Source organism: Meriones unguiculatus, chromosome 16, assembly GCF_030254825.1.
Source record: "Meriones unguiculatus strain TT.TT164.6M chromosome 16, Bangor_MerUng_6.1, whole genome shotgun sequence".
In the NCBI taxonomy this organism is placed as follows: Eukaryota; Metazoa; Chordata; class Mammalia; order Rodentia; family Muridae; genus Meriones; species Meriones unguiculatus.
In genome coordinates this window covers 61,413,186-61,484,689 of record NC_083363.1, presented here as the reverse complement: position 1 = coordinate 61,484,689, position 71,504 = coordinate 61,413,186, and the positions used below count along the sequence as shown (strand labels likewise).

At 48.9% G+C, this 71,504-nt stretch overlaps 2 long non-coding RNA genes across 2 annotated transcripts; both read left to right on the top strand.

Annotated features, from left to right (window-relative positions):
• The first annotated feature begins 3,019 nt into the window (after positions 1–3,019).
• Positions 3,020–9,562, top strand: LOC110559889 (uncharacterized). Its single transcript, XR_002477100.2, has 4 exons — positions 3,020–3,227; positions 5,589–5,732; positions 6,073–7,512; positions 8,341–9,562. It is a non-coding gene; the product is annotated as an uncharacterized LOC110559889 (long non-coding RNA).
• Positions 9,563–63,342: 53,780 nt separating this feature from the next.
• LOC110559890 (uncharacterized) lies at positions 63,343–69,880 on the top strand. Its single transcript, XR_002477104.2, has 3 exons — positions 63,343–63,428; positions 66,948–67,154; positions 69,817–69,880. It is a non-coding gene; the product is annotated as an uncharacterized LOC110559890 (long non-coding RNA).
• The last annotated feature ends 1,624 nt before the right edge of the window (positions 69,881–71,504 follow it).

Here is a 71,504-nt window from a genome sequence, read left to right as displayed (position 1 = left end):
TATAGTAAGGAGAGTGACCAGGCCCACTGCAAATCTTTTTTCTTGCTATATAACCCAAGCTACTCTCAAGCCCATGGCCCTCCTGCCTGAAAGCGTGGGTATACAGAGACAGGCTTCCTACAAGTCACCCAGAAAATCCAGACAGATCAAAAGAGGACTGTTAGTTTTCCCCATGAGCAGAAAACTAATGGAGCAACAAATGAAGATAACGTTGCAGAGGGATCGTTAAAGGAATCAGTAAAGGTTCTGTGGTACAGGATGTACCTAGCGTAGATGCAAACCCGCTCCCCACCCATACCCCCAAATCCGGCAAAATCTGTAATGTTGATTTCTGAATTACTGTGTCTCTCGGGACAGCCTTCCAGCTCCTCCACAGAGCTTTCCTGAGGAATAAACACACCAGTGAGACCAGAGAGGAGAGGACAATAACTCATCTGTCACTCAACCAGCAAATGCCCCTCGGAGATCTAAGACTTGATGAGCCCGTGGTTGGCGTCACAAAAGACAACGGGCCCCGTTGCTGGGGAAGCACCCACCAGGACTCTTCCTCGGAGCGTATGTTGCTTCCTCGGGCCCCTGTGACTCCTTTCTTCCCCAGAGCAGCTCCGAGATTTACTCACGGAACCATCAGGGGCCGAGCAGGCGCTTTGCCTACCTCAGTCCAACATGTACTACACGCAGGAGTGTGAATTAACTGTACAGGCCCTGAGCTGTGCGGAGAGGCAGGCTGAGCGAGCCCTGGGGAGCAGTGCTCCTTGGCCTCGTCACTAGTTCCTGCCCCGACCTCGCCCAGGCGGACCAGAAACCGTGAGCTGGGCTACACCTCTCCGGGTTACTTTGGTCGTGCTGTGTATCACAGCACACACAGAAGGCACACTTCGACAGGGCCCCGGAAGGTGGGCAGGGCCAGAGGGACCCAGCCTCGAGCATTTCCGTCTACCTGACCCGTTTGTGTTCATGTGGTTTTTCTCACTCATCCCATTATTGATCTGAAGCTCACCGTGTTTTCCTTGTGTGTGCCCAGTGTGTGCTCTAGCACTGAGCCCCACCCCCGCCCGGGAAGGGCGTCAGGGTGTGAGACTCACTGGTCACTGTGGCTGGACGTCCAGGATGGCAGGAGGCTCTTGTATCAGCAGAGGTGTGACAAGAGAGCTGGAGCGAGGCAGCAAGGGCAGCGGGTGTGTGAACTGAGCTCTGTAGAACCTGGGCCAAGATCAGGCACCTGGGAAGAGTGGGGGCAGGGAGAACCGGGCGGGGGCACTGGTGGCCAAGGTGACAGGGCCCACCTGAGCCCTCACGCCCTTCTCCTTTCTCACAGGCACGCGTGGGGCGACACAGACGGTGAGTCAGCAGAACTCTACTCAGTTCCCAGCCTCACTTGGGTTTGGTCACCACTCTTAGGTCAAAGCGCGTGACCAAGTCGGTCGGTCCTGGAATTCCCAGCGAAGAGGAAGTGGTGTATGCCCGACCAAGTTCCTGCCGGGCTCAGACTCACACCTCCAGACAGGGTGAAGGGCCCGTGGTGGCACCCCACTCTGCTGCTCTCGGCGGCTGCCAGAGTGCGCTGAGGACAGAGTTCCTGGGATCCCCAGCCCTCCTCTGAGGGCCAGCTGGATGGAGGACACTCACACACGCTCCCATGAAATACGCCCAGCTGTTTCCCCCGCCCCTGTAGCTGCAAAGTGTGGAGACCCAAGTGGATTTTTAAGCCGCTAAGACACTTTCCCGGACATACAGGTCATATTGGGAAAATTTCTTTGAGGGGGAAGTGTCTTCATTTTCCTCCATGGTCATTTTTTCTCAAGTTGCTGTGGACAAGACAGGACGCATCTATTCAAATGTAAACGTGTTAGGACCCGCTTCGGAGCTTTGTATCCCGTCCCCCTGCCCCGCCCTTGGCAATATTTGACGGGCATTTCTCACAGCCCACAGTGATTCACAACTGCACCTTGCTGCTCTTAGGAATCATGGCGTCAGTATCTGTTGTGCGAGCCCTGTGAAAAGGTTGTCTGACCGCCAGAGGGGCGGGACTCACGGTTAAGAGCCATGGCTTTAGAAGACTAGGGAGAGGTAGGGAAGAAGCTTTTGGAGACAGAAGTGATGAGGCTCGGGAGGGGAGCACAGGAAGTGACGTCACAATAGCAAAGGGCATCTCAGAACTGAGGGGTGGTTTCCTGCAGAAATCATGACGCAAAGACCAGTGAGCATGGGCTCCCAGAAAGCTTCTGGATCTTAAATCAGGAAGTTGCCAGTGACCTTTGAGAAGATGATTCCCCTAGTCTTCAGGGGATGTCCAGGTACCCTGGCTTATGGGGGGAACTCTGTAACAGCCACAGAAGTTTCATGGGAAGGCTGGGGACAGATAGGACTGTAGTTACAGAGGCAGAACAGAGAACTTTAAAGAAAGTTCCACATAATAATTATTTTCATTATGTGTTTTGGTCACGTTTATCCCCTCAACAGACATCTTGTCTCTTCCTATCCCCCATTAGTCCTTTCCTTTCTCACCAAGTTCACCTTCTGCCCTCAAGCCCCTCCTTTATTTTATGAACCAGTAAGTTTCATTAGGGTTTCATGGGTTTACAGGAACACAGGCACCTTTCCAGGGGCTTCACATCAATGAAGATCATCTTTTTCTTCTCCATCAACTGTTGGAGAGAGAATGTTTTTTAAAGAGTGGAGGAAAGTCCTGGAGAAGCAGAGACAACGACGAGGAGGAGCAGGAGGAGGAGGAGGAAGAGGAGGAGGAGGATGAACAGGAAGAGGAGGAGGAAGAGGAGGAAGATGAACAGGAGGAGGAGGATGAACAGGAGGAGGAAGAGAAGGAAGAGGAGGAGGAGGTAGAGGAGGAGGTAGAGGAGGAGGAAGAGGAGGATGAACAAGAGGAGGAAGAGGAGGAGGATGAACAGGAAGAGGAGGAGGATGAGCAGGAGGAGGAGGATGAACAGGAGGAGTATGAGCAGGAGGAGGAGGAAGAGGAGGAGCAGGAGGAGGAAGAGGTGGAGGATGAACAGGAAGAGGAGGAGGAAGAGAAGGATGAACAGGAAGAGGAGGAGGAAGAAAAGGAGGAGGAGGATAAACAGGAGGAGTTGGATGAAGAGGAGGAGGAACAGGAGGAGGAAATAGAGGAGAATGAGCAGGAAGAGGAGGAGGATGAACAGGAAGAGGAGGAAGAAAAGGAGCAGGAGGAAGAGGAGGAGGAAGTGAAGAAAGCATGGTATCTGGAGGTAGGAGAAGGAAGAGTGCCCTGTGTCCCTCTGAACAGAACCTCCCCGCCCCGCCTGCCCCCCAGCCTCTGTTCATTTAGCTTCACTTGGCTTGCTTGCTCCTGTCTGTTGTTATTGAATTCAGGGTGTTCCAGGTCTGTGCTTGAGCTTCCAGCGTTCAGGCACCTGTGCACTTTACTCAAGGGCTTCCCCACTGCTGACCAGGTGCCAGAGTGGTCAGCACTGAAGTTAGCCCTGAGGCTAAGCCACGAACCTCTGAGGTCAGGGATCTGGTGTCCAGAGCATGCTCTTGTTCTCCCCGCTCTTCTGCAAAATGCTAACGTGTTTTTTCCTGTTTGGGTCTCCCTGGGCTCAGCCCTCAGGCAGGCGCTGTGTTTTTTTGGGCACTAGTTGCTGAATTACTGGCAGGCTCAGCTCGAGCCCACTTCCTTCTCAGCTAGTGGTTTTGAAACTTTCAAAGAAATGGTTCAACCCATCTATCATAACATTCCAGAAATCCCTACTGTGTCAAATGGCTAACGGTTCATTTTACACACATATTCCCATCACAGCCTGGAACTTCTGCTTACACACCGTAGAGCCCAGTAGTGTGAACTGAGGCAGCTCTCAGATGGAAGATGCAGAAGGGCTATAGGAACCTGGTACACACTGAAGGGAGCCTCAGGGTCCAGATTATTTCTATTATTTTGGTCACACTGTAACGAGAAATTCCTCCTTCACACAGATAAAGGACTATTAACCATAACTTTTAAAAAAGAGCCAGCCTTGCAACCTTGAAATATTCTGTAAGTAATCAGAAAATGACAGGATACAATATCTCTGAAGGTCTTTACAACAAACTTGTAACATGGCTGCTGGTCTTTAATGTGCTATATACATTGTAAAGGACATGTTCAAATCCATCATATTACAGTATGAAAACATAACATCTTTTTTGGTATTATTTATTTACTATTTATAGTTTTCTGCCTGCATGTGTGCCAGAAGAGGGCACCAGTTCCCACTATAGATGGTTGTGAGTCACCATGTGGGTGCTGGGAATTGAACTCGGGACCTCTGGAAGAGGAGCCAGTGCTCTTAACCTCTGAGCCATCTCTCCAGCTGATTAACAATATCTTAAAGCTGGAATCTGTGACAGAGTCCACATGTAGCTGAAGACACGGAGCAAAGTAAAGCACGTGAGAGTTTCCCCTGAAACACGAGCAAGAACCAGAGAGAAATTCCACCCAGGACAACACACGTAACACGCTCCAAGGGTTCTGAAGACAGAAGAACGGAGAACACGTGGGGAGAACACGTGGGAGTACAGGACACCAGCCTGGGAAGGTGGCGAGTGTCAGGCTAGCAGAGAGCAGGCTCGGGTGACGGGTGGAACCGACCTTCCATCTGCTTCTTTGTTTTTGAGAGGGAATCTGGAGACACAGCCCAAACTGGTCTTGAACTCGAGGCCACTCTCCTGCCTCAGCCTTGTGAGCACTTGGGTTATGGGCCCGTGTTACTACACCCAGCTATAATTTGTGGTTTTTAAAATAGAGACCTTTCTGTGGAGATCTCCAGGACTGTGATGGAGCTAAGGGTAGTAGAGGCCGAGGCAGAATGCCTTGAGTGGAGTCCCGTTGAGGGGACCTCGTTACCACAGCGTGGTGAGCGTCTCCAGTGGAGGGGGAGGGAGAAGCAGAGAAGAAGGCAGCACCCTGCTAGGAAGGGAAGCTTCACTCCCGGGCATTGAGTCTGACTCTCAGCTGAAACTCCTCAGCCTGGTCACTGAGCCAAAGAAACGGTCTGAAGCCTGGGCCCCCACAAGGCAGCAAGTGCTTCTTTGTGGAGGTCTGGCTCACCACTGTGGCTGAGATTGAATGTGTGGAATCTGTGTGTGTGTCTGTCTGTCTGTCTCTCTCTCCTGTGTGTGTGTGTCTGTCTCTCTCTCTCTCCTTTGTGTATGTCTGTCTGTCTGTCTCTCTCCTGTGTGTGTGTGTCTGTGGGAGCAGGTGTCCAATCGTACACACCCATGCACAAGCATGGAGGCCAGAGAAGGGCAGATGTTTTGCTGCCCTCTGCACCTTATTCCTGTGAGTCTTTCATTGAACCTGGAGCCAGCAGAAGGCCAGCGAGTCGAGTCCCATGATCCTCCTGTCTCTGCCCACAACAGTGTGGGAGCACAGGCTCTCGGGCAGCCAATCAAGCTTTTCATGCAGAATCCAGAGCCAGTGCCACATGCTTGCTCTAGGGCCCTCACCCCGCCTAGCCATCTCCCCAGCCTTAAGCTGCTTTCTAACTACAAAATCCACATGCTGTCATGCTAATGAAAAGGCAAATAGTTTTCTCTCCATTCTTGTCATTCGGCAAAACCATGTTTTTCAGGTAGGTATTCATTGTAACAGACCCAATCAAGAAGAATCTGAGTCCAGCACTTTCCAGAAAAGACGAACAGCCCCGATGCCTCTGTCTGCCTCAGTGTCACTGAGTTCCTGGTTCCTCCAGAGTGCTTCTTCAAGCATCAGTCAGGTTGGTGAGGGGCTCAAAGGGGGGTGGGAAGGGAATTCATGTGGTTTCTGACAGAGGAAGCTCTACCTTAACGTGCGTCATTTCTGAAGTGGAGAGAGTTCTCGTACGCTTTCAGAGAAGCCAGCACAATAACAAGCTGATATTTTTGACACATTTAATAGGTCAAAATAGCAAAAACACAGCTTATCTCAAAATCCTGTAGTGTTATTTGCATGTGAAATGACTAAAACACACTTCACAGTTGGCCATACTGAGATTTTATTAGCCAAAGAAATCCAGTTCGGTTTTATGAAAGACACAATTGGCTTCTTCTTTTATTTATTTATTTTTTTAAATGCAGGTTTCAACAAAGATCACTTGGACTTGAAGATGAAAGCCAACAGGGACACATGCTGATTAGCCAACTCTGTGGGAAATCATGGTTTGACAATGCTAAAGGCAGCTCCTCCTGAAACTCATAGTCACAAAGGGATGGGTAGAGCCCACCTGTCAGCAAGGGTGTTGGTTTCCTGGGCTCAGAGCCACACGGGCTTAGGTTAGACTTCAGTCAAGAAGCCTGTGTGTGGAGGGATGTCCTGTGCAGATCTGGCCATGTGGCCGTCCTTCTCCAAGTAGCTCCAGCAGGCTCTGGCTCCAGAGTTCCTGTCTCCACTGGGAGCAGGGCCTACTGTGGATGGTCCAGTATTCCTTGTCAGGCATCCTTGCCCCAGAAACCAAACACAAGGCTCCTGGAGCCTGGACACTCCCTTGGCCTGTGATAAAGTGATTCTTGTGGAAAATGGAGGAAGCCAAAATGAAGCAAAGCTGCACTATGGCCTTAAGCAAATAGATGAGGAGTTTGACTCAGTCTGTGTGTTTCTATTCTGAGCCACCCTTCTGGTTCCTGAAGCTTGGAAGCTTCAGATGGTTTGCCATCAAGGAAGAGCCAGGGATGGCTCAGTGGGAGGAGCAGTGGCTACCAATCCTGATGACCCGAGTTTTTCCTTCATGACCCAAATGGAGGAAAGAGAGGCCTGACCCCCAGGTGTCCTCTGACCTCCACACACTTGTCACGACACACATTCTCTACTCTCCTCCAATAACTGAATAAATCTAAAAAGCATATTTTAAAGAAGCAGAGAAAGGGCTGGGTGCTAAGGCAGTGTGGTGGTGAAAAGTGTGGACCCATGCCCACACTGCCTGGGTGCAAATCCCCACTCTTCCGCTGGCCCTTCCTCTTGGGAAGGTCATTTATTCTCTTCCTGCTTTGTGTTCTCTCCCCGAAAAATCGGGGTGGGGTCACGAATAAGCGTTCTTATGGGGCTCGGTTGAGTTCATAGTTGGAAAGTTCAAGGAAGAGGTCGCTTGGGGAAGCAAAGGATTTCTGTAATTTGCCCAACCCACATCTGTGGGTCAGGCATTGGAGCGCTTTTCTGGGAAGAACTCTTGGTGTGTTTGTTTGTTTGCTTGTTTTTTGTTTTTTGAGACAGGATTTCTCTGTGCAACAGCCCTCTTTGTCCTGAAACTTGACTTGTAGACCAGGCTGGCTAACTCACAGAGCTCCACCTGCCTCTGCCTCCCAGGTGCTGAGATTAGAGGTGTGCACCACCTCACCAGCTGCCACTGGTGGGAACTTTTTCTTTCTTTCTTTTTTATTATCACCATTTACTACAATTTATTCGCTTTGTATCCCAGCTGTGGCCCCCTCCTGAGGCTTTTCTCTCACAGGGATGTTGCCTTCAGCCGTATCTACCTTGATGGTACACACAATGCATGGTCGGGGAGAACATTAAAGCCACGGGTAAGTGCTACAAAGAGAACCACACACGTGTTCTGTAAGAGTGAGCACGGGCTGGCAGAGGGGCTCTGTAAGCTTTAGAGAGGACGAGTCCAGGCCTTCCCTCGGTGTACACGTCCCAAAACCGGAACAAGCAAGGCCCGGGGACAGCCGCAGGCTGGAGGCACAGAGGAGGGCCCAGAGCCTGGCTTCTGTGGGGGCTTTGGAGGCCTTGGGGAAGAGTTCAGGTTTTATTCCAAATGCAGTGGGGAGGTTATGGTCTGGGTATCAGGTGGTTCCAAAGACTCGTGTGTTGAAGGTTTTGGTCTCCAGCTGTTAGATGCAGTTGTTGGAAGATGATCGGATCATGAAGGTTTTGGCCTAATCAATGAACGGGTCTACTGTGATGTCAGGATAGAAGGGCAGGGCTAGGAGGTGAGGGACAGTAAGAGATGGGCCCAATGGAAATAGGTAGCTCCCTGGGGTGTCCCACACCTCTGCCTGTGGCCCTGTGAGTAGCTGTGCTCCAGCTCTGCCTTCTTCATCACACAGGGGACGGCCAAGCGGGTAGGAGAGAAAGCATCTGTCTCTCAGGGAAGAGCAACAGGCCTTTCTTTGTGAGGGGAAAGGGGACCATGAGGACCCTGGCTTTGCCCTCACTTTCACCTCAGAGATGTGCAAGTTCAGTGCCACCCGCCTCCCTGCTCCCATCCCTGGCCTCCTGGCCTCCCTGGCCTTCCTGCTCCTGTCCCCGGCCTCCTAGGCCCTGAGGCCTGTTTCCTGTCCAGTGACTGCCAGGCTTCAGTAAGATAACTTACACACTTACCACACAGCACTTTCTTCTATTTTCAGCTTCTGGTCTTCAAATCAAACAACAGAAAACCCCACAACGCTCTCTCCTTCGTGGAGACGACAGAAAACCCCACAACGCTCTCTCCTTCGTGGAGACGACAGACAACCCCACAACCCCTCGTGGAGACGAGGGTTGGTGCCTGCAGCTGTGGCCTCTTGTGTGTCCTGCCTCTGTGAGCAGGTGGGCAGGAGGGTAAGGCCATCAGGATCCCGAAGAGCCTGTGTGGCTTCCAGCAGCTCCACGGCTGTTCACGTGAGTTAGGAATCCAGGCCCCGGCACACCTTACCCAAGGTGAAAAGTGCACGCAGCTGACTCTTCCCAACAGCTCTCGTGGGAAGCTGCCCATGAGGCACAATGCAACGCCGGCTGGAACAGATAAAGGCCTGTGTGTAACTGCGTGTCACAACATGGACGCTCTCACAGACACGAAAGCGTTGTACCGAGCCATTCTGCTCCGTTGACAGAGAAGAGCAGGCAGCACAGATCTGTGACGTAAGAGTCAGATGATGGTGGCCGCAGGAATGAGGGGACAGGGCAGGCAGAGGCTGTGGCCAACCGCAGGAGCATTCACTCTGTGGAGATTCTCCCAACTCACACCTGTGACGCCTACACATGTTCTCGCCAGCGAAAACTGAAACCCAAACTGGCTGTTCATGTCAATATGGTGTCTACATTTTTTTAAAAGCCCTAATCACCTGTGAACATGACTTTGTTATTTCTTCTGTGGTGAAGTGATCCAGAAGGCAGCGAGTCAAGACTTCTCTTACATTGTTTAAAATCGAAACTCTAAAGCATCAGACACTCCTTGATCGCCCTTATGTGCTGTGGACGTGACTTGACATTTCATTCTGTGGTCCAGCCAGGCATGAGGACAATGAGTGTTTCATCTACTCGTCTTTTTTTGCTGGCACAGCATCCCTCTCAAGTTCTTAGGACCAGATCTTCAGTTATAGTAATTCCCCCGCACCCCGAAAACAAAACAAAATAAAATGAAGATGAGCAGGAGCTTTTCTAAAACCCCATCAAAATCGTTTACTGACCTTAAAACACTTCTCCAGTGTGTGTGTGGGGGGGGGCGGGGGGCGCCTTTAATCCCAGCACTTGGGAGGCAGAGGCAGGTGGATCTCGGCAAGTTTGAGGCCAGCCTGGTCTATAGCCAGATCTAGGCCAGTCAGGGCTGAAGAACCATCTTGTCAAATATGATCAATAGTTAACAGGAGAACATGACAGAGCCCAGGGAGATGCGTTGGAATTCCTTCCTTCTTTCCTTCCTTCCTTCCTTCCTTCCTTCCTTCCTTCCTTCCTTCCTTCCTTCCTTCCTTCTCTCCCTCTTACCCTCCCTCCTTTTTTCCTTCCTTTCCTTTCCTTTTTCCTTTCCTTTTTTCCTTTTTCCTTTCTTTTTTCCTTTTCCTTTTTCCTTTTCCTTCCTTTTTCCTTTCCTTTTTCCTCTTTCCTCTTTCCTTTCCTTTATCCTTTTCCTTTCCTTTTCCTCTTTCCTTTCCTTTTCTTCTTTTTCCTTTTCTTTTTTCTTTTTCCTTCCATTTCCCCTTTCCCTTTCCCCCTTTCTTTTTCCTCCTTTCTTCTCCCCTTTCCCCCTTTTTTTTCCTCCTTCTTCCCCCTTCTTCCCCCTTCTTCCCCTTCCTCCCCTTCCTCCCCCTTCCCCCTTTCCCCTTTCCCCTTTCCTTTCTGGCAGGGTCTTGCTAAATAGCCTATGTAGCCTAGAATTTGTTGTGTAGACTAGACTGGTCTTGAACCTTCCCCAGTGCTGGGATTAAAGGCTTATGCCACCACACCCATTTCTTTTGCATTTATTTTTACTTTGTGTGTATGATCTGTATGTGAGTGTCTGTGCAAGCGCACATGCGCCACAGCGCACTGTGGAACTCGGAGGACATCTTCCGCCTTGGTTGAGACGTGTTGTTGGCCACGGGGTATGCCAGGCTAGCCGGCTGGCCCCGGAGTTCTGGGGAGCGTCCTGCCCCTGCCTCCCACCTCGCCTCAGGAAGGCCAGGATCACAGCCGTGTTAGCGGGCCAGGCTTCTCTCTGGCTCTGGACCCTCACCACCGAGCCACGTCCCACGGCAGCGTCCTGGTTTTTTGAGGCAGGGTTTCACCCTGACGTCCACAATGACATTGAGTTTGGATTTCTTTGCCTCCAAGTGTTGGAATGAGAAGCTCCCACACCAAGTAAGATGGGTGGGTTTTTTGTTTGTTTCTGTTTTTGTTTGTTTTTCTTTTTAACAGACAAGGTCGGATCAGTTACTTCTAGAAGTCATTTATTGGTGGTGGTGTGGAACAAAATGCAGATCAGGGAGAGTCAGACCTACTCTCTCTGCATAAAAGCTCCAATGATACCTAACAACATGTCTCAGAAATGCAATTCCATCACTCCTGGATCCACAGGAACTATATTGCAATTATGTAATTTGGCAGTATTATAGAAGTAAATTATAATATAATGAATTATATATAATAAACATATAATACTATATAATATACTATATTACATTGTGCGTATGGTATATAATATACATTATATAGTCAATATAAATATTTCAATTATATAATACAATATTCAATATATATAATTCAAAAAATATTGCAATATTATTATATTATCATTATATATATTATAATATATATTATACTTTTTGAGTTACTCAACACAAAATCAATCTCTTTGTTTTGTGTTTTTAAAACATATGGTTTCCTGGAGAGGCTTGAGAGGGAAGGTAGAGAGGGGATAGTTAATGGGTACAGGAGAACACATGGGGAAGGAACTTGTAATCTTTTACAGCACAGCAGTGTCACAAAGGCTGAAATGTCCAATAGAGAAGATTGTCAATGTTCCCAAAACAAGAAATGCTAACGTCTAAAGGACAAATATGCTGGTCATGCTGACCTGACTGGTCACTGCACATCACATGCCAGTGTTAAGGCGTCACCCTGTGACCCATAAATATGGACAGTGACCTGTCAATTAAAAGTAAGCATACTGTGGCTGGAGAAACGGCCCAGCTGTTAGTAGCTTTGGTGACCTAACCTATGAGATTTGGCGCCCTCTTCTGGCCTCCACGGGCATGTACACCCATGGGCACACACCTCAATACAGACACACATAGAAGTAAAATAATCTCTAAAAAATGTATAAACACTTTTATTCAAATGCGACTTCAATACTTTAATTTCATTTTGTTTTGTTTCATTTGAGACAGGGTTTCTCTGTGTAGCCTTGGCTGTCCTGGACTCACTTTGTAGACCAGGCTAAACTTGAACTCACAGAGATCCACCTGCCTCTGCCTGTAAACACTTTTATTCAAGACACATGAGACAAATAATTGCTGTGAATGATACAGGAAAGAAATTTGCATTTTAATTAGCCCCACTGTGGATCGTACTCATTGTTCTACTGCTATGAAAAGACATCATGACCAAGGCAACTCTTTTTGGTTTTTGTTTTTTTAAAGCATTTAATTGGTGGCCTGCTTATAGTTTCAGAGGCTTAGTTCATTATCATCATGGCAAAGAGCTGTGTGTTGCTGGAGAAGGAGCTGAGAACTATATCCTGATCCAAAATTAGGAGACACTGCATGTGGAATGGGCTTTTAAAACCTCAAAACCCTAGTGACACACTTCCTCTGAGACCACACCTCCTAGTCCTCCTAATCCTTCCAAATGGTCGCTTCCTCATGACCCAGCATTTAAACACATGAGCCTCTGAGGGGCAGTTTTATTCAGGCCAGCACCAATGTTTAATCAATATGCTCTAATCATGTTCTGTGAATTTTTGTCCACTGTGAATTGAAGACATAGTCATTCTCTGTGATTGCCAAAGAGACTTTCACCTCAAAGCCGATTCCTAGCTGCTGCTGCCCAGAAGAGAAGTTTGCAAGGAACAGGCACACTTTGCCTTTCTTTTTTGGCAGTCAAGTCTCCAGGCGAGTGAGCGGGAGACCTGCCTTCACAGCCACTTGCCTTGCCGGCTTCTCACGAGCCTCGTCCGAGCCGTCACTGAAGGCTGGTGCTCTAGCAGAGTCTGAACAGGGTTCGTGTGAACAGCGAGTGACACGTGAAAAGCAGGCCTGTGGATCACACTGGATACATGTGCACTGGAAGTTCTGCTGCGTTTAATCAGGGATGTAAGGTGTGTGTGGGGGGTCCATGTCACACCTCGGGAGTGTAACATTACTCCGTCTTTTTGGATTGGATGGAACAGTGCTGGAAAGTGTTCAGTCGTATATTTTCATTGCTGTTGCTTTATGTTTTGTTGGTCTACAATGCTGTGTGTACCAAAGTTTCACTATGTTGCCCGAGCTGGCTGAAAACTCACTGCTGGCGAAGGTGATATAAGGCCTTGGAGGGGTGTAATACATGGCCACGGTGCCTGCTTCTGACATCTCAAACAGGGGATGAGAATCTGGCTTCTCTCCCAGCCTCTCCTTGCCTGGGCTGAGCGGAACACCCTTCACACCTCATTAGCCCCACCTGCTGCCTCACCATCTGGATCCCGCCTTGCTCTTGAGCAGATGGGAAGGGCCAGGTAAGCATGAGAAGGTGAGTGAGGATGCTTCCTGCAAGGACTTGGGACTGCCCACATCCCAGGGATGAAGAGGGGACGGGAGGCAGGCCTCAGACAGCCGCGCCTGGACAGTTGCTGTGTCATTTTTGGCAAATTACTACATCAGTTTCCATTCTCATTATATGTGCTCATCAAATTTGAAGTCTTGCTGGGAAGATTAAAGAGCACACAGGCCGGGAATGCTCAGAAACTGTCAGTGTAGAGAACCCCACTCCTCAGTGCCGCCTGGAGGGGTTCATAGGTCACCCCTTGCTTGCTTTGGTGGTATTTTCTAGCTTGGGGATCATGAGATGCTGGGGTTGAAGGAGGTCACTGATTTAGAACCCCCTTCTCTTCACAACGCTCAGGCTCATCTCATTGCTAGAACTCAGCTCCAAACACACGAGCTCACAATTCCACGAAGCAATCCTTCCTGTCCCGTTCTGGAAGGGTTTTCAGGTCACCGAACCAAAATACGTCTTTTTCAAATTTCATGTTTCTGTCTGTTCTGCTCTTTCTTTAACGCCACAGCTTTCTGTATCTTCAAAATACCTGTCTTCCTTTTTGGGTCAGTTTGTCAGAAAAGCCACCTAGCACTGAGCACTTTTTAGAAATCTACCCCGCTGGGTTAGAGCGATGATGGCCCAGTGGTTTATTGCTGTCACAATAAGCAGCTTAACGGTTGTTTAAGCTTATCATTACAGCTCCAACTTTAGGGGCTCCAGCGCCCTCTGTTGGTCTCCTCGGGTACTGCATGCACAAGTGCATATACCCTCCCCCCCCCCGTGTGTGTGTGTGTGTGTGTGTGTGTGTGTGTGTGTGCGTGTGCGCGCGCGCACACACACACACGCCTTGAACATCCCACTTACATAGGCTTAGATACTCTCTCCAGCCCAAACACATCCGAGTTAGTTTTTGGTCCCCTTATCCCGACAGGACTCAGGGGCGTGTTCTAAGCCCCCTGCACACCTGGCTACCTTCTTACAGACACACAGGAGGGTTTTTCACTGTCAGCATTCCTTCAGCCTTTGAAATAGGGAAGCCATCGGGACCTTTTCCCAAAACTGCTTGGAAAGAGCAGTTTCGGTCAGAGTGTTTTTCAACCCAAGGTGAATCCCAAAGCAGAGGCAGCATCCAGAAGTTCCTGTTCCCCGAGCAGGCCAAGGCCGGGTGAATGGAAACAGAGAGAGAGAGCTGCTCAGGTAGAGAACGGATCTCAAGGCTTTAGCAGAAAGCAGCAGAAGTACAGAGACTTCTACCCTGTCACCATGGCCAGTTTTCCTGAGTGTTCTGTGTGAGTGTGAGACAACCTGATCCCAGAGGCTCACATGTGTGAACACTTGGCTCCGTCTGATGGTGCTTTAGAGGCTGTGAAGCCTTCTGGTCCTAGGGTGTGGACAGTGGACTCTGGTGTGGGGCCTGGCGGTCAGTGGGCTGGCCTCTCCTTGCTGCGCTGAGGTGTGTCCCCTGGCCTGGTCCACCCTGGGAGGTGTTCCTTCACAGGGTTGGGAGTGCTACACACGTGAGCCGAAGCTCACAGGATGACTACTCAGAGGAAAGAAATGGAGTTTGACTTTCTGTTGTTTTCCAAAGTCAGGAAATGAAACATTCGTAAAAGTTTCTGTGTGAATGTGAAGGCCACACCAAAGTGCCGGAGAGCGCTTTTTGTTTGGCTTCACCAACAAAAATTGATTTCTCAGTCCTGATGGAAGTGTGAGGCCAGGCTGTGAGCGAGCTGATTGGCCCTGAGGGCCGTGCTCTGGCTTGTTCAGTGGCCGCCTCTCGGTCCCTTGTGTGTACTCGTGTTCTAAACTTCTCACATAAGGGCACCGACCCTTTGCACCTAGGATATGCTCTTCTGACTTCGGCTAACCTCAATTAGCCCCTTGAAAACTCTGTTCCCCAAAACAGCCCCCTGCAGAGAGTCTGTGGCATTTCAACATGTAAGTTCAGCCCGTGCTATTTAACAGCGAATGACAAAGTGGGTTTTTAATAAGCAGCCGCCCTTCAATTGTGCAGCATTTAGACAATTTAGAACGCTCACCAACCTTCAGTTACTTAAACATAGGACAAACAAGGTCTTTAAACACACGGGAAACCATTCTTTTATCAGAATAGATAAAAACAAAGCAGGGTAAGGAATGCCTTGCTGCGGGCACCTTGGGAATGTCGGCTAAAAGGAGAACGACGGCCAACCTGTCCTGGCACACAGGCTTGCCTGGGCGATGGGAGCTCTCTCTCTCTCTCTCTCTCTCTCTCTCTCTCTCTCACACACACACACACACACACACACATCCTCACCTGGTCGAGGGGAGCTCACACACACATCCTCACCTGGCCGAGGGGAGCTCTCTCTCTCTCTCTCACACACACACACACACAGCCTCGCTTGGCGGAGGGGAGCTCACACACACACACACACACACACACACATCCTCACCTGGCCGAGGGGAGCTCTCTCTCACACACACACAGCCTCACCTGGGATGAGGGGAGCTCACACAGACATCCTCACCTGGCCGAGGGGAGCTCTCTCTCTCATACACACAGACACACACACACACAGCCTCACCTGGGCCAAGGGGAGCTCACACACACACACAAACACACACACACACAGCCTCACCTGGGCTTGAAGTCTGAGGAGGGCCGGACTCCTTCCCAGCTTTAGGCTGGCACAGCGTTCTCCAGGGTCCGGGGAGGAAGGAGGGCACCTGGCAAGACCAGTTCACCCTTCGTAACAAAAGCCCTTCTCCAAGAAGCTTGTCGAGTGAGCCCCGTTCTAGTGCATGCGCGTGTTAGAAAAGCAGCACGGTGGCGGAGCCAGAATAGGAAGGGCACAGCCTGTCTTTTATCAACCGCTTGCTGTTTGGAGATTTGCCTAAAGACAAAAGAAAATGATAATGCCACGTTTAAAGACAAAGGAAAATGATAATGCCACATTTAAAGACAAAGGAAAATGACAATGCAACCCTGCTGTTCGTTACCTAGTAGCAGTGAGAAAAGACAGCCTAACACGGAAGAGCAGCTGAGGTGGTTTTCTGTGCCACAGGATGCCCTGCAAAGCCAGCCTCCTGCTGTAGTTGTACACCTAACTGCCCGGAGGCCGAGGCTGAGAGCGTGCTTCCTCAGGCCAGCATGGCCAGCCGTGGGCTTCAGGGAAATGACTGGGTCCCGGGACCTGACTACCGGATTAACCCTTAGTGGGTTCATAGCCTGGTGACCTCACGGGAGACGGCAAGAGCAGGACAGTGTCCAGCTGGAGACTGCCCAGACAGAGTCTTTCCTGCCCCTCTTCCTCCCCTCTCTTTCCTCTCTCTCCCCCTCCCTGGCTGCCCGAAGGTGAGCTGTCCCTTCCACACCTTCCTGACACCGTAACAGCCTCTTCTCTGGCCCAAATCGACAGACCTCGCTGACCATGGGCCCAAATGAGCCCTTCAGCCACCTGAGTCATGTTCAGCACTGGCCGTGATGAAGGCCCGCCTCTCGTTCCAGTGAACCCCAGCACGGAGGGGCACAGAGCAGAGGAAAGGGCCTGCGGCCACCTCCGGCTGACCTCGGTTTACCCTTGAGTGCTGGAGTGCAGCTGGGAACCTCGCCCCGCCTAGGGGAGCATGTGTTAACCTCCTCCAGCAGTCAGCAGTCAGGTCCCAGCGTGGACACCAGTGAGGCTGTGGGGACCTCTCCATGCCCGCTGCAGCTCCAGCCTCGGGCCAGCCTCCAGGCCTGCTTCCTAGGGTGGTATCTGCCCGTCCACGCTCCTCAGAGAGTCCTGGGTGCATGGCAGAGCAGGAGCAGCCTGTGGGTGACCTGTGGCCCTCCGGTTGGAGGAACTGCTCTCTCTCTGGGTGAAGTCGCAGCCGTTCTCTGACACACGAGCTCATTCCCTGCTCCTTTGCAGCTGCTACACCTGGAGGCTTTTGCTTTGACATTTGCTGCAGGCTCTGAGCGGTGCTGGACTCGAGGGCTTGGTGACCGCTGGGGGACCAGGTGAACGAGCGGCTGGACAGAGACCATAGGGTGGAGATTCTGGATTAGACAGGTATTCTGGGTTTTGCCAACTTGGCGCAAACCTAGGCATGTCTTGGCAGAGACATTTTCTCCATCCATTATCCTGTGGTCAACTCTGGGAAGGCAGTTTTCTCTATTGGTGATTGATGTGGGAGGGCCCGGCTCTCTGGGGGCTGTGCCACCCTGGAACTGTGGCCCTTCGAGGGAGCCACGGCAGCAGACCAGCAGCAGCACCCCCCCACAGCGTCTGCTTCATCCTCGCCTCCAGGTTCCTCCTTGAGTTCCTTCCCTGGCTCCTTTATCAACTCGGACTTGGAGGATGTAATAGATTCTTTCTCCCTGAGTGCTACTTGCAGTCATGGCATTTATCAGATTAAGGCGTGGTCTGTGCTGAACACCAAGGGTTCTACCTGCCAATCAGTCGTCTTTCCGAGTCAGCTTCTGCCCTCGTGAAATGGGACCAATTCTGACACAGTTTAAGACAACACATGTGAAACGCCTCACGTCAGATAAGAAAATGTCTTATTTGCAGCCAGTGGTCATGGGGTGGGGTCACCTTCAGCCCCTTGGGGGATAAAGGGATCCACGGAGGAACTTGAAGGGGTAGGGAAGAAGGTGACACTGGAAGGGGAGGAGGGTCTTTTGTAGGCAACAGGAAATGGCTAGAGTCTGAGGCTCTCTCTGGGAGTTCCTGGAGCCATGTTACATGGGACTAGGCAGTGTATACAGTAAACGAAGCCTAATGGCTTTCGCCAGAGGTTATTTCTTGCAGCTCTGGGGTCTTGGCGCAGTGAGAACTTTGGTTTCTTTGAAAACATAGAACGCTATGTTTCTGTTTTAATCAGATTGTCGGTAGCAGCTGACTGTGATTTGTCTCGTGCTCTGGCGAGGGTGTGATTTTGCTAGCTGAGGATGGTTTGGAATTCTGGGCGCTCTTCAGAGGCTGTATAATGGCAGAGCCCTGAGGACGGCCACTGCTCCCTCTGCTCCTGCTGTTGTTTGCTGGTTGGAGACATCTTGACAATAAAGATCAAATCTGCCCCAAGGAACTCGACACCCCCATCAGCAGAAAGTGGTCTAGTGATACTGATGCCCATCTCTCTCTCCTACCTAGTGTTGGGAGGGTGTCAGAAGAGAAAGTGGTGGTGTAGGGAGGTAGGAAAAAGAACCCAATAAAGTAGCCAAAAGTCTGGCTGCAGCTAGACTTGAGCTATGCGATCCCAAGGTGAGGGGCAGGCCCCTAAGAGTCCTGAAGGCAAAGACATTTTATGTTGTTCCTCCTGAAGATGTGGCTGCTTGGGGAACATTACCTGCTTGCCCTCTCCTTTCCTGGTGTTTTTTCCCCTCTTACACAAAAAGGGAGCTCTTAGCACAGGGCCGGCTTCATTTAAAAATGTCTTTAAAGCTGTTATTCTCCATGGCAACAAGAAGGGATGAGTGGGGAGCCTTACCCAAACCCAGCTTTCTCCGCATCTTCAAAGCCATCTCAGTTACTCACAGAATGCGGTGTGATGGAAGCGACAGCCTGCTTTTCTTTCTGGATCCCAAGGCCCGGTGCAGGATGTCCCAGAAACTCCTGGAGTAACGCGCCTTAATGTAATCACAAAACTAAGTCTGTCTCTTTCCCCTACCCCAACCCAAAGTGTTTGAAGCGCTAAACAGCGCAGTGTCCCCAGCCAGTGCATTTCAAATGTTTTGGTTTGTTTGTTTGTTTTAACACAAACCCAAACTAAGCACAATTGCTGGGAATACATTTTAAATACAGGGAGATCTGGAAGAAACGGCCCTCCTGCCAAGCACGGTGGAAGGGTTCTTAGCCTCTCCCCCAGGAGGGCTCCTCTCTTGCTTTCCCTGAGCTCCTCCTCCCTTTGGGGCCGGAGTCACGTGGGAGCAGCTTAGCTTTCCTACAAACCCCAGCACCTGAGTCCCTAACAGCTGCCTCAAGGTGAGCGTTAGGGAGAGCACTTTAAAAAATAATTTAAAAGGTTTTGAAGTATGTGTGTATGACACGCATATATATGAGGGCAGGTGTCCTCGGCAGGTGTCCTCAGCAGGTTCCTTGGATGCCAGAAGCAGACCTCAGATCCCTCAGGGCTGGCTACACGCAGTTGTGGACTGCCAGGCCTAGCTACTGGGAACCAAACTCAGCTCCTCTGCACGAGCAGCCTGTGCTCTGCCTTGCCGAGCCATCTCTCCCTCCAGCCCCGGGACAGCACTTCTGATAAGGGATCCCCCGGGGGCTGAGCTGGCTGTATAGATTAATAGCGTAATGGCACGGGCCTGTAACTGCTCTCCAGTGAAGCTTCCCGAGAAGATCCGCAGAGGTGGACGTCGGGTGCCCCTCTGCTCTGGCCGGCCAGGACAGTGACAGCTGCCTCCACCTGTTGGGCATGAGGGCTGGGATCCAGGCTCCTGCTCGCTGTCGGCATTCTGATCTCAAGGCTCGGGGTCCTCAGATCTGGAAGAACACGTGTCAGCCCCTAAACATGAGAATCGGGCTTTGACTGGAGGATAAGTATTTGATTAGGAGTCTACGTGACCCAGTTGTGTCAGCTTCCTGTCTACTGAAGCTTCATCTGGCCACATTAAAACCTAACGCCAATTTGAGCCCTGGGAAAATGTGTGTTATACAAAGTGCTCTCCCCACCTTTGGCCCCACTTTCCTGCCCCACGTCCCTTATGGCCCCTTTTTTGTTGAGCTGCACCAGCTTATTATATAATTATCAATTAAAAGTTCTCAGTGAGCCAGGCATGGTGGCACACGCCTGTGATCCCGGTGCTAGGGAGGCAGAGGCGAGTGGAGCTCTGTGAGTTCGAGGCCAGCCTGGTCTACAAATTGGATCTGGATCAGCCAAGGTGACACAGAGGAAACTCTGTTTTAAAAAACCAAAAATAAATAAATAGATAGACAGACAGACAGGCAGAAAGATAAAAGTTCTCAGTGGAAGGCGCTGGCTCATTCAGTAAACGTATGCCTTGCAAGCATGAAAATATTTCAGGTTCTCACAACCGACATAAAAGTACTCTGTACCAGTGTCTGCGTTGGTACAGAAACGGGCTAGCCCGTGACCCATTCTGCATGGTCACACGTGGCAACACTACTTTGCTCAGCCGGTCTCTTCATATTTTATTTAAAATTTAAAAATCCAGCTTTAGCTGGGCGCCGTGGCACACACCTGTGATCCCAGCACTCGGGAGGCAGAGGCAGGTGGATCTCTGTGAGTGTGAGGCCAGCCTGGTCTACAGAGTAAGTCAGAACAGTCAAGGCTACAAAGAAACCCTGTCTCAAAAACAAAAAACAAACAAACAAAAAACCCCAGTATATATATATATATATATAAAATTAAAATGATTTTAATTTTTAAAATCATATTTTTTTACGTGAGACAGTGCATGTGTGGGAATCAGTCAGTTCCTTCCTGTTCCACTGTGTGTTCCCCTTGAACACATTTTGTAGCTAAAAACATACATACATATATTATGTATAGAATGTCTGATATTAAAAATGAACACACACAGGCGTTCCACCTCAGCAGCTCTGGGGTAAGGCAAGGCAGTCACTGCCACAGCGTGTCTCAGTGGCCTCTCACGGCAGATATGTGAGGAAGTAGGATCAACGACCAAACACATTTGGGAGACACGGATTAAACGAAGCCAGACAAGATTCTGAACAATAACATTTGTTTCTTTGGGTAGGGACTGTGAGTTTTCACAAAGTGGAGATGAATCGTACCCCACCTTTATCTGACGAGGGATGACGGCCTTTCTGTGGGACCCGTGGATGGGATTAAGAGCGATGAACATCGGTTTACAGACATTTCTGTCGGCACATTCCTAAGACATTTAAAAGCTTTGCGAAATGTTAGCCAGCTATAGTTACTGAAAATAAAAATGAAGCGATTATCTAATCTACTAATTAAAAAGTTCTCCGTGGAAGGGGCTGGCTCGCTCAGTAAAGTGCAAGCCGTGCAAGCTTGGTGATATCGCACAGACAGAAAAAGCCAGTGCGCAGTGGTGGAAGCTCGCAGCAGAAGATGGTTGGAGCGAGCTGGTCCAGCAGCCGAGCCACGTGGGGAAGGCCCGGCTCCGTGGGAGACAATGAGGTGGAGAGCGAGTGAGGAAGACCCGATGCCGACCTCCGGCTCCCAGCTCCCATGCTCAGCTGCGGGCATGTGTAAACACACACACACACACACACACACACACACACACACACACTCACACTCTCACATACACAGACACACACGCACACAATTTCTAATAAAATTTCAAAATTTGATACTCGAGAATATCCATTTTAAAAATGAATTAAAGTGCGTTGTTTTTCCTGAACTTGCGTTTCCGTTTCACCCTCTCCACAGCTGTTGCCTTCGGAAACATCTTTCCCCGTGAGAAAGAACCTTACCGTTTATCTCGTCACGCAAAGTAAATGCGCGCAGACTCCCATTACACCACTTCGTGCGGCCACAATAGCGGAAGCAGAAACTTTTCCTATATGTTGAATGTGTAGTGTAATAATTATTGAGAATATTGATGATAGTAATCATATAATTTGCATAATTATCGTGACCTGTTACTTATTAATATGATTAGTCACTACAATTATTTTTAAGTCTGACTGATTACAAGCTAAATGCAGCCCTGCCCCACACAGCCACATGATTAAAAGCAAACAGCAATAAAATCTGACTCTGAAGGCAGCAGTGAGAACCTGGACCGCTGAGGACAGCTGAGCTGTTGTGCCCAGCGACACGTTTGCTGCCTTTCAAGGTGCCCCTGACACACGTATGTGTTTATATTGCCGCTTCTAAAACTGCTGTTCCGCCTTGACTAACTGTATTTGCACACGAGCCGGCTCCCTGCGTGCGCTGACCCCGAGCCAGATGGGGCCAGGTACTGATGTTTGCTGTCTTTCTCAGGGACACGGTGCCTTCCCTGTGCACACGGCTTGTCCTTGGTGCACTTGGGTGAGGGTCTCCTCATCAAGAGCTGCTGGGAACAGCTGTGCCACACACGTCCTCGAGCTGTCTGAACGGGCGTGAACAGAGCTTTGGTGCCTGCGTGGCTAGCGTGCCGTGTCAGCTGCCCTTTACGTGTTCCCGGCCCTCCTTCCCGGCCCTCTGCACGCAGGTCTCCGAGGTTCGGAGCATTTTACTGAGAGAAGAGGACTTTTTTTTTTTTTTTTACACAAATTCCAGCATGCCTGGGTTCTACATCACCCACTCACTCTTTGCTTTTGTGATATTGCTGTTTTTCCTGTTCAGCCCTGCTTGCCCAACTCAGCTGTGGAAAACTGATGGTTTGGGTGCACACACCTGTGATCGCAGTTCCGAGGATGCCGAGACAGGAGGATTGCTAGTGTGAGGCCAGCCTGGAGTGTGCGATAGCTGCTTCCACACCAGCAACGGACAACAAACAGAAGAGGAGAACGGGCTCCGTGTGCGGAATGAGCAAAGCGTGCTCTGCCTCCAAGCCCGGCGGGTCGCTGTGTCCTGCCCCTGTGAGTGCACTTCCCGATGAGCGAGGCCTTGTCGGAGAGAGGAAAACCAAAGCATCAAACCACCCGGGGCCCAATCACAGTGTGTCCTCCCCAAGCAAGCGCCAGCGAGGACTGGGGAAGAGCAGGCCTCAGGCTGGCACAGGGAGTGCGAATCAGCCTGGCATCAGTGTGCACACTTCTCACAGGGCTGAAAACAGAAGCTCCGCTGGATCCCGCTGCCCGCTTTTCGGGATATACCGGAAGGAGTCTAAGCCCACGCGGCAGAGAGGCGTCTGTGCACCACCCTTCCTGGGCCACTGTCCTCAATGGCCAAGCTGGGGAACTGGCCTAGGTGTTCATCGGCAGACGAGGAGTTAAAAATGATATATATGAATGTGTGTTCACACGCATGTGCGCGCGCACACACACACACACACACACACACACACACATTTAGTTGGCCATAAGGAATGAAACTATGCCATTTGCAGGAAAATGATGAAAGTAGACATTATTAGGTAAAAGGAGCTGGATTCAGACAAACAATGTATGTTTTCTCTCATATGCCACAATCCAGATTTTAAAAAGCCAAGGAAGCAGAAGGGACACTTTAGAGTGGGGAGCGGACTCCAGACAGTGATGCAAGGAGAGTGTGATGAAAGCATGTTGTGTACATTGTTGGTACAATGTTCTTTTGGAGTGTTTACAATTTACCCTTGTTCATTCAAATCCTGATTTCTCCACCCCACTATCTGATCTTAATCTGGACACTGCCTTGTGATGTTTATTCTAAGCATCACCTGGCTCAAGTTTGTGTAAACACGCCACCACTTGTTTTCTGTATTGTCAATAAAACAACCAGCCAGTGCTGAGCAATGGAGAGAATAGGGTGGGACATCCTGGTTTGGGGGGGAGAGAAGGAAGCAAGTGGGAGGAGTAGGAGGGCAGAGATCAGCAGAACCACTAGGAAAGATGAATCGGACCTAAGATATGACTAAAAGCAAGTACAACGTGGGAAATCTGAATGGGAGGAAACTATGCGGGTTTAGAGGTTTAGGATGGAATAATCATTGCCAAGCATTGTGCTCTAGGTTAACTAAATACATCCTAGTCTCTGTGTGGTGATTTGGGTATACAGCTGGTTTAGGAATAACCGCTGCTTAACTAAAAGATACAGCAATATTAAATATTATTAATCATTATTATTAAATATTATTAAACAACAAATGACGCCCAACATGGGGCAGAATTTACCATTATCTGGGAATAACTTAACATAGAAAGTAGAACTATAGAGTGGTTTTTTAGTTCTGTTCCTTAAAAACAAAGCAATGGCAATTCCTAAATTAGGAGCTCACACATTCTGACTAGACAGACGCCAGGCACAGCAGTTGCAGAAAAACAAAAATTGATACATACAAATCCCAGAGAGGCAGTTTCTTTACAGGAAAAAGGTGGCTCTTTAACAAGGTAGCTTCTCAAATCCAGACTTTGCTAGCCAAGGCAGAAAGCAAAATCCCCTTGAGAAGGGATTCTTGCCGGTCTGAGGAGCAAACATTTGTGAACCCAATAACTTCCCAGAGTGAGGAAGGGGTCAGGATCCAGTGAGAGAGGCAGAAAAAATACCTCTCCCTGGAAGCAGGAGCCAGAGACAGACTGAGAAGCCTCAAACACCTGAACTGGTAAGGTCTGAAAGGAAAGCTGGGTCTAAGAAAGTAAAGTCCTTAGGGAAAGGTTTTAAGATTAAAAAAGATAATTTTCTATGTTGAAAATGGAGGAAGACACAGTGGTTCTGGATACCATTTGGGTTTGTTTCTCTTAGCATATAAATAATTTTTTTTCACTGATGATTTCAGTTTCCCTCTTTGGGAAAGATGACGATAAGACAGACTTGGAGAAAGAAGAGACTGAGAAAATTAAAGGCCATAGAACAGAGGTTGGGGGAATCTTTGACTCCAAATAGAGAGCCTTCAGAGCAATCCAGTCTGGTACTTACAATTATACCAAAAGAAGTGGTTCCAGATGAGAAAAGTCCAGAGAGGCTTGAAGATATTACAAAATGGCCGCCCATTGAGATGCTGGAGAGAAAGTCTTCAGCTAAGGGCCAGCTTGGTCAGACTGGAGACTGTGTGTGTATTCTTAAGGTTCAATTACTAGATGAAGGTCTATATGCTAAAGTAGAAATGCAGATCCTGTTTAGTGTTGTCTAGGAATAAGATCATACAGTGGCTGGTGTGCTCCATTTTGCAGAGTTTGGAGAACTGAAATACATGAGCCATGCCATAGATTCATATTCAGAATTCCAGTGGGAACTTGCCTTAAATTCTGGAGAGCATGATCCTAAGGTTACACATTTGTTAGAGATGGTGACTGTTTTGCAGTTACCCTTGCAAACTGGAGCTGATGGTGCTTCAGCATGTATATCCATTGAAATTCAACAAAAATTTAGACATTATGACATGAAACCTGTTAGAGATATAACTTATAATCCTAAAGGTCAGAGTTATTAAAATATATAACAGTAATGTTAAAAAGATGGTCATAAAACAGAAGGGAAATATATCTCCCCCCAAACAGATTAAATAATAACTTATCAATCTAAAAATGTTTAAATGAGATAAGTAGCACACCTGCTAAGACACAGTGGAATTTAGAAATGACTGCTGTATTAAAGCAGCATATAAAGGTCCTAATTCCAGAATGGAGAACAGGGAATGTGTTACTCTGGGGAAGAGGTTTTGCATATGTTCATACAGGAGAAGAGAAACTATGGGTTCCATCAAAACTAATAAGAATCAGATGTGACAGAGGAAGACCACCTGAAGACCTTGGCTACACAAAAGAAGAGAGAAATCAAGAAGGCTAAACAGAACAGGTAACATAAGGTGCTGATCCCTTCACATGGGAACCACTCTAAAGCTGACTGAGACATAAAAATGCCTCCAGCCAGAACTTCAATATTACATGGCCAATAAATCCTTGGCTGCAATATCCTCAATATTTATTATGCCATTCTTTTAATTGGTTTATAGTTTAGTTTCATCTGGTACATCTCATACATTTATAGTTTTAGGACTGTATAATGCTAGTGAGAAATTATATGTTTGCAGAACAAAAGGACTGGACATCAGAGATGCTGGATCAAGCTGACAGAATTTATCCTTCCAGCATGCTGAGACATTGACACATCTGTTCCAGCATCCTGCATGTTCCAGCGTTCTGCTTGTTCCTGCCTCAACTGCTTCAATTGCTGTTTCTCAGCAAAACCTGCTCCCTAAAGAGCTTTGAAGAAAGCTAATAATCTCAATTGGTCCAGCATTTTAGACTGTTCCAAACAGGACTTCTATTGAGCCTGAAATTTCTCAATAGTCAAAGACTGGACCACAAATGTTAATGCTTGCTTAATTAACCATTTTTTCTCAATTTCCTTTGGGTCCCCTAACAGGATTTCTTTGTGTCCAAAAAGTCAGCTAGAAAAAATTCATGAGAACAACGTCCAACTTCCTTTAAAGGGGGTTGGGTAGGTTTTTGGTTGTTTTTTGAGGCTATGAATGTTTATTGTCATTGGGAGATGGTTATAAGTGGTTAATGATCTTATTCAGAGAGAAAATAAGGTTAGGATAAAATGTAGTGCAAGTTAATTTTTGTTAATTAACTTATAGTCAAATCAGACACTTGTCTAATTTATCACAGGAGTATACATCCTAGGGTTAACAGATAGATATGATTTTGTATACAGGATGATTATATAAAGATAGGTAGTCTTCAAAAACCTCAGAGAAGTACAGAATATGGCATTTTAAAATGTCTTTATTATTTTAAAGATTCTTTGACAATGAGACAGGTCATCTCCTGGCAGCACCCAGACAACCTCAAAGAAAATGATGAGCATCAAAGAACCTTCATATGGAGATGGCTTAAAATGCAAAAAGAAAATACCTTCATTTCACAACAGACAGAATTCTGCCAAAAATGGGCAAGCTTAAACTCAGGACAAGTTGACTGCCGAACTCTGCCATGACAGGGTAAGCAAGTCCTAAATAGTTCCTGCTTTACATATATGTCTGTCAGATATCCTGAGCCAGAAGGCTGAAGATGATGTTCTGTTACAGAGAGTTATGGGTGACTGTTCAGGCAGAAAACTGTCTAAACTGTCTCTGTCCATTTTTTTCTTTTGGAAGCTGCTAACATGCATGTCCTATTTACTCCAGTAACTAATTTTATTCTTTCTCAAGTCTCTGATAGGGTTGAAGACCAAGTACTTATAGTTCCACAATTAAGCTTAAGTTGTTTAGAATTTAAGAAAATGTTTTCATATATGTAATACCAATAAGGATAAAAGTTAATTTAGGGATAGAACTCTAAACTTGTCAAGATAAGATAATCAGATAGTTTCTCTAAGTTGCCAAATACACCTGGACTGGATATTGCACATGTAAATTTTACCTAATAGTTTTCATAACTTTTACAATTATTGTATTGAAAGAAAAGGAGCATTTTATTGGACTTAAAGGGGAAAATATTGGTGTAATGTTCTTGTGGAACGTATACAATTTACCCTTGTTCATTCAAATCCTGATTTCTCTGCCCCACTATCTGGCTTCAATCTGGACATTGCATTGCAATGCTTAGAATAAGCATCACCAGTCTTAAGTTTGTGTAAACATGCCACCATTTGTTTTCTGTATTGTCAATAAAACAACCAGCCAATACTGAACAATGGAGAGAATAGGGTGGGGCATCTTGGTCTGGAGGGGAAGAGAAGGAAGCAAGTAGGAGGCGTCTGGGAGGAGTGATTGGCAGGAGAGGACTTGGAATCATGAGGAGAGATGAACCAGACCTAAGATATGACTAAAAGCAAGTAAAATGTGAGAAATCTGAATGGAGGAAACTATGAGAGCTTTGAGGTTTAGGATGGAGTAATCATTGTCAAACATTGTGCTCTAGGTTAATTAAATAAATCCTAGTCTCTGTGTGGTGATTTGGGTATACAGCTGGTTTAGGAATAACCGCTGCTTAACTAAAAGATACACCAATATTAAATATTAATCACCACCAACAAAACATGTATAAAAAGGTCACAATAATACCTGTCCTATGACCAAATTGACAGTAATAATAATGAGCTTTCTGTCATCCAGTGACAGCCATGGCAGCCTGTACTCAACACTGGTGTCCACACGATGCTGGAACAGACTAACCATGTGTTAGTCAGAGCGAGCCCCGTCTCTGAAAGACGCCTGCATTATTTAGACCTTACAGTCATCACTGAGAGGCAGGCAGAACACAAGCTCCCCACTCTGTCTCTTGGCCTTCTTTAGCTTTAGAATCACTTTTCGTTTTGCATTTTGGTCTGTGTGTGTGTGTGTGTGTGTGTTGTGTGTTTATCTTTCTGTTACTATAACAATACAACTGAGACAACAGTATATAAAGAGGAAAGGTTTCCTTTGCTCACAGTGCCTGGCTCCTCTTCTGAGGCCGGAGCATTTCATCCCAGTGACAACATATGTGGGGCAAAGCCTTTTGCCTCCCAATTGGCAATTGAAAAAGAAAGGAAGGGGGGAGGACTGGGGATTCCAGGATCTTACTGCCCCAGAGACCTAAAACGTGGACATCCTAGGTAGCCTAGAATGACTGAACTTCTGATCCCCCTGCCTCCACCTCCCCACTACCGAGATAAAGGTGTGCGCTGCCATACACAGTCTTATGCTAAGTTGGGGATTGAACCCAAGTCAGACTCTACCAACTAAGCAACGTCTATATCCATTCTTAAAGGCTCCATCCTCTTCTCGAGTGCCAAGCTCAGGAGAGTGGCCTTCCGGGAGACATTTAGGATTCACATTATAACATCATGCACACACACATTTATACACCATATGCACACGTGTCTACACACGTACATGGCAAGGTCTTGGCTCATCCAGCTATGGAGTCTGGCGAGCTGTGTGGTGTGCGCCACTAACCTGGAGCCCCAGCAGAGCCGAAGGTGGGCTAACTCATGACCGAGAGCTAGAGAAGCAGAGGCTGGGCCTAAAAGCTGAAGCCGAAGGCCAGGAAGCACCATCATTTCTGGTCAAGCCTAAAGGCAAGGGGAGGTCAACCCTCAGGTTTAATCCAGCAGGACAGAATCCTTCTCTCTCACTAGGGCATCACAATCACACTTTGAATGGAAAGCACACGGCTTTTACTCACTTGCCAACATAAGTGCCAACCTTATCCTGAAACACTCTCACAGACTCACCCAACGTTTGACCAAATGTCTGGGCAGCTCTTGGTTGGGTAAAGTCAACAGTGAGGTAAATCACTCGTGTGTGGCCGATGGGGACAGCGGCGGTATACCCTGTGTGTGTGTGGAGTTAGCCCGAGCCATTGAAAGCTGAGAGTCCTGTATTGTGTATTATTATGTATTGTGCTTTTAACTGTAAATCTGTGTCTGTGTGCGTATGTACATACATGTGACCACCCCAGGCTGATATTGGAGTTTTGCTTACCCCTCTCTACCTTATTTAGTGCACCTCATCTCTCAGTATTCACAAGTGGAAGCTCCTGGTGACTTTGGAAACTCAGTTGTGTCACGTGACCACAGTTTTTGTTTGAGTCCTAAGTGTGGGATGAGGGAATGTTTTTCCCCTTAGAAAACAGCCCCCTTGAAAAGGCTTGTGATGTTGGTCAGCTGAAACCTCTCTAGATGGACTTTGGAGAGCGTGACACTCCAGAGCTTCGCCAGCTGCTTCGGTGGAGCTTTGCCACTTCAGTCTGGGTGGAGTCTCCCCGGTTCTACTGAACCCCACGGCTGCTGCTGACTGCTGCTGTTTGACTGGAGGGCTGCTACCTTGAAGACTGTGTCTGGTAACCCCCAAAGGGCCCATCAACCCTGGTCAGCAGGAAGTAGATAAAAGAGGCCTACAGCCCTTTTTCCTACCAATCTACTACCCAAGGTCGGGGGTTGGAAGGGAGGTAAAGGCCTTTAAGAACCTTAACTAAAGTAGGTGTTTGAAAAATACAAGCCTACAGCATTCTTCTGAGGGATGATATGGGGAAGTCCTTTCCTGACTCCTGCATGATGGGAATGAGCCTCTTCCCTCCATGAGACACGTGGGGCTTAGAGAAAAGCGTGGATGAGGCTAATACGACCCTTTCCCTAGACAAGGCAAGGGGATTGGAGCAACAGTGCAGAGGCCTACGAACCACTGACCCTTCGGAACTCTGACCTCATTATGGTAGGCAAAGGCTCACTCCAAAGCCTCCTCTGGTGTTACAGCTGGTTTCCACCAGGATGGCTCCTTGCTGGGGAGACAGTAGAACAAAAGCAGGTTTGCAGACTCACTTGAGGAGCAACCAGAAGGCCTGCCGCATGAAGCAGGTACTAAGTCTGTTCTGAAAGCCTGGGGAGATTTAGTCTTACAGGAGTTCCTTCAGTAACCCCTTAACCAGCCTCAGGCTGGAAGCAGCATGTCGGAGTGTGTGTGTGTGTGTGTGTGTGTGTGTGTGTGTGTGGTCTCTTCAGGGCCAGCTGGCTGGCCAGGCTTGCTGCATGGGCAAGCTCTGCATTCAACTGAGAGATGGGTGGGAAAGAAAAAGGTAAGCAGGGTATGAGGGAGACTCCCAAGAACAGCCCCAGGCAGCCACACATATGTACATATGCACTCTCACACAGGAATACCCATACAAGTGTGCAAAAAAAGATTCACAGTGAAAAGCAGATGTCTATGAGGAAATAAAAGCCACTCTTTCAAAATTGGCCGTGTTTACATTCTATGGGCAATCTCACTTCATCCAGTTTCTCCTTCCTCAGTGTCAGTGAAAACAGTAAACAGAGAATTCTAGGCTTGTCGGGCTGGGGAGATGGCTCAGTGAACAAAGCTGAAAGACCCGAGTTTGGATTCTAGAATCTGCACAAAGCCAGATGTGGCAGCAGAGCTGTCACCCAGCACGCCAACACTGAGATGGGAGAGACAAAGGCCCTAAAGCTCGGGGACCAGCTAGCCTCCAGGAGGCAGGGGAAACAAGACCTCCATCTCAAGCAGGGTGGAAGGAGAAGGCCTGAAGTTCCCGGGGCTTCACAACTGTGCCACGATGTGTGTGTGTGTGTGCACACAGATTAACTAAATTCCAGAAATTCTCAAAATTTAAGTAGCTTTTATCACAGTAGATCACTATTAGTTATTATTGTCAATTTATTATTTAATTTATAAATTAAGCTTTATTGTAGGAATATATGTCTGTCAACCACTAGAGGTTTTAGAACAAATGTTCCCGCCTTCCCCATTGTCCCTTGGAAAATAAGGGGGTTTCTGTATTATTATTATTTGGGACAGTCTAGATTTAGTGAGCCAATCCCAATTCTTATTAAATAATTCACCTTGTTAGGCATTTTCTCTTTACACCACCAGGATGTTTAAAAGCTCCTGAATAAATAAGGGTTCTTAGAGGACTTGTGCCCCTTCATTGGGGTCCCAGCGCCCCCATCTTCCCCACCCACCTTGATCCTCACAGAAGACTGAGTTCAACACGAAGGGCAAAGGTCATGTTCAGCTGAGCAGTGCTCATGGTCCCCAGAAACACTAGCGATTCCAATTCATAAGAGCCACAGTGTCCCCTCCGTGAAGCTGGTAGACACACATGCCTTCGGACATAGGGAGTGGCTGCAGGCAGTGTGCCCCGACAAGGGCAGACCCTTCTGTCTGGGGGATCCCATGCTACCATATCCGCACCAGTCACGGGGGCATGATTAACCAACCACACGATTAGAAAGGTCATTACGTTGAGCGCAGTCATCTCTAGATTCCTCTGAGCATGGAGGGCCTAAGACAGTGGGAAACAAAGTCTCTCCTGAAAACGCAGATCACCCTGTTAGGAAGATGAGCAGGAACATGTGGGTGTGAGAGGACAGCCTGGGAGGCAGGGTGTGGGGCAGGGGCGCAAGGTGTGGGGCAGGGGCGTGGGGCAGGGGCGCAGGGGTGCAGGGGCGCAGGGGTGCAGGGGTGCAGGGGCGCAGGGGTGCAGTGGGGGTAGGGAGAAGCTGGGAACCGTCTGGGAAGGGGGAGGGAAGTTCAGCGGGAGTCTGAGAAGAGTGACAGCCAGACTGCAGAGAGGAGAGGAAGGGCAAATAGGGAGAAAAGCCGGGAAACTTAGGAGGAAATTGAAGTCCCGGGAAGCAGGAGCTTCGAGTCCAACGTGAAAGAACCCAGCAGGGCCTGGGGACCTACCTGAAAAATACTCAGGGTGGGCCATGGGCCGAGACAGAATGCAGCAGCTGCACCACAGTCCATGGCAGGAGCACCAATGCTGAGCAAGAGTAACTATTCCAGACGTGTCAAAGTGAATCCGGGTGTAAGCAGAGAGCGATCCTCTACTGTTGTTTTAATGCTTCTTCCTGGAAGAGCAGCCCCAGGGGCATGCTGGGCTGGAATATGTGCATGTGTGCGGAGAGCGAACAGGTGCTGGGGATTTGTGGCAGTGAGTGAGTCAGGCTGGCAAATGTTTGTGTAAAGAAAACAGCACGGGAGGGACGGGAGTGCTTGTGTCGGAGGTTTGCAGAGTTGGGCTAGATGGTCTTGTGTAGGCTGTGGGTGGAGCTCAGTGGTAGACCAGATGCTCAGAACATGCTCAGACCCTGCACGGGCTCACACACGCTGTTTGAGTCTCCACACTGTCCTGGCCAACCGCAACCCACAGAGACAGTGGTGCCGCAGGACCTGGCAGTGCTGTCGACACCCCAGTACATGCAAGTACCTTACACGCTGTTTACACACCAGGGAATTGACTGATGTGGGTGCTGACCCTGCACTATTTCCATGAAGGGCCAGGGGCCAACCCCCATGGAACCAAGTTACATTCGCCCATCCCCTCATTCGCTCCTGTGCGCATCATCTATTTTCCATAAACACTTCTGTAGGTTAGGTCTCATCCCTCAGCTGGCTCTTACTAATAAGACGGTCAAATCACTGAATTGGACCACTCCATAGGCAGGAAGAAAGGTTCACCGGGGATCAAACTGCCGAGGCTGTGGAAGCTGGGAGCAGAAGGGAGCAAAACAGTGGGAAAGCAAAAGGATTTTATACGGTAGTCAGCCAGGTGGGGGCGGTCTTCGAGATCGTAGAGACTGACCTAGAACTAGAAGCCCTTGCCCGAGGTATTTGACTTTGGGGGCAGATAAGGGAGTAACGGTTTTCCTGGTAAACGAGAGTCTTGGAGAACGCTGACTTTAGGCTCTACCCAACAGCAGTCCTTCTGTTCACCAGCCGGAGACCTTCTGCTTAGGACATTGTCATTAACGCTGTCATTTGGGGGGGCCTGCTTTGGATCTGAGAGTCTGAGCTGTACCAGCCACTGGTGAAGGGATGACGGTAGACTGCAGGCAGATGAGGAAGCGAATGACTCGGGCAAAACTGGAGAGACGTCAGGTGGCCTGGTTTCAGCGACATCCCCTAATTTTATCATCCGGCTCCACACACTGCCTCCGCCTCCGTTCTCTGACTCCTTCCTGCATGCCCGGTGCTCCGGCCAGCTCTAACACTGAGGCCCGCCACATGAGCATGACGTGGTGGAATAGCATGACGGCCACTGCATTGCGCGCCTCCTACCTGCAGGGCCCAGGGTTTAAGGTCACCTTCTAGCTTCACCCTCTCCTGCCACAGAGGCCTTCTCAACACCTCTTTTATGTAAATGGAAGATTGTGGCTTTGACGGGCTAAGCAACCGGTTTAAATGCAGTCAGTGGCAAGAGCTAGCTGAATGCTAGTATCCCACCATAACTAGCCTCGGAACAAGGGAAACAGGGAATGAGCCCCGGGCGTCATTATGTGACTATGAGACAAGCTGCATCCATGAGCTCTAAGTTGATTGAAATTCCCTAAACACACACACACCACTGTAGAGGAAGTTTCGGTGTCTTTAAAAACTCAGTTATGTTCTGTAAACAGCTTTTGCTTTAATGCCAGTGTGGGCTACTGAGCTGTTTTTAGTTCATCCACAGCTGATAGCAGCTTCTTTCAGATCAGAGAGGGGCGCTGTCTTTGCCAGCTGGAGGTAGTTTAACTCTGAGGCCTGGGGCAGAGGCAGAGGAAGGCTGCTGCCTCATCCTTCCACTGTGTTTGCGGCTGCTGGGCTGCTAGCTAGCCTGACGACTGAGATTGCGCTTGCCCCAAAGAACCAGCACCCTATCCAGCTGGAAGTAGCCAAAGGGAACTCCGCCCCCTCCCCACTAAGCTTCTTCTCAACTACCCCGGTGTTGGGGGGTTGGACGGTACTGGATAAGGGTGGAGAAGGGAGGTAGAGGTATGAAAACTCCAAATAAAACAGAGTTTAAAAAATAGCACCAACACCTCACCATACACACACCTACACGCACCACACACACACACACACACACACACACACACACACACACACACACCAGCTGGGCAGGGCTCCCTTCGGGGCCACAAAGGAAGTGCTAGCGGACCCTGTCCTGGCTCCTGACAGTCCTCGGCTTATGAGTTCAGCCTTCATGCCGCCTTTTCCAGGTGTGTGTACACAGATCTCCCCTTTCCGAAAGCACAACAGTCACAGGGAACCAGGATCCCATGCTACTCTGGAAGGACCTAGAACCAGCTGATTCCACCAGCTATTTCTAAATGAAGCCTCATTTCAGAGTGTTCGAGGTAAACATTTTAACGTGTTAATTCAAGGTGAGCGGACATAACTCAGCTCGGAGTCGTAGCACTGAGGACTCTGTGCTTCGAGAAAGCAGTTCTCCACGGCTCCCATGAGCTCACGCTGCAGGACGGAGGAAGAGATGGAGGCCGTGCCTGCTCCTCCGTGCCTGGCTCCCCGAGGTTCTGCGGAAGGGCGCCTGGAATGTCCCCCTGGTCTGGACTCACGGTTCTGTGGGTGTGAGTGTGGGTGCAGACAGCTGCTGAGGGCCTCCCACACAGGTGCAGGATGGAATGGTGCAGAATTGTCATCTGAGTGATGTCCCCCCCTGGCCTTTTCACTCTCCTGAGGCTCATTACAGGCCTTCACTTAATGCAGACGCCTTGCAGTCAGGCCCACGAACCAGGGACTGGAAAATTTCAGTTTCAGGCATCATCCAGGGTGTGCAGACTGGGCAGGAGTATCAACACAAATATCAGAATGTTGGTGCTTCGGGTTGCCCCTGGGGGATCAGGAAGGGCCTGTTAGGAAAGGGCATTCATTAGCTGTGGCTCAAAGGCAGTGCGCACCGCATAGGCATTTCATAGTGCCAAGGCGTGTGCAGCCCAGTTCAGGCAAACAAACTGCCATACATCTTACACTACAACAAAATACCTGAGGCTGAACACTACAAAAAAAAGAGTTTTATTAAACTCACCGTTAGAGAGGCTGAAAGCCCAAGATCCAGTACCTTTGTCATTCAGCTATGGCGAAGGCTTCCTGTCCCCACCATGACAGAGAAGGGGAAGGGATGGCTGTTTGCAGAAGAAGCCCGGCAGCCATGTTGGGTAGAATCACTTTATCACAACCCACACTCGTGCAGACTAACTTGGATCGCACGGAACGTCATTAATCCCTTCCAAAGGCAGAGGCTCCTACGATCCAACCCTCTTCCACAGAGATCCGTCCTCCTGAAAACCCACCAGCTCTCAGCACTGCGCAGGGGACCACGGCCCAGAACACAGACCTCCGGGGACAAAGCCCTCCGCACAGCCAGAAGTCCTGACCGACTTGCGATATTGATAGAAACGTGGGTTTTAGGGCCGCAGCTAACAGAGGAAGTGAAAACTCAGCACCCGAGAAACGGCTGGGAAGGTTTCTGCCTCCTGTCCCCTTCCCCTCGTTCTGATGAAAAGCTGAGCTAACAGCGGGCGGAATGGAGTCTCCGAGAAAACCCTGCCCTGGAGCCTGACAGCAGCTGCGGACAGCAGGGCGTTCGCAGATCTCCGTTCGCAGATCTTACTGCGCCAACAGGACGTACATTGAGGATCGCCACGGATTCTCATGGCTGGATCAGTTGAGTCACAGAACCCTGCACATTCCAGGATTCCTCCCGGCCGCAGAGAGACAGAGAGATGGAGGCGTGCAAAGGGCTTCTTGGCTTTGAACACGCAGGTGGAGATGGTGGTGGGAGGGCTGTGAGTCACTCTAGAAGAGCAAAGAAGTGCGTTGTCTTTTCGAGAGCCCAGAGAGGAACAGGGCTCTGGTCAAAAGTGGTGTGTGTGCGTGTGTGTATTGAATTTGGAGCCAGCTAGCACAGTGGCCCTCCCGTCTCCTCTCCTCACAGCCCTGGGGCCACAGGCTCACGCAGCGCCATGCTTGGCTGTTAATGTGGGTGGTGGGATCTGAACTCGGGACCTCTGCAGCCCATGAGTCAGCTCCCAGGCCCGGAACTCGACCTAAAGCTAACACTGACCGTGCGGCACTCCTGACCTCTGACACGACCAGGTGAATCCATGCTGCTCTGGCTGATACGTGTTACAGCAGCGGAGGAAGTCAGCACACTGGGCTACACCACGTCGGAGAACCGAGAGCAGGCAGCACCGAGGGCACCCTTGGGACCTGACTCACCGCATGGGACTAAGAGCTGCCGTGGCAGCCCTGGTCAGCTCGGCCACACCTGCACTCAACTCAAGTGGCTGGGCACACTGGTGGGGAATTTCTTCTTGAATCATTTGATGTGGGAAGATCCACTTCTAATCCGGATCTGAGGTTGGAAGACACACCTTTAACCCCAGCCACGCCTTCCACTCGCCTCCTCTAGAAAGGACGTGGAGGAAGGAAGCTTTCGCTCTTTGCTTGTTCTCGGCCGCACACCCATCCCTAAGCTGCTTCTTTGGGATGTCAGTGTATACTGAAGACCAGCAGAGACACCCAGCCTCGTGGGCTGGACAGATATTGGATTCATGCCTTCCGTTTGTAGGCAGCCATTGTTTTAGCTGGACACTGTGTGTGTGTGTGTGTGTGTGTGTGTGTGTGTGTGGTTTAGGCACATTTTCCATGTACAACACACTCAGTCTGGGGCTGTTAGGCAGAAACCAACAGTGCCACCCGTTAGGAGATATCAGAGGTGGCAGATTAAAAACACAGCCTTGGGGAGCTTCTCCGTGGATGGCACCTCTGTTCATTGCTTTCCAGGTCCTAAAAATACGACAATACAATAGCTTAAAAGAAAAAGAGAAAGAAAAGAGTGTGCCCCATTCACCTTTCATAAAGATCAAACAAGGGCACCGGGCTGGCAAGGTCCAGGGAGTATTAAATTCCAGCCTGCTGCCTGATACCCTTCAGATCCCGAGTCCAGGTCACCTCTCCTCCTGGCTGCTATATATAGGCCTGCCGGTTAGACTAGGCTTTTCTCCAGGCGCTCTGCAGCAGATTCCCTGCCCCAGGGGATGCTGGGAAGAGGGGCTGCTCTTGCCTGCAATTTTCCTCTTCATATTTGGTGTTAGAGTCAGCTCTAAAATCATGGATTAAAAAAAAAAAGAAGAATGTTATTTAAAGCACATAATAAAAGAGAAGTGTTGCCCTCATGGCCGCATTGATGAGAGAAGGTGCTTCTATTTAAAGACATGACAGAGGCCAAGGCACAAGTGTTTACAAACACGCATTACGTCTGTGCTCTCGGATCTGTGTTAACCCTGGTGCTCAGATGGGCTTTCGACAGCATGGTGCTTGCTGATGGTGGACTGGGACAGAATGCCGTGTCCAGATAGCTGGTGCTGACGCAGAGAGCCAGGACCTCCTGACAGCTGCAGTCTTTCTCTTCTTTACCGGGTCACTTCCATTTCACTGCTCACCCTAGGGTCTGCTCATGATGTCTGATTGCCCAGCTCTGGAGCCCAGCACAGATGAGTTTCCAAGTTAATGTGGAGACTGGTTTCTCTGGCATTTCAAAAAATCAGACAGATTCTCTATTTTTGACTTCCTGCCAATAAATGTGGAAAAGCTAAAGTTTGTCTGTTAATTGGAAGAAAAGCTGTGAAAGTGTTATTTATTCACGATACCAATTAGCATGTTTGGAAGCATGGGACTTTAAAGCAAGGACTGGGGAGGGGTCTTCCAGAATTCAGGGAGGGCTGGAGAGATGGCTCAGCCGTTACGACCAGCCCTTGCTGCTGTTACTGAGGATGAGAGTTCGGTTCCTGGCACCTCTATCAGGTGGCTACTAACTGCTGGCAGCTATGCTCCCGTGGATTTGATCATCTTTTCTGGCCTCAAAGGGCACAGGCACACACACACACACACACACACACACACACACACAGATATTCCAAAACTGCTTTCCCTTTACTCACTCACAGGAGATCACTGGAGATGGAGAAGCCAATCAAATGGCAACAGGAATTTGTCAGCCACAAATTCTAAGGAAATGTGTGACAAACGAAGTCTATTTGCCCTCTGACTTGGATAAACCAGTTGACGGGGTGTGGTAAGGCCCGCAGTTGTGGCTTTGTCTGGCCAGAATACTGCCCTTGGAACCTGACCCCCTTGCTTAGGTCTTGTCTGGGGCTGACCGTAAACAGCAGAACACCAGAGGTGACCTGGCAGGGTGGGGCCCCTATCTCTCCTGGATCCTGCCTTGACACCTGGCCACAGGGCACAGGACCCAGCACACTACACACTAAAACACTCAGTTCTGAGCCACGTGGGAAGTGACTATCTGTGAAGCATTTGCCTGGAGATTTCACTGTTATATGCAAAAGCAGTTAGCTAAGACGGCCAGGAGTTCCTCTGTCCCATCTCGTAACGAGACCACCAGGTACCACCCGGGGAACGGAATGGTGGGAGCCTGATGGAAGGCGGGTGTTACTGAACACCCAGAATCAGAGCAGATTTCCAAGAGCGAGAAATCCCTAATGTAAGACACAGGCAGGAGAAGGAATCAGCCAGATGATGTTTGCGAAGAGAAAGATCTGCGTCCAGAAGGCTGGAGGTCCTAGAGTGAGTGAAAGCTGAATAAATGGACAGAGGGTTAAACCGATAGATAAGTGTGTGATGGGTGATACGTGTTGAATGATCGACACGGCCTCTTTGAGCAACGGTTCAGAGGGAAGGGCAGATATGTTTAAGGATACGATAAAGTGAAACATTTGGCTCCTGTTTGATTTCTCTTTCGGCTGTCTTGTTTTTGAAATCATGAGAAGCTGAGGCCGTAGTTGTGGCAGGCATCGTTACCAAGCACCTGTCCACTGTGAGGAGTAAGTCCCGTAAAGAACCACGGGTTATGTACAATTTTGTTCCTGACCCAGATATGTGGCAGCAGGTTGGTGAGGAAATGAACAAGTCGATATGTTACTCAGCTGGCTTTAGCATCCTTAACAAGGTCAAAGTACCAGGAACATTTTCAGCATGCTTTTGTCATAGTATAGGCTGTGATTTGCTCATGACTCTAGTTTCTGCCCGGACAACACAGGTACCATCTTGTTCAACACCTTCCCGGCGAGTTCCTGGGGATCCTGCTTGGATGCTTGAACATCACACCTCCTGACCGCTTCCCACAGGGAGGTTCCTCCCTCATCTTGCACCCTCTGGCTTGGAGAATGATGAGAGCCAGCAGGGCCTCTGCGCCCACCATCTTGTGTTTGCTCTGGTTTGAAAAACAGCATGACTGACAAGTGTTCAGAACGAGAGACGTGTGAGTGGCAGCTTACACAGAAACACGCAAGCTTTCGACAGCGAGGAACTCTCCTGAAATATGAGAGAAAGCATCCAAACAGGCTCATTCTTCTTTGGGTTAAATGAAAGACCCATGATATATGACATTTGGAACTAAAGTTTCTCTCTGTATGTTCTACTTACAGAGATGAAGCTGGCTTCAAGGAATAATTGGCCAAGAAAGAAACAGTAGACATGCTGATATGACCAGCTAGCTCTCTGCAGACTTCTTTCTTCCTTCCTTCCTTCCTTTCTTTCTTTCTTTCTTTCTTTCTTTCTTTCTTTCTTTCTTTCTTTCTTTCTTCCTTCCTTCCTTCCTTCCTTCCTTCCTTTCTCTCTCTCTCTCCCTCTCTCTCTTCCTCCCTCCCTCCCTCTCTCTCTCTCTCTCTCTCTCTTTCTTTCTTTCTTTCTTTCTTTCTTTTTTTCTTTTTGGCAAAGAACAGAGGTGTGTGTGGGGGTGTGATTTTGTACTGAGAGAGCCAAGTGCATTTGGTGATAACAAATAGGCTCATTATCCTGACTGTGCTGGTGGCCTCGCGGTAGAGACAGATGCAAACACTGTTGAGTGGCACTTGTCCCTCACTTCCCGCCGGTGGCTGATTCCAGCAACCCCTGCCGGTAGCAAAGTCTGCGAATGCTCCAGACGCTCATGCCACAGGTTGCGCCATGCGCACATATTTAGGCGTCGCCTCCCCTGTTCTCATGATCGGAATTACTAAGGCGTTGTAAATGTAATACACAGCACTAGTGAAAATGTGTTGTTTAGGGAATGATAACAAGGGACCTGTTCAGCGTAGGTGTAATTAAAAAAACTCTCCACTTCATGGTGGGTTGAATTTACAAAGCCTACAGACATAGAGGGCTGACTGTAGACTTCAAGTATGTCCAGTTTATTGCCTGCCAAAAACGCCTCATTTTAAAAACATTTTTAAAAGCAAAAGAATAAAGGCTGTAAGACCCAAATCTCTATCGAAGAGAAAAAAGCTGGATACGTATGTGGTTTTCAGCAAAATGTATAATTAATTATATATAATTATGGTCATAGGTAACTGAATATAATTAATTATTATGTGCTAATAAATAAGGAAGGATGCACAAGTGAAAGGTGTTACGAGGTCTATCAGATGCAATGTGTACGTTTACTTGAATCCAGACTCAATCAAGTCAATTGTAAAGAAACATTTATGAAAGCATAAGAAAATGTGTACATAAACTAAAAATTTGATAATATGAAGAGACTGAGTTTCAAGCACTGTAATATCATTGTTTCTTTTTACAGTGAAAAAGTAGTTCTTCTCTAGAGTTGAAGACTAAATTATTCATAGATGAGATGCTTTCATTGCTTCAAAAAGTAGTGCATTAGGTAATTTCTGAGATGCCTGCATTTTTGAGATGCATAATGATATCAGTACAAATGAAATAACATGATGTCTTTTTGCATTTGCTTCAGAATAAAGCATGCATTGGGGGGTTGTGGGTAGTGTAAGGTTATCGATGTTGAGGTGGCTTTCAGACACAGACATTAAAAACATTCCCAGCAAAGCCAACAAATCCAGTCCCAGGGGGCCCTGCAGAGACTGAGGCACCATCCAAGGACCATGCATGGAGAGGACCTAGACCCCCTGCTCAGATGCAGCCGATGGGCAGCTCATTCTCCATGTGGGTTTTCCAGTAAGGTGAGCAGGGGCTGTCTCTGCCATGAACTCTGATGCCTACTCTTTGATCATTCCCTCTGACAGGGCAGTCTTGTCAGGCTACAGAGGAAGAGGATCCAGGCAGTCTGATGAGACTTGCTAGGCTGGGGTCAGATGGTAGGGGAGGAGGGCTCCCCTTTCTGAGGATTGGGGGAGGGAGGATAGGACTGGGAGGAGACATGGGAGGCGGTTATAATCGGGATGTAAAGTGTGTTGTGGATATAAACATGTTTTTGTTTTAATTCCAGGTGTGGGATGTGGGACTGATTCAGATTGTTCATAGCAGGAAACTATTTGCCTCCTGTGGGCTCTGAGAGGGGCTCTTTGCCAGCTGCAGATAGTTTAAATCTTAGGGCTCTGGAGAGAGAGTAAATGCCAGAGCCCAGAGAGTGTTAGGGAGCTCTGAGAAAGAACAAGGCTGCTGTTGCTTCCCATTGATGCAGGGAGACAAGAAGCTGGAGATCTCCTGAAATGAGGATTGGAATGGCTCCAAGGAACCCAACAACCTTAACCAGCAGGAAGCAGGGACTGCGCCCCCTCTCCCACTAACTCTTTTTCTCTCCTACCTGGTGTTGGGGTATCAGAAGGCATTTGGGTGGAGTAGGGAGAAAGAGATATGACAAATGTAAAAAAAAAAAGTTTTTAAAACGAACAAAAGTGATTGTAGGAAAAAAGAAGAAAAAAAGAAAAGCATAAGAAAATGTGTACATAAACTAAAAATTTGATAATATGAAGAGACTGAGTTTCAAGCACTGTAATAACATTGTTTCTTTTTACAGTGAAAAAGTAGTTCTTCTCTAGAGTTGAAGACTAAATTATTCATAGATGAGATGCTTTCATTGCTTCAAAAAGTAGTGCATTAGGTAATTTCTGAGATGCCTGCATTTTTGAGATGCATAATGATATCAGTACAAATGAAATAACATGATGTCTTTTTGCATTTGCTTCAGAATAAAGCATGCATTGGGGGGTTGTGGGTAGTGTAAGGTTATCGATGTTGAGGTGGCTTAAAAAATTCCCAGTTATTTAAGGCCAGCTGCATACATTGCAGTGGTTACTATGGTCAGAAAATGCTCACAACACTGGTTGACAAGCAGGGGCAGTATCGTTTTTTACTTCACAGTCATGTTCCTAATACTCTAAAAATATCTGTTGAATGAAAGAAATTCCGAGTCTTGAAGCAAGGTAAGGCTCGGGTTGCTCCGTGTCTCCCAGGGGTGGGTCAGTCTTCACCCAGGGTTAGACCTGTTGGGGTCAAGGGGTTTTTGTCTTTCAGGGGCTTCAGAGTAGGCTTGAGGAATCGGTTGGGGAACAGATTAACTCCAGGTTAGACCACAGGTACGTGGAGATTTCCACAACTCACAGCCATTGCTGCAGACCCAGGCGGGAGGCTCGAGCTGACTCAGGGCAAAAATCAGCCCTCAGAGGAGCCAACCCTCTTGAGAAAGCACCTTTGGCCCTGAACACAGGCTTCACAGGAGGAAAGGCAAACAGGACTTACACACTTACACAACACTAAACACTGCAAATGCCACTGCTAAAGCAGAAGAACGTTGTTAGAGTTACAGCACACACAAAAGAAAGGACTCAGCCAACGAACAAGCCGCAGTGCCCACGTCCCTCAGCAGGGGCACCACGAGAATCCGAGAGCGCACCAACAACCATAGACAGTAGTTCCCGACGACAGTGATTTGGATGAACTGTCAACAAAGAATCCAAAAGGATGATTATAAAAGTTTTTCAAACAATTCAGAGAAGATGTAAATATACTCCAGGAGAACAAAAACAAAGAGATGGATGAAACAAGCAAGTCAATCCAGGACCTGAAAATAGAGATGGAATGGCTGAAGAGAACAAAACTGAAATGACGCTTGAACTGAAAATCCCAACAGGCTAAATAAAGACTTCACTGGGAAAATTCTACAATGAATGGATCCTGTAGAAATCAGAGAATCAGGAGTGAAAGACAAGGCAAAGGAATTAGATCATGGAATAAAGGTCAGTGATAAATTTAAAATGAAATATGAATAGAAAGTGAGGCCTCAGGGAAACCACGAAAAGATCCAATCTTTGGATTATGGCTATAGAAGAAGGAGAAAATCATACCAAAGTAGCAGAGAACATTTCTAAGAAAATCTTGGAAGAAAAGGTCTAAAACCTAGGAAAAAGATGCCCTCCAGGCAGAAGAGGCCTATGGAACTCCAAATTAACAGAACCAGAAGGTAAAATCCTCATGACACAGTACAGTTAAAGTGTTTAGAGCACAGAGTAAACAATGGGTATTAAAAGCGACAAGAGAGAAAGGCCAAGCCACGTGTAAAGGGCAGGCCCCCAGCAAAAGCCCACTGACTGTCCGAGTAGGCGTGGTGGCTTTCCTCTCCCCATCTGAGGACCTGGGTCAGATAGGTTGGTTCTGCTCTCTGGGCTGAGGTACCTGGCCTGGGCCTAAATCATTTCACTCAAGGTAACTGCTGTAGCTCCCAGGAACCTGGTTTCATCTTTCATCTTGTGATAGTCATGGATGAGCACCTGTGCCTTCAGGCAAAACAGAGGCCGAATCAATGGCAGTGGGCTTTCAGTCCAGACTCAGGGGTGGACCAGGAGGATTGCTTGGTGCTGGTGAGTTCCCCACAGCAAAGAGAAGTGGAAACAGTAACTCACCAGACCTTCCAAGAACACCACAGCTTCTCAGATTATTCTGTACAGCAGAAAGGGGAAAAATCTCGACCTCCTATGTCTCACACAGCCAGCGTTACTGACCAAAACTAGACAAAGGCCATCCACAGCAAGAGGACAAAGCATATGCCATAGATTAACATAGACTCATTATTTTTTTAAATTGAAAGAAAGTTTTTTTTCCATATAGTACATTCTGATCATGTCTTTCTTCCTTCCTCATATCCTCCCAGACCCTCCTCACCCCCCAGCTCCTGCCTTCATTCTCTTTCTATTTAGAAAACAAACAGGCCAATATAAAAACAAACCAGAACAAAACAAAGCAAACAGAAAAAGGAGAAGAGAAAACAAAAAGCATGAGAAAACACACACACACACACACACACACACACACACACACACACACTCTCTCTCTCTCTCTCTATTAATAGAGTTCCGCTGTGTAAGCTATCTGCTCTGGGTGTGGGGCCTCCCGTGTCTTGTATACCTGGTAAGACTCCTCTGGTGAAAACTAATTTTTCCTTTGTGAGTAGCTGTCAGATGGAGACAGCTTGTGGGGTAGGTCTGAGGGCGCATGCCTGCTTCCCCTCTCAGCCCTGGGACCCCGTCTGGCTTCTGCATGCTGCCAGTCTCTGTGGGTTCACAGGTGTCCTAAAGACTTGTGTTTAGAAGGCCTTGTTTCCCTGGCGTTTTCTTCCCTGCTGGCTCTTACAAGAGTCCTACCTTGTTGGCTTCGATTTTTCACCTACTGTACTTAGGGTTCTTAAGCCCCTTCACCCCCCTTCCAACCCCCTGCAGCTTTAAGTGGGAGATTGGTAGGGAAGATAACATTAAATTTCCATCAATATACAATAGTTATACAAAATAACCTTAAATTTCTATCAATATACAATACAAAATAACCTTAAATTTCTATCAATACGCATTAATCCATACCAAGGTAAAATAGCACATCAAACTACCAAAACATCCTTCCCACTGTTTGGGGAGGGGGAAGTCCTGTAGGCAAACATATCTTTGGGGTACCTTATGAAAATGTGGGATATTGGCCAAGTCTCGGGAAAGCTATCTGTATCTTTTTCTGTCCATTATCTGGGTTGTCTGTCTAGCCTCTGTGTTGTCTGTCCTTTGGGCTAGCCCTTTGGAGATGATTTGCATATAAATTTTGGAAAAATCAATCACTGAGGCAGTTTGTGAGCATGAATCCCTTGGGCTATTTGCTTTGTGAAGACATTCTCACAAAGACAATCTTGGGTGATAAGAGGTTTTCCCTGCTCAGAGCTAATCTCTGTGCAGTTTTTTGGTGACCATATTTTGTCATTCCCTGTAGATACGTGAGCATAACCACGTCCCCATCTGGAAACCATGGCAGCTTTCCATTCTGATGTTGCCACAGCCTTACAGAAGGTCAGTGGTCCCAGTTCTTCAGCTCCTTCTATAACCCACTGTCTCTCAGCTGCTGTTGTTCCTTTTTCAACATTAGGAAAATTCAGAGTTAACAAAGCATTATTTAGTCTTTCCCTGTGGTTTTTTTTGTTTGTTTTTGTTTTTGTTTTGTTTCTCTTCCTTTTTGTTTAATAAGTATCTCTTTAAAGGTACGATCGGCTCTTTCTACAACTGCCTGTCCTGTAGGATTGTGTTGAATACCCGAGTTGTGCTTCATATCATAATATGCAAAGAATTGCTTCATCTTCTTGGATACATATTCAGGAGCATGCCTTAATTCGTGTAGGTATTCCCATAATTGCCATTACTTCTAATAAGTGTGTAATTACACAACCAGCCTTTTCAGCACTTAAAAGCAGCTGCCCATTGAAATCCTGCCTATGTGTTAATGGTGTGGTAAATATACCTTCATTTTCCAAATTTTGCAAAATGAAAACCATCCACCTGCCAGATCAGAAGTAGAAACCTACGTCTGATGGCTTGTTTTAATTGTATAATTAATGAGTTTATTTCTGAGTAATCAGGAACAAATTCAGCAGTCTCTGTATGCAAAATAACTCTTTCTGCATATAAAGACTCAGTACTTATATTAAGAGATTCAGGAAAAGTTAATGATACCGTAAGGATTGCACACAGTTCTGACTTTTGAACTGAGGTATATGCACTTGTTTTTTCTGACTTGTAACCTGTCATCCCATTCTTGTTTCCATAGTATAGCATGTTGGTGTCTCTGCAATTGGTGTTCTCTTTACAATACGTGGAGGAATCCAATTAGTTCTTTTTATAAAACGAATGCATCTGCTTTTGGGATATTTATTATTAATTTCTCCCAAGTAGTCACTACACGCTCTTTGCCAATCTTCACTGATCACTCACACTGACATGATCTCAGCTTTAGTGAGAGGTACCACAATTTCCAGCCGGGCCTGTTCCTGACAATTGACGTAGTCTTACTCTACCTTTTATAATTAATTCAGACATATTTTCTACATATGTCTTTAATTTTTTATTTTATGTGCTGATAAGATCCATTCCATAATACTATCTTCCCTTTGCATAATGAGCCCAGCAGGAGCAAAATGACCAAAACACAATCAAGTTCAGGATCAATTCAATCCACATAGGCATCTTTCAGTCTGTGTTCTTCAAGAGTTAACTCTTTTTTCTGTTTCAGCTGTTACATGTCTTGGACTGTTTAAATCTGGATCTCCTTGTAATGTTTGAAACAAATTACCTAACGCACACATACTCAATTCAATAGGCCTCAGCCAGTGAATATGTCCCACTAATTTTTGAAAATCATTAAGAGTTTGCAGTTGGTCCCTATGGATTTTGTGGTTGAATTTTTTGTTGACTGATTTTATAACCTAAATAACTAAGTGAATCTCCTCTTTGTATTTTTCCAGGAGCAATCTGTAACCCCCAACCTGGCACAATTCTTTCTGTTTCCTTCAACATTTTCTCTAAAGTATCTACATCACAGTCAACCAACAAAGTATCATCCATGTAATGACATATGACAGATTGAGGAAGTAGCCTCGGACTGTGAGGCAAAGCGAACTTTCCTTCCCTAAAGTGCGTCTGTATCTTTCACAAGGCGAGCAACTAATACACCAGGCACACAGGCAGGCAAGAAAGTACGAGCCATTGAGAGCAGTGGCTGAGGTACTGGAGCCTTACAGAGAAGCAGCAAGCGCGGCAGAATCATCGCACAAACACATCAGAACATTATACATGTACGCTTTAATAAGACCTAGCGAAATGACTGAAGATGGTAAGTATAGGCAGAAGTGAAACTTCTAGAAGTAGAAATTTCAATACCTGAGAAGAAAAATGCACCGAACCAGGTTAACCAAAATGAACCAATGCTTAGACCCTGAAGAGCATTAGTGAACTTGATGACACGACACTGGAAATTATCCAAGATGAAGAAAGGGGACTCAAGGCTGGAAAAAATTATGAGTTCTAGGAAATTGTAGAACAACGTAATATACCTGTAAGTGGTGGAAGTGTGCTCCTGAGACAGGGAGAGGACCTGAAAGGAGGCTGGGGAGGCCACTGGCTCCCCAGTGTGAGGAGCACTGGCTGCTCTGGCAGGAAACTCAGGTCCGTTCTCAGCACCCACATGGTAGCTCCAGTTCTAGGGTGTCTGTCTAATGCCTTCTACTGGTCTCTGTGGGGACTGTGTGTGTGTGACAGAGCACACACACACAAATAAAAAAGAGAATTTAATGAAATGAATATGCATAATGAAAAATAATGCATAAGTATCTTGCTGTCAGTCATGGACAAATGAATAATGTCAAGTCACATGGCAGGAAGCATACTCTACAAAGAAATCAAGACAGACATGGCGTGTTCTGTCAGAAATGAGGGAGACCAGAAAACAATGGAGAAAACACGAGGAGGAAAAAGCCAGTGTCTTAAAGCCCCAACTCCATTGTGTATCTTGCTGAAATAAAATCTTTTCCAGGCACAGAAGCTGGGGAAAATGGTCACCAGCAAGCCTGCGCTGTACACAACTGGAAATATGTTCTTTAGGAGAAGGGAAAGAATACAGGCTCGGAACCGGGAAGTATTAACTAAGCTGGAGAGGAGGTTGTTACCATTTTAACCTCCCTAGGAGAAGATTGACAGTCCAGACGCAAAGTATTATGCTATGGAATTAATAACGTCTGTGAAAATAAAATGTATGACACCGAAAGCCTGGGAAATGAGGAATAGATGCAGGCCACAGTTCCCACAAGGTACATTAAGTATCACAGCGTCCTTGAAGTTGGAGTGTGATAAGCTAGGTCATAAAGAAGCACCATAAAATAAGCCACGGCTAGCTGGCCAACAATGGCGCTGCAATGCAATTCTAATTAAAAATAAGCTATTATTGTTGTTGCATGTGTATGCATGTGTGTGTGCCCTGGAGAGCGGTGTGTGGCACGGTGTTCATACGGTGCTCTCTTCCACCCTTATGTGGGCTCAGGGGCGTGATGCCAAGCGAATGGCACACTTCCTCCCAGGCCTTCCCTGCTCTGCCCTCAAATCTCTGCTTCTGAGCTCTGTGGTAAGGCCCTCAAGAACACTGGCCCTCCGTGTTTTCTCTAGGAGGCCAGCCAATGTTCACATTAGAACGTTCCAGCTCCTTCTGGGAGAGAGAGAGACTGAGACAGAGAGAGACAGAGAGGAAGGGGTGAGAGAGAGAGAGAGAGAGAGAGAGAGAGAGAGAGAGAGAGAGAGAGAATCCCTCAGTGTGGACACCATCTTGGCAGCCCAAGGCAATTTTCCCTGGAGCTTCTGCATGTAAACAGCACAAGGCAAGGCCGCTGTTTGGGGGTTTCATTTGCTGGTTGGTTGGTTTGCAGGCTGTAGACACAGAGCCCTTTGTCTCTCAGAAGAGGAGCAAAAGTCCTTTCTGTCCCACAGAATGACAGGACCCACAGGCTTCCTTTCAAATATGCATTGCCCAGCTTCCAAGTTTAGGTTCCCGGCCCATTTCTGTGCCCTTAAGAAAAAAGTCTCACCCCTGAAGTCTCACACTGACTGGTGTGAAGGAACAGCAGTCCCAGGGAGGGGGTGGAGGTAGGATCATGTGGGCAGGCTCACCCTGCCCCACCGTGGAGCCATCTGTTCACAGGTGGCAGCCTTGGCTGAGACCACACTTGAGGTTCCGGGGCCTGGGCCCCAAGCCTAATTTCTTCCCCGACTCTGAGCGAACGTGACTCCTTTTTCTTCTCTTGGTATGAAAGTGGAGTTAACAGCATCGTGTTTCTGATCGTGCAGGAAGCAGTGCTTAGACCCACGCACTGGGGGTGCAGCGCCTTCAGAAGTTCTAGGTAACGGACATGCTGGAACATTCGGGTTTGAGGACTGGCCAGGTACCCCGGTGTGCGGTTCGCATGTCTTTGCCGCTCACTCTCGAAGGACATTTGTGACGCATTCAAGATGACAGCCACCGGCAGGCGGCCAGGCAGGCCACCTCAGAAGACTGGCTGGGACCCAGAAAGCCCTCTCCCCAGGGGACACGCAGACCTGGCAGTTTAAAGGAATGGCTTAGGCCATAGACCAGCCGCAGACAGTGGGGCAGCCATAACTCCAGGGGCGCAGTTCCTTTATCTCCAACACCTCGGGCTCTTCTTGGGTCACAGCAGACTGTGCACAGGTGCACATGCAGGCCCACGTGTGCACATATCTGCGCACAGATGCCCCTTGCTGTCCGTACTAGGTTGCTAGCAGGTGGCTCCAGGTATCCGAGTCCACAGGTGACCGGATTCTCTGTGCAAAGCACACCAGTGTTTGCACACTGCCCTCCTTGTGTATCAGCACATCAGTCCGGACGACGAACAATGCCTGCTGGGATGGAAAGGCTGTGGGGGTCAACGCCTCACGATGGTGTTTAGCGGTGGGAGTGACAAGGACACGGACGTTCAATACAGATCAAACGTTTTCCCTCAACCGTTTTTTTTTTTTTTTTTTTTTTTTTTTTTTTTTTTTTTTATCTGGGTTGGTTGAATTGAGGATGTGGAGACTGTGATTCAGACACCTGTTGGTTTCTGAGGTCACATGGTCATCCGGCCAGCTCCAAGACCCCAGGATGGGGTGTTTTATACTTCACAGAGTTACAGTCGGAGCTGGAGCGTCCCCTCCAGAGTAGGGTCCAGGGATGGTTCCCAGCAGAAAGCCATCTGTCAGCAGAGACCAAAGGTCTCCTCCACCAGCAGCCCCACTGGCAGAGTGAGGTCACTCCCGCTAGGCCTGCTCGCAGCTTTCATTGGTGTAGCTTGACCCACTTCACCTAAGCCCTGTTACAAGGAAGCTTGGGAAATGTAGTTTTTGGCTTTCCAACGACTAGTGAACGTGAAGAGTCCACATAGCACACTCCACGGTGAGCTGCAGGTCCTGCATGGTTTAATCCAGCAGTCAGGGCCTCAGCCAGGGTGAGGAGGGGTGGGTATTCAGGAGTGAGGAGGCCTTGAGTACTCAGGGGTGAGAGGGTGAGTACTCAGGGAAAAACCTGTTTCTTGTGGTGTGGCTCAGCCCTAGCACACACCTTTAACCCAAGATCTTTCTGTAAACAGGATTAATTAAAGTTGACCCTAGATCAAGAGGCACAGAAAGCAACCAGTTGACATAAGAACATACAGGAAGGAGGAACACTGAGTTGAGGGTATTTAAGGCAGCGTGGAGAAGGAGACCAGGCTTTCCTTCTGGGGCAGCAGCTGAGGAGGAAGGTCAGCTGGAGCTTTCTCTGCCCTCTGAGCCAGCAGGCTTTCACCCCTGCATTTGGCTTGTGAGTCTTTATTGACAAAATCACACCTTTGAGATTTTGTTCTATAAACAACATTGTTGAATTCGCTGTTAATGTTCTCAAACAGCTAATGTTTTCTCAGAGTCACCTGGCCTAAGAACTGATGGAAATTGTGAAAATGCTCACTGTTACACAGGAATTCGTTTTGAACTAGATACTTTGAAAATTGTGAATCAGGCTTTAGAGACCAGAACTGGTTGGGACCTTGAAAACAAACACACAAAACTTCTGTGTGGAGCAGATAGGATTACGGTAAGTTTGGGTTTTGGTTTGTTTGTTGTTGTGGGTTTTTTTTTTTCATTTATTTAGATTTCTGCTAATATTCTTTATAAAGAAAGTATTTTTTGTAGACTTTAGGGTGAAATTCCAGTCATTTTCTCGAGCTTAAAGAGTTTGTCAGTCTTCAACATGCTAAACATACAGACACATTCCTAAGCTTTTCTTGTCGTGTCTCTGGCGATGCCAGCATGGGTCTGAAGGCTTTGGTTTGTACGGCACCAGTGCGTGGATCCCTTGTCCACACACTCTGGCTAGGGAAGGGAAATCCACTTAAAAAGCATGTCTGCACTGAAGGAGGGGCAGGGATGCCAGCACCCCTGCCCCCTCGGTGTCATGGTGTTGTGACAGTCTGGCTGGCTGTATTGCTCTATAAATGCCAAGGAAGAAAGTCAAAATGGATCACTTAAAACGGAGTTGGGAGGCCACTGTTAAATCAGGTCTCAGCAAGCAGGACCACGAGGCAATGTTGAGCCATAGGTACATCCCCTGAGACCCACAGAACCAAACCATTTTCCTGAATCCTTCACTGTCCTTCACTGACCTTCCATTCAAGGGGCCCTGCATAAGCAACGCAGAGAGAGCAAATCCGTTCTGACTCTGCCAGCACCAGTTGTAATCCCTGGCCTATAACCGATGTCCTTTCCCGCTCTCTCCATTCGGAACTATAAATACATCCTTCTCACTCAGCTTTGGCACTTTAATCTGCGCTTTCCAAGTTTGCAGCTCCACTGCCCTCAACTAAACCTAAGTTTCTATGTCCTAAACTAAGTTGATTTCATCTTCCACGTACAACTGTTTTTGTGGCGTTAGCATTGCCTGGGCGTTGTAAGTCATCTCTAGATGATTTCAGGCACACAGCAAGGGCACTAGTGAAATCATGCTTGTCATTTCTTTCTAAGATAGAACAGAGAGGTCAGGGAAAGCACTTAAGTCCCAAGAGGGTCAGAGAAAATTCCCCGCTGGGCTAATCCAACAGAGCAGCCATTCTTACCTTTAAGAGATCTTTTCTTTCCTTTTCTTTTTTCTTTGGCCACAGAACTGTGAGGCTGGACCTGAAGGCTGGCTTTCAACAGTGACTCCAGCTCCCAGCCGACCTCGGAGGGCAATCTTAAAGCTTTCTCAGCTTTCTCTGTTTCTCACAGTTCATCCTAATTGTTTCTTCATTTTCCAAACGTACTAGAGTTCACTGTAGCTTGTGCACTTGTCCAGGACTGCACTCTTATTTCTTGAAATGATACATTTAATTTTTTATGTACTGTGTGTGTGTGTGTGTGTGTGTGTCAGGCTGTGCATGTGAAGGTCAGAAGACAGCCCGTAGGAGCCGGCTTTGTCCTTCCACCTTGTAGGTTCTAGGGATTGAACTTGGATCTTGTCAGGCTTAGTGGCAAATGCCTTTGTCCTCTGAGCCATCTTGCCAGCCCTTCATTTCATTTCTTCGAGGACAAAGGCAGAGAGCCTTGATTCCCTTCTCTGCACACAACTGCTTGTTTAGCATGAATGAACTTTATCCAGAGGGCGTTGCTCACAGTCACTCTTGGTCTTTGTTCTCAAACTAAAGTTCCATTATTACAAATTATTTTCTGGGGGCTGGAGAGATGGCTCAGTAGTTAAGAGCTTTCTGGAGAAGCTGTAGTAGGGTTCAGGCAATCGATCCATCATGTGCATCCAGAAAGCCGCGTGCGTGACACCAGGCTTGGGTGTAGTGAACATACATATGACAGCAAAACGTCTGTCCGTGCCAGGCTGGCGGCGCGCGTCTTTAGTCCCTGTCTCAAAAACAAACAAACAACCGAATAAACAAACAAATAACAAAACATCCTCCACACATAAAATAAAGAAAAAGGTCTTCTCTCTGTTTTCCTCTGACAAAGTATGGGGGTGGTATTTGTAGGTTATATGCAAAGCCTTGAGCGTTTTATATTAAGAATGTCAGCGTCCTCCAACTTTAGGCCCCAGAGGCAGTTCCCCGTGAGAAGCAAGGGTTGCCAACAATTCCAAGCATGTGCTCCAAAGCCTGAGACTCTGTAGTGGGTGTCTGGGCTCCACACAGCTCCGTGTGGCAGCTTGGTCTACAGTGTTGATATGTACATAGTGAGAAAAGGGGCACAAGGCTCGCTGGGCCTTTCCCTCTTCTGCAGGTGGGCTTTCGGACTGGGCAAGCTCTCCTGTGACTTTCGGGATACAAATGATGGATTGAACGCCCAAATTTTACTACAGTGTCTCCAGAAAGCCCACTGTGCTTTAAACAGAGGGGTAAGAGAGAAGAGACAGAGCAATAAGGCTTGGAAACTGGGCAGCAAATGGGAGTCAGGTCCAGGAGTGCAGGGCACAGAGCTTCCATGGCTTTCAAATGCAGCATCCTTAAATGGAAAATGGCTGCCCTCAGCACCTCCAGAAGAGAGGCTTGTGGAACAGCCCTGAAGAGTGCTGGAGGGGAGTTGACTCTGCCTCCCCCAGCTCCGTCAGGAGGCTGGAGGTTGTCTCAGGAAAAGACATGGCGAGTGTCAAGACACCAGGCACAGCAAAGGGCCAGGGCCCTAAAGGCCCAGAAACCATGGGAGTGGGAATAAGAGGGCCTGCTGTCAGCCTGCACGTCAGGCAGTCTCTACCTGCTCGGCCAGATGCCGGAAGCTTCAGGGATGACCCAAGAAGAGACTTCTGAAGGTGTAATGTCAGGCTGCCCAAATATGACCAGGCAGATCTTCTTCCCAAGAAGCTAGCTGGCAGTCAACAGCACCCCCATCCTGCACCGCAGAGCAGAACGCTCACTGAGCCTTCTCCCTCCTGCCTCTCTTCCTACCCCTTCCCCCAACCGACGAGCCCAGACCTAAGGCTACTAGTCCCAGTGGTCTCTCGGCCCTTTGCTGTCTCACTGTAGTCTAATCTGACCCTCCTACTCGAGTCTTTTAAGACTTGTCCGTCATTGGTTGGTGCATCAGCCTCTGCAGGACCCCCTGGGCCTGGACTTTTTGCCTTTGTTTGTCTCCTTGTGGAGCTCCTGTCCCCTCTGGGTTCTTCTATCTCCCCTCTTCTTTCATAAGATTCCCTGCACTCTGCCCAAAGTTTGGCTATGAGTCTCAGCATCTGCTCTGCTCCCCTGCTGAGTGGAGTCTTTCAGAGGACATCTATGGTAGCCTCCTGTCCTGCTTCCTCTCTTCAACTGCTTCCAGTGTCTATTCTATTCGCCCTTATGAATGCGAATTAAGCATCCTCTCTAGGGTCCTCCTTGTTATTTAGCTTCTTTAGATCTGTAGATTTTACTATGTTTATCCTGTACTATATGGCTAATATCCCCTTATAAGTGAGTATATATCATGTGTGTCTTTCTGTGTCTGGAGTACCTCACTCAGGATGATCTTTTCTGGTTCAATCCACTTGCCTGCAAGTTTCATGATTTCCTTCTTTTTAATAGCTGAGTAGTATTTCATTGTGTAAATGTACCACGATTTCTGCATCCATTCTTTGGTTGTGGGACATCTGGGTTGTTTCCAGATTCTGGCTATTACAAATAAAGCTGCTATGAACATGGTTGAGCAAATGACCTTGTTGTATACTTGAGCATATTTTGGATATATGTCTACGTGTGGTATAGCTGGATCTTGAGGTAGAGCTATTCCTGATTGTCTGAGAAAGTGCCAGATTGATTTCCAAAGTGGATGTATAAATTTGCAATCCCACCAGCAATGGAGGAGGATTCCCCTTTCTCCATATCCTCTCCAGCATGTGTTGTCACTTGAGTTTTTTTATCTTAGCCATTCTGATTGGTGTAAGGAGAAATCTCAGGGTCGTTTTGATTTGCATTTCCCTGATGACTAAGGATGCTGAGCATTTCTTTAAGTGTTTCTCCACAATTTGATATTTCTCTGTTAAGAATTCTGTTTAGTTCTGTACCCCGTTTTTAATTGGATTATTTGGTTTTTTGGAATTTAATTTCTTGAGCTCTTTACATATTTTAAATATTAGCCCTCTGTTGAATATAGGGTTGGTGAAGATCCTTTCCCAGTCTGTAGGCTGTCACTTTGTTCTGGTGATACTGTCCTTTGCTTTACAGAAGCTTTTCAGTTTCATGAGGTCCCATTTATTGATTGTTGATCTCAGAGTATGTTCTGTTGGTGTTCTGTTCAGGAAGTTGTCTCCTGTGCCAATGAGTTCTAGGCTCTTCCCCAATTTTCTTCTAACAGGTTTACTGTGTCTGGTTTTATGTTGACGTATTTGATTTTAGTTAAGTGCAGGTGATACATATGGATTTATTTGCATTTTCTACATGTAGGACCATGCATGAAGAGGACCTAGACTCCCTGCTGAGATGTAGCACAACATCTCAGTCTTCATTGTGGGTTCTCTAGTAAGCAGAGCAGAGGCTGTCTCTGACATGGACTCTGTTGGCTGATCTTTGATCCCCTCCCCTGGTGTGGGGGGCATTGCCAGGCCACAGAAGAAGAGGACACAGGCAGCCCTAATGAGACTTGATGGGCTAGGGTCAGATGGTGGGGGAGGAGGGCTCCCCCTTTATGAGGGCTAGGGGAGGGGAAGAGGGATGGAGAAGGAAAGAGGTGAGCAGGAAGGAGATGAGGGAGGGGGCTACAATCGGGAAGTAAAGTGAATAAATTATAAAAACAAAGTTAAATTAAAAAAAATAGAAAAGAAGACGGCCTTCAGATCCGTGTCATCAGAAATGTCTTCTCCCTTCATAGACAAATTCCCTCACCTTCTTGCTTCTCATCCTAAAAACAAAAAACAAAAAAAAACCTACTTTTGCCAAGGAAGTTGTCAGCTGCTAAGTAGAAGATACTCAGCCCCTCTCTGTTGGCATGGCAATGCCCAGCAGCGCTCACCACCACAGCCTTGAAGTGTTCTTGCCTGGATCTTCAATGTCGCTTCACCAGAGGCCTGGAAGGGAAGGCCTGCTTGTCATCCTGGGGGAGAGGGGCAGGGAGGAGGAGGGACCTCTCTGGGCTGCAGCCGCCTGGGAGGAAGTTGAATCACTGGAGACAGAGGTGCCCTTGAAGGGGACATTGGGACTTGCTTCTCCATTTTGGCCACCATGACGCATGTGGCCTCTCCCACCACTGATGTTCTGCCTTTGGAGGTCCAAACAGAATCAACCAATGCTCAGCTGACATCTCTGAAGCCTGAGTCAAAATAAATCCTTCCACGCTGTGAGCGGCTTGTTGATGATTTTGCTTCCTTATGGTGGTACTGGGTATTGAACTTAAGGCCTAAGCCTCACGCATGCTTGCAAAAGGCCCTGCCACTAAGCTGAAACCCTGCCCTCCTTCCTTCCTTCCTTCCTTCCTTCCTTCCTTCCTTCCTTCCTTCCTTCCTTCCTTCCTTCCTTCCTTCCTTCCTTCCTTTCTTTCTTTTTCTTTTTTTAAGTGAAGTCTTACTAAGTTACCAGGCTCATCTAGTCGTCTCTGTATGTCTGTATGTGTGCGTGTGCATATGCGTGTGTACTCAGAGGCCACATGAAGATATTGAATGTCTTGCTCTATCCCTCTCCACCGTAATCCCTAGAGCTTCGGTCTCTCTCTGAACCCAGAGCTGGGCTGACGGCCACCAGGTTGTGGAAACCCACTTGGCTGTCCAACTCAGTTCTGAGAGTTCAAGCAGCCACGCCCAGCTTTCTTTGTGGATATGGAGTTTAAACTCAGATCCTCATTTCTGAGCAGCAGCTTTTACCTGCTGGGCCTTGAAATAGCAATCCTCCTGCCGAGGCTTGTGGAATAGCTGGGCTCTAGTGTCTGTGTCCTCATGTGTCCTTTTACAGGTTATCATGGTACTTTGTCACAGCGTGGGTGCTAACATTGCACTCGCATAGACTTTCTCACATTGGGAGCTAACATTGCATTCTCACAGACTTTCTCAAATCCCATGGACCTGCCCTCAGCTTCCTTTGCGGCACCAGCCTCACCCTACTCAACTTAAGAGCTCCGTGCTCTGGCCCAGGCTTCCTGCTAAGCCACTCTACCTACCCTTCTTGGTTGCTCTTAGTCGCCTGACCCTGAGATGTGGTCTCTAACTTACACCTCTCTCTATGTCAGCATTAGGAGGTCATCCAAGCCTAAAGTCACCATTTCTCTTCAGTTTTGTTCTTCCACAGCCTTCCTGGTCAGTTGCCAAAATCTGTACTCCTGAAATTGAACCATTTCCCTGGTTTCCATGGCCAAGCCTTTGTTAAGCCTTGCTGCATCTATTCTCAAAATAGCTCGCAGGTTCGTCTCTTGCTCTGCCTCCAACCCCACTCACAGTCAAACCCCAACCCCATCATTTCTCTCGCGCATTTGACCTCTGCCTTAGACCCTCCAATGATTTTTCATTTTCTAGGGTAGAATAAAATTCTTAATTTGGTCTAGAAAGTAGGACCAACCCAGTCCCCTCAGCCCCCATACTTGCCATCCAGGATTTGGGTGATGCCTTGTCCTCTGCCCCTGGGCCTCATCCCCACCCCACACCCACCCATCCCTTCCTCTTCTCCTCCACACTCAGGTCACCTCTCTATCCTCCAGGCCTCCCTAGGAACCACAACCACTTAGGTTTCCCACGTGGGACTCTTGTCTGGCCAGGCACCCTTGATTTACACGCTCCTCTGTAACACGTCTCATGGTAGCAGTCACTGGGCCAGCACTGATGGAAACCAGTCTTGGGTAACGACGCTACTTCAGCTCCTGCCTGCTGTGACCTGGATATGGTTTCAGTGTGTCCCTGAAACCTTAACATCCTGGACCTTAACCTTCACTTTTGCTCTCCAGTATAGGCACATTCACAGGTAGATGGCCACACAGCTGCCATCTAAACGGATAAATGTGGTTTCCAAAGGACCCCCAGTGGTTCCTGCGAGAGCCAGTCCACAGAGTCTCTCACCCTCACTCTCTCTGGTTTGTCTTTGCACGTGACTGTTTCCCCATGACAACGCTGTCCCGTGTGATATAGCCAGAAGGCCCTCACCAGAGGCCAACCTGACGGGATAACATTATGCGGGACAGAAGTGAGTGGAATAAGCCTTTACTTCTGTGTTCCTTAAGCAGCCTCAGTTGTTCTTACAGCAAGAGTCAATGGGCTAATACACCACCACAGGGTACAGCACATAATATGTGGTTGATAAATGCTTCGACGTATGTGTGTGTGTGTGTGTGTGTGTGTGTGTGCGCGCGCGCGTGCGTGTGCACATGTGCATGCAAGAGTTCTAAGCTATCTTCTCGGTCCTCATAAATTTCCCTGTTTCTATGTTATTTTTGCATTTTTGTTTTCATTCCACTGTTTCAGGAGAAGGAGAAGCAGTCTAGACTGTGTCCCCCTTAATGTGCAGCACTTGGGAGTCCCTAAAATGTCATAGTAACCAGGTCCTTGCTGTCGCCTGCCTTCTACTGCACCATGGAGATGCTGGGCACGTGTCCTTAATGAGGACCGGCCATCTGGTCAGACGGTGTCTTGCCTCATGACTTTGTCCTCTTTGGTTAAATGTAAGTGAGTTGAAATTAGGGGTGCCGAGGAGACCCTCCAAGACAGTGCACGCTATTGCCATGGCTCGTGGTTGCTCGTCTGAATTTGACAGTAGGAACAAGTTGCTGAAGACAGCATGGACTTTCATCAGAGAGCATGGAAATCCAGATGGTACTGGCCAGCACGCACCCTTCCCCTGCCCTGCCCTGCCCTGGCTTTCAGAGGACTGGAAAGGTTTGTGTAGGCTGCAGGGCATTGTGGGGAGACCAGGGGAGGGATACCAGAAGTCTTACCCAGTGGAGAACCCCTTGAAATACAATAAGGGCTGGCATGGCAATATATGTCCATGGGTGTGACAGGGGCAAGAATGTTTTGGGAGCAACCAACCATTTTCTGGTTGTATTTCACAGGAAATACACACAGGAAGAAACACAGGCTTAGCACTTTAAAGCTGCCAAGATCCCATGGTTAGGGAGCTCCCAGGTCCCAGGGTGAGTCTGTTATTCTGCTGAGTTGACATAGAAACAAACAGCCCTCTAAATTCGTACTCTGTCCCTGCAGCTCTCAGACGTCCTCAGAGAAGGGTCTGCTTCTGAAGGAGATGATGGATAACACAGAAACTCATTACTGGTCAAAGCACAGAGAAAGTGCTCAGGCCACAAATGACATCTGTGTCACAACCCCTCTTTCCCACAAAAAGCTCTGGCAGAAAGGCTGTAAGAGCTGGAGGTCAGGGAGCAGAACTTCTGGGCATGATTCGACCACTGCGTTCACAAGCACAAAGCAGCTATGGCTGCTTACCTAAGATATGTGTGACATCAAGACAGCTGACAATCCATCGTGGACATGGGAGGAGACAAGTCTCCTACCTGAAGCACGGAGTGGCTTCTGGGAGGGAGAAAATTGGTGCTCTCTTTAAGGGTGCAACCCCCAGCAGGCCCACCAGGCTGCAGTGTATGGCCCTACGCCCACAAGTAAACAGCCAACACAAACTGGATTTGATGGGCTACCAAAAAATAGAAAGGACCAGGCGAAGTGACATATGCCTTTATTCCTAGCACTTGGGAGGCAGGTGAATGTCTGAGTTTGAGGTCAGCCTGGTCTACAGAGTGAGTTCCAGGATAGCCAGGGCTACCTAGAGAGACCCTGCCTCAAAATAAATAAATAATAAACAAATAAATAGGGACATAGAATTGGGAGGGGGTTGATACACGGGATGCATCTGGGAACATTTACAAGGAAAGAAGGTGGATGTGGTCGAAGTTCACTGTATGAAATGCTCAAAGAACCAGTAACATATTACAAAGAAAAAACAATTAAGGTAAAAACCAGCTGAAATGAACGGTAGGCTAAGAGTTAGATGCGATGGATGGGACAGCGTAACGGTGTAACAGCCTGATTTTAGGTTCAGATGCTGTGTCTAAAGTTAAAGCTCGTGACTGACTGCTACAACGTGATTTGTCTCAGCAGGCATGAGCTAGCCTATGAGTGCCCAGCCTCCTCCATCAGAGCCTTAAACCACGTCCGATGAGGCCCACGGGGAAAGCAGACTGGGGCCTTTTCTGACTGGGGTGTTTCTGTGTGCCCCCTGACATGTGACAGAAGTGAAATGGACTGAGTGTTTGCATACACACACACACACACACACACACACACACATACACACACACTGCACGTCACACCCAGCCGCTCATGGCACAGCTTCTCTGCCTGCCTTGTGGTGCTGCAGCCCAGTGTGTGAGGCTGAAGAGTTTACAGAAGTAGGGATGGTCCCTCTCGGCAGTCCGGGAGGCTAGGTCAAGTGGCTTCCATGTAATGAGGGTCTCCTGCTACATCTTTGCACAGCAGGCCTCAGAGAGCACACAGAGGAGACAGACAGAGGAGAGCAGGGCTCCTGAGCCCACTGACTCTTCAGAATGACGGCTACGATCCTTGCCAGCCTCTGGAACTCTAAGAAGTAGGCTTTCATGTGGCAACCAGTCTGTGGCACTTTGTTACTGTAGGCCAAAGTGATGCTGCTCCCACATAAAGCTCAAGAATCAGCTGGCTTCCTCCACAGGGGCCCATGGAAGGTGGCTCTGGAGTGTACTCTGCTGTTTGTCCACTAAGTAGCACACGTTGGCCTAGAACTCACCACCCTCTGCCTTGGCCTCCTGAGCTGGGACTGGGCTGGGGTCAGGGGGAGTGGTGTTCAGCCCTGAGCACAGCTCTGAGTTTATTTTTCTTCAGCCCCTTTGTGGTAACACTCATTGTCTGTGTAAGAGCTTACTTGGACAAAAGCAGCCTGCTCTTACGCTCATCCCTGAAGTAGCAAATTCACGGTTAACCAGAGAAAACAGTGGCTTAGCACGACTTCCCGCATCTGGGCGCAGGGCAGTTGACACTTCCCGTCCTGTCCGGTGCCTGAGTGCCACCCTTGGCTGAGTCACCTCCCTACCGTCAGTCCCTGGGCTTCCTTCCAACCTCTCAATGCTGCGAGCAGCGACGATGGACTGCTTTCCTCTAGCTCTTAGGATGAGCCAGGTTTCCTGGTTGAAGTGTTTATGCACCGTTGGTCTTCATACTCGAGGGCCTATCATTCCTGCAAAAGCCACCAGTACACGCCACGTGCCGGCCCTCAGAGTGCCCTGCCAGCACGGGGTCTGTGCCTCCACGGACAACACGCCAGTGCTCAAAAACCCACTGCTGTGCTGTCCAGCAGACCTCTTTGCCTAAAGACGATTCCAGCACTGACATCCCAGCCCTTCGCCTGCTGGGATACTGCTTCACCGAGGTTTGCCTGGACAAACAGGGCCAAGGCCAACAACTGGCCAGAAAGGCAGGGAAGCAGTCATGCCCCTTCCGAGCCCCTGAGGTCGGTGTTCATTGCAGGCCACCTAGCGGATCCTCCTGGGAAAAGTGCCCAGGGTGAGGCAGGGGGATGGGGCCCAGCTCAGGGGCCGGAGTTCTCACAGGAGGAAGAGCTGCAGAACCCCCCAACTCCTGGGCGCGCTCTCCCTTCAGTCTTCCTGGCGTGGGTGTGTGGGAACCGGAAAGAATGAGGGCCGCTGTTCCCTCTGCTTACTAGGCAGCTGGGAGCTGGGGCCTTCACTCTGAAGGAGCATGAAATCTGACGCAGAGCAGTGCCCTGCTTTCCCCTCCCGCCCCCATCCGAGGGCCCCATATCACAGGATGTAATTCATCCGCCAACTGTTAGCCGAGGCCCAGCGTGCTCCACTGACTGAGCTGAGAGTGAGTCTGAAGGGGGAAGATTCAGCTGAGAACCTGGGCAGTGGTGCAGGTAGGAGAGTTGTGAGGTCACAATGTCGTGAGAAGCAGAATCAGAAAGGTTTTCACGCAGGAGGTAGAATTGGACTTTCCAGTGTGCTTTCTGTTATATTTAAACAAAACAAAACAAAACACACATAGACAAAGTTCCTAAAAACACAATAAGGAATATGCTGGTGTGAAACTGACTCTGAGTAATATACAAATGTAATATCCAATCTATGCACAGCACGTATATATAGAGAGAAACTGAAAAAATAAAATAGAAAAAAAAATGGAATAAAAAGCTCATGGTTCCTGGACACATGTATGCACACCTCTGAGAGCTACCAATGTGTGATTTAATTCCCACAGGTAGGTTCTGAGGGAAACGTAGAAGACAGGAGCGTTTTGTCAGTGGGAGAAACAGCGGATCCTTCAGGAAGGGGCAGCAGGAACTCCATATGGCCCTGCCCCACTATTGCTTCGAGACGTCTGTCACATCACAGTCTTCTTTCTGTGTCTGCAGGGAGGTGGTCACAGCCGGAACCTGTGGAACCAGGGTCCCTTACAGCACAGGTCCTGTCAGCACGGACCAGCCTGTGTCCGCTGGCTGAGATGCCTTAGGGTCGCCGTGCTCCGGGAACCAGGGCCAGAGGGGTTTCTGCATCTTCAGGCCCGAAGTTCTTCCCAGAGATTTTCGATCCTTACTTGATGAAACCATTGGTGTGGGAAATCTAGATATGGAGGTTTGAAGTCCTGCAGTTTGAGTTTCTAGTACTCATAATTAGAAAGAGAGAAAGAGAAAGGGAGGAGGAGGAGGAGGAAGGGAACGAAAGAGGAGAGAGAGGGTAGGAGGGAGGAAGGGAGAGAAGGAGGAGGGAAAGGGTAGGAGGGAGGAAGGAAGAGGAAGGGAGAGTTAATTCATTCCAGATACCTGGCTTCCTTCTGTTTTTTTCTGGTTTGACCACAGAGTGAACCCAGGCTGTGAATCATAAGACACTTCACGAACACTCTGTTCCAAGACCTTGAACCCTGAGAACTGTTCATGTTGCTCAGATCTTCAGGCTGCTCGTATTCCTGCACTTGCTAGCCATGAGAGAAGAGGTTGTGTTTATGTGTACTTGTGGGGGATGCCTGAATCTAGAGCAGGCCCTTAACTCCTGGTGCCGTGACTGGCAGCTGTGTCCTATGTGGGCTTCCTGGACCAGTATGTGCCCTTCTTTTGGACAGCGTGCCTTTAGCTGCTTGCTCTCTGGCTGTGTGCCCCTCACACTGCCCAGGAAATGCTCACCAAGCAGGCTCGGCACCCAGGATCGCAAACAGTTGTAGAAGGAAGGACAAATAACAGCACCATCCTGAAAGAAACTCCATCTCCCATCTCGTGCGAGCGCCTTCAGAGCCACGCCTCTGCCTTTCCACGTGTGTGATCGGATGGTAACTCACCCCCAGCTGAGCCCCACTCCGCGCACAGGAAGTGTGAATTGTGCCCACTCTGCGGTGGCCGACTCATTCCGGGAGGAGCATGAGCAGTCTCTGAGGCCAAACTGCGCAGGCACGACACGCGTCTCCCTCAGACCTTTTCCTGCCACCCCTCCCCAGACACCCATGACCAACAGTCAGTGCCTGCCACAAAACCGCCTTAGTTGGAGTCACTCTCAGGCATGTGATGGCCCACTTCACCCAGAGCGCTCAACAGTACCCAGCCTGCTGCTGGCCTCGGGCCTCTTCCCATCTGGCCTCTGACCTGCCTCGGCTGCTCCACGTCAGTCAGTAAAGGCGCTGTGTGGTAAAACACCATCCCTCAAGCCTTGGCGACTTGACATCTTCCTGGCACTACATGTTTTGTATGTGTGAGGGGCTAGGAACCTCTACAGTCAGGTAGGAAGCTAGGTGGACGGGCCGCCTCTGCCCACAGGCCGTGGTCACCGTGGTACAAGGATGCAGCAAGGTGGACACTCATACAGACTCCCACAACTTCTGCTCATGTCTCGACGGCCCCAGCACACCTGACAGCCGTGCCAGGAGGTACGGGGACTAAAATATCTGAGGATGGCTTTTAGAACCAGCAGGCTATCCTTTAACTGATAACGCACTTGAACGTGGGCAGGTGTCAGCCACGCTGACCTCAGCTGACCGCCTGACTCAGATTTGCTTGCTCCCTCCGTGTTAGCCACTCACAGTCACAGGAGGAAGCGTCTCTGACTGTGGAAGCCAACCACCACTTCCCGACAGAGGAAGGAACTGCTCATCAGCCCGGGAGGGAGATCAGAGTCCCACTGTTCAGCGAGGCGTCCCAAGAATTCGCAGCCACCCTCTTCATCCAGGAAATTTCATCTGGCCAGTCAGGTAAGTTTCCACGAGCGTGTCTCAGACCCAGATCATGGGCCCGGGACCCCGAGAAGTCACCGATAGCCACTCACAGTTTCTGAAAGACTCCGGTGGGATCATGCGGGGAGACATAGTGAAAACATCCATTTAAAGCAATGACACTAGTGGCAGGCGTGGACAGGGACCCGGGAGACGCGCCCAGGTGTTGGATGGACAGAAGCTCAGGAGCAGAGCTGGCGGCAAGGGGAAGGTGTCAGGTCACACTGTCTCACGAGCCCCTAGCAGCCGTGGCCGCCTTTACAAGACCTGAACAAGAGTAAGCCAGTCAACAGCTCAGCATGGACGGGGTGTGGGGCACAGGGAAGCCCCCACCTCTAGCTGAAGAGCTAGCTTAGTTTATGGCTGCTGGGGGAGGGAGATTCAGTGTTATTCTAGAATGTGAACCCCTGAAAGGTCAACCATGCATTTATAGGTAGCAAAAATTGGATTCAGTGGGCTATTAAAAAAAAAAAAAAGACATGAGGGGCTAGAGAGATGGCCCAGAGGTCCTGAGTTCAATTCCTGGCAACCACATGGAGACTCACAACCACCTATACTGGGATCTGATCCCTCTTCTGGAGTTCAGATGTATATGCAGTAAAGCACTCATTAACATAAAAAAATAAATCTTAAAAAAAAAAGACATGAAGTTGAAAGGAGATTCAGGGTTCAGTTTGGATTGCAGCCATTTACCTTTGAACGAAGAGCTCAGACATGTTGGAAACCAGAGATTGGAGGCTTCAGGAGAATTTAACACACGCAGTTAGGAAGCAGCGTGGCCAGGAGTTGGCATGTTCAGAGGGCTGCGGACGGGCCTGGGCTGACCATCATCAAGGGAGCGAGCCCTCCATCCTGTGGCAAGAACAGAAATGAACTGGAGCCTCTAGGTGAGGAGCCTGTGCCCCCCCCCCCCCCCAGGGGACTTACAGAGCCACAGCGTGCTGACCTCTGACCTGCAGACCTGTGAGCTAGTTGTTGGAGGCCACCAATCCCACGGCACAGCCCGTCTGCAGCGTCCACGGCCATTGCTCAGAACTTAAACATGGAAGGGGGAGGGCAGCGCGGGTCGGTGCTGACCGGCTCTGGCCCGCCGGAGCACACGGACAGTGACAGCCGAGGGACGCTGTTTGTTACCGCTGTGAGGGTACCTTTTCACATCTGCAGGTGTACGTGTGCGCACACGCGTGTTCACGGCTCCGTGCCCGGGGCTCCGTGCCGTGGCGCGTGTGCGGAAGTCAGGAGTCAGCCTGGGTCCGCCCACACCTGGTCTGACACAGGGCCTCCCTTGCTGGCCCCTGCACGGCCGGGCTCGCTGGCTGGCGGGCTGCGGAAGTCGTCCCGCCTCTGCTGCCCACGTCACCGGAGGGTCTCACGGTGCGGGTGTACACGCTACAGCTGGCTTTACGTGGGCTCAGGGGTCCGCGGCCAGGCCCTCAGGCTCGCTCGGCAAGCTCTCCACGCCGGGGTGACCCCCAACCATAAAATGACCTCGCTGCTGCTTCTTAACGGTAATTTCGCTGGTCAATATGTGACACGCAGGCTCTCATATGGGAGCTCCGGGGTCGCGACCCACAGAGCCACTGCTCCAGACGGCGCCTGCAGCCGAGGGCTGCCCCCTTGGCGGTGTCCTCAGTGGGTGCTCGCCCATGGGGCAGCTGCAGAGCAGGCGAAGGGAAGCCTGAGCCCCCGGCCCTCCACTCCGGTCTTGCTCCTCGCTGGGTAGCCTCTCCTTAGGTTAAGGCTGCATGATCACGTGCGCAGACAAGGCTGGCCCACGCCTTCCGAAAGCTTTCTGGCAGAGCTTTGGGGGAAGCTGGCCACAGTCAGCCCCCAGCAGAAAGGCGGCCAGGTCCTGTCCAGAGCAGCAGCCACGCTGACTGCCATCACGCCCACCACAGGAGGCTGCTTTGGCTCCATCTGCCGTCGTGTGAGCACCCCAGGGCAGCGCATGGGCGGCTTGAGCGAGACGTCTGTCTGGAAGTCCAGGCCCGGGCTGTGGCTGTGGCTGCTGCTGGCCGCCGCTGGGGCCTCTTCCCCGGCTCGCAGACCCCTCCCTGTGGCCCCTGTCAGGAGCGATGGTAAGCGTTGGTCTTTCTCTCCATCACGTTCCCCTCGCTCTCCATTACCTGACACTACCACCCAGGCCGGGATTTAATCCTCCCAGTGTGGACTAGGGTGGAGGGTGTGAACGTCCAGCCCACAGTGCCATCACGTATGTGCCTCTGTGCTGCAGTCAGACTTCAGGTGTGCAGCCTGTGTCAGCACTGTGTCACTGGGATGGACCTTAGAGAGTTAACACCAATGGTTAGAGGTAGAACTCAGTGGTAGGGTATTTGCCTAGCAAGCTTGAAGGGCCCTGAGTTTATCCCCCAGTAAACACACATACACACATGCACACGTACACACACACACACACACACGATACACAAGAGAAAGATTGCATTCTAGGTTTCTTTGCTTTCAGCATTTTAGTTAGTGTGTGTGAATGTGTATGATTGGTGTGAGTGTGTGTGTGCACCTGTGCTCACCTGTGCACCGTGATGTCCGTGCACACATGTGCACCGTGATGTCCGTGAGTTGGGAGGACAACCCTCAGGACCCAGTTCTCTGCTCCCACTGAGTGAGTCTCAGGGACCAAACAGGTCATCAGGCTTGGCAGCGAGCACCTCCACCTGCTGAGCCGCCTTGTAAGCCGTACACCCTCAGTTTCTCCTTCTTCCCTGGGCGTTTCCATTTAATTGCGTCATTGCGCACACTGGTCATGTGATGGTCGTTTGCCCACACCTGCTTCAGCGCGGGCTGGCTGGGCGCCCCATACGTTGCACAAGAACACACTGACATTAGGAGACACAGTGGCGACAGCATTGGCTGGTGTGTGCTCACGGCTTGACTTCGTGGGCTGCGGCTGGCCAGCCTTGAGCAACTGAGCGCATTGTCTGTAGATCGCTGCATTTCTCAACCCTGGAGCCTGGTGACGCATGAGAGCTCATCTCTGGACGGTTTAAGGGCCTGCTTGCTGAGAGCAGAGCCATTTGTCTCTCGGAGACGATTGCGCCAACCTTCTCCGCTATGTCCATTCTTTTCCCATCACTGGGGCAAATTCTTGGCAAGAGGAGCCGCTGGAGGAGGCAGGATTTGGGTTTGAGAGAGAACAGCCCTTTTCAGAAGGGCAGCCATTTTGGCAGAAGCCAGCTGGCTGCGTGCTGATAGGAGTGTCCTATCTGTCCTATCTCTCACACCCAAGGGGCCGAGCAGGAAGCAGAGACCTCAGGTGATCCCGCAGTCTCTAACCCATCCTCCATCCTCCGTCCTCTGCACCTGCCAGTGTCTGTGTCTGTCCCCAAAGTTTCCCAACTCCACGAAACAATGCCACCAGCTAGGAACCGAGTGTTCAGGTCTGGGGGCCTGTGAGGGACATTCCATGTTCAAACCAAAATGTCCAGGAACAGGAAAACAGGGACTGTATCCAAAGCCTTTGGGCAATCTTTGTTTTTCCAGATGATGCTGGATAGTGACAATACAGTCAGCCCACTGAGTTCCCGGCTTCCACATTCTCATGCTCAGCCAAGCAGCTTTTAAGAGAATTGCCTCGATACCGAACACACACAGACCACTTTCTTATCCTCACTCTGCAAAGAGCTCGGCGCCAACACCCCTTACCTGGCATGCAAGTGCCCCTTACCTGGCATGCACCCTGGCAGTTTGGTAAGATGGCAGAGGGTCTACAGAAGATGGACGCCAGTGCCGTACCGTGGGTATTGTGGCTCAAGCATTCGTGCACACCCAGGAGCCCTGGGGCCAGACCATCCAGGTGTTACTGTGGCTCTAGAATGTTCCCCAGCGGGGCCCTCTGGGGGAGTGGTAGAAACGTCAGGACTGACCTGGTGGACAGTCTTGTCCCTGTGGGCATCCCCTTGCAGGGGGTTGGGGGACCCTGGTCTCTCCCCTTTGCTTCCTGGACATGAGCGAAATAGCTTTGGCTTCCACAAGCTTCTACCACTGTCTGTCACCACAGGACCAAAGAAACCAGGGCACTGAGGCCTCTCAAACCTGTGTGCCAAGGTAAACGTTTTGTCTCTGCAAGCTGACTATCTCAGAGGCCGGCTACAATAACAGCTGGCCGGCCGACGCTATGGAGAAAGTCGTGGTAATGACGCCTGTCTTTTGCTCCTCTCTGAATTTCTGCAGCGGATCAAGAAGAAATTAATAGCACACATGCCCTTGTTTATGTAGATCCCTCAAAAATTAGGAAAAGAAGTGCCAGTTCATCACCTTCTCCAGTGATCTCACTTCTGGTTTCATCCTCCTAAAACTCCTGTGGGCTCAGAAGCATCTGTATGCACAGGCATCACTTTTCTGTTTCTGTTATGAGACGCCATGACCGAGGCAACTTACAGAGGAAGGAGTTTATTTGGGTGGATGGTTCTGGAGGACTGAGAATTCACGGCAGGGAATCATGGCAGCAACTAAGCAGGAAGCTGAGTAACAGCTAGAACAGGAGGCTCAAATCAGAGAAAAGGATGGGAAGGGAGGGAAGGAGAGAAGGAGAGAGGAAGGGAGGGGCAGAGAAAGGGAAGGAGGGAGGGAGGGAGGCATTTCTCATTCAAACTACATGTATGTGTGTGTGTCTGTGTATGTGTGTTCTATCTGTAAATACTGATTTTTTAGAACTGGAAACTTCATGAAAAAATGTTTTTATTAAGTTACCTTTAAAGCAACAACAAGGGCTAGAAAGATGGCGAGAGGTTAAGTGCTCTCATGGAGCTCCAGACTTAGGCTCCCAGGACCCACACTGGGGAGCTCACGACTGCCTGTAACTCCAACTGCAGGGCGTCTGATATCCTTTTCTAGACCGTGAGCGCCTCCATGCACATCCTCACATATTTCCCGACACACACATATACACATAATTAAAAAATAATTAGCACAAGAACAGATCCATAACATAACTATGAAAAAGCCAAGGTGTGCTGGGAAAACTTTAACGCGGCGGAGGATTTACCTCACTGGCAGCGTGCGCAAAGCTCTGGGTTTGATCCCCAACACTGCAAAATAGCCATGCTGGTATGGCCCTGTAATCCTCACACCGGCCGAGCATCAGCAGCAGGATCTGAAGTTCAAGGTCACCGTCAGCTACGCGGCGGTTCAAGGAGACCTCGGGACACATGAGACCCTATCTAAAAAGAAAAGGAAATCATAGCCAAGTTGTTTTGCGTTTTCTGCACGTCTGCGAAAGCCTGTCTTACCACTAGGCAGCTGGGTCCTCGTGGCTGTTTCCGTCCTGAGCCTGGGGTGGGAGACATCAAATGGCCACTGGCATTCTTCACAGGACAAAGAGATGAAGGTGAAAGAGCAGGGGCTCCGTGGTACTGTGAAAATACCATGGCCACAGCCTGGAGGGACCCTTCGAGAGACCCACTGGCTGGCACACTCAGAGGACCTGCACTGTCTTCTCCAGTTCCCTCACACACACCCTGAGACTATTTGGGGCGTCTCACGTGAGACCAGACTTCTGCCAAAACCCTCAGTGTGGTGCTGCGATCCTCCGTGCCTTGTCCACCAGGGCCTTTCACATGGTCACACCAACGGGAGCCCAGAGCCAGCCCCAGAATTCCCCATTCCCACTGCCTCCTCGTCCATCATTCCTACCTGATCTTCAGCTCCATGCTGCAACATCCAGGCTCTGGACAGAAAAGTCATCCTGGCCTTTTAGGAGGGCACAGCACACGCTCAGTCACAGAACAAAACAAATGCCAAATTCTCTTTCGGGAGGAAAGAATTGGGACCCAGTTGTTGCTGTCACAGGTAAAGACCTACACGGTTCATCCTAGCAAAGGGCCCTCTCCTGGCTGCTCCCCCGGCCCAGTCTGTCATAGGCACCTGGGAGCTCTCGAGGACACTACCAGAGCTATGGGGGTGAAGAGCGCACCCTAACTAAAGAGCTGCTCCCCCTTGGTGTGCCAGTCCCACTCCAGGGTAAGCCTGTGCCCAGGAGCAGCTGGCCAACACAAGGCAAACGCAACTGTGTTTTTGTAGACTTTTTGTCTCTTTCTGCTTGTCTTGGACTTTCTTTTTTCTTTTGGTCTTGTTAGTCTTTTGCTTATGTACTTTAGTTTCTGGTTTTGATGTTGTGTGTGTGTTTCTTGTTTTTTGTGTGTGTTTTTGTTTTTGTTTTTCTGGGTTTCTTTGTATGTATGTTTGTATGTTTTCTTTAAAAAAGTGAGATAAAGGGCATGGCTAGGGGAGGGGAAGGTTAGAGAGGGTCTGGGCCAAGGTGGGGGAGGGGAAGCATGATCAGAATATATGAATGAAAACAATTTGTAGTAAAAATAAATAAAAGTAAAATAATTGTGTTTTGTTTTTAAAGGGTTACACAGATCAACAGATGCCAAGTAGCCATCAGAAACCCAATCACGGATAAAACATTTATTGGAAAGTGACGGTTGGGGCCGGAGAGATGGTTCACTGTGTGCTGGCTGCCAAGCCTGGCGACCTGAGTTTCATCCTAAGGACACACGGTAGAAGAAGAGAACCAACCGCCTCAAGCTGCCCTCCGACCTTCATGTGTGCCTCGGTACATGCCTGTGGGAGCACACACATACATGCTAAATGAAGAAAGCAGTAATAAAATGAGAGAGCGTCTGTGTAGAAGGTAGGAGACGGGGAGCGGGGCCGGAGAGGTGGCTCTGCTGCTCTCACAGGGACCCACGTGTGGTGCTCAGCATCCCTGCCAGGCGGCCACGGCCAGCCACCTGTCACTTCAGCTCCAGGAGATTCCACTCTCTGCTGCCCTGTGGGGGAGCCTGCCATCATGTGCGCACACACAATTGAAAATAAAATAAGATGATAAAAAAAGGAAGGAAGGGAGGAAGGAAGGAACGAGGGAAAGAAGGAAGGAAGGAAGAGTATTATGGTCAAAGGACCAACCGGCTTTCGAGAAAGGCGGAAGAGGAAATGCCACGTCCGTCATTTGGATAAAGCTCGGGAAACAAAGCGGCCGTGTCCAAGCTTCCTCCAGCCCGCTTCGCTGACATCAGGGTGGGGGAAACCGCAGCAGTCAGACTCCGGGTGCAAGCTGCAGCACCTGTTGTTTGCGGGGCCAGGGGAACCTTCCAGCGGCGCTTAGAAAGGCGAGGGTGGCAACAGAGCCTGTGTTTTCGGTTCTCCTGAATCTTCTTAAGACTACAAACTCACACTCCGTGCCTGAAGTTTTACAGCTGAAGTTTGTCACTTGAGTTTTTCTTGGCTCTGGACTCAGACTTGTCTGAACCCAGCGACATCCTTTGTGCTCTCATCCCATGCTGAGGGAACCCAGATAACTTCTGGCGGCAGCTGCCTGTGAAGGAGCTCTTGGGAAATAGCTGGGAAGCTGACGGGATTCTCCTTTGAACGTTCTTTACTTTCTTTCATGACATAAGACACTTCAGCTTTGTTCTTGTGGCTAAATCTTAATTCCTGGCGTCTCCCCAAACGGGCTGTTAATATCAAAGGGCTTCATGCATTTTCAAACAAAATTAGCCCACTTTCCCAAGCCTTTCTTTCCAGAGACTTCAACCTCTCCAAGATCAATTACACTGTAGAAAGACCGCCTGCAACTCCGGATCCAGGGCATCCGACTCCTTCTTCTAACCTCCCTGGATGAAGGGATTGTTGCTTTCATTTCTACTGTTTCACACAGGAGTGTTACCTTTCTCTTTACAAACATCCTTGGAAATTGTTCAGTCTTTTGGTTTTCTGACAGACTTTTTTCTTAGCTTGCCCTACTTATTGCTGTTACAATTGTAATAGCAACTGCAAGTACTTATTGTAATTGGTTTTTGCTTTTGTACCTAAATTTGTTGTTTTATCATCACTCAACTTCCAGAATATGGTAAAGGTGATACCTACATCCCTATAAAAGTAACTTTAAAATATATTTTAGAATAATGCCAACTGACACACACACACACACACACACACACACAGGACTTGTACATGGCAAGAACTCACCAAAACCAAAAGAAAAACTCGAGGGAAATAGTTTCTAGCTGAAACAGTTACTATACAATCGCTGTA